Below are 59,589 nucleotides of genomic sequence, written 5' to 3' on the forward strand. Positions count from 1 at the left end.
CAAAGACATTCCATGTGATTCTGCTCGAAAAACGAACAGTGCGATCCTGTTGTGCTCTCCGCGAGTATTTTTGACTGGCCGGGGGCGAAAGAAAATAATACAGTAATAACAATCGGCCCAGCTCGGTCGCGATCCTAGAGCCTTTGGGCCAAAGGAAACAAATCTGTGGGCCTTTCGACAAGTCTAGAAGTCTCGAATCTTATTCTCGGGCGGTTGGCGACGGTGACGATGAGTGGGCCGGACCGGTCGCGTTAGTTGGCGCCTGCTGCTTCTGCCAGCGACGGCTGGGTCCACCAGCCCACGGAGCACGGCCGCCGCCCGTGCCCCACCACCCGCCCATATCATCCGACGAGGACGTGCGCCGGATTCGCACCGAAAGCTTCGCGGTCCGGCCGCCGTCCGCCTGCGCAGATTTTTGTTTCATCTGGCGGCCGCTGCGTCTCCATTGACCCGGCAGCCGGCACGGGCGAGGTCAGAGAGAGCGAGCTGTTGGCCGGGTCGTCCCTGCGCTCGCCAGCGCTGCTGTCATGCCGTGCCGAGACACGGTGGCAGGCGGCTTCCCAACGACGCTGGGCATCCGCAGCCAGCGCGTGCAGCAGCAGACCAGTCCAACCAGGCGGGCTCGTATAAAGAGGTTCCCCTGTTCCCCAACTTTGGCTGCCGCTCTCCCATTTGTCTCGTCTCGCTCTCACGCTCGCGTCACCGGAGCTCTCCAGAAGCGAGCCCCAACTGCCCAAGGGCGAGCGATCCGATCCCCTTCGCAGCCTCGTCAACGACGCCGAGGTATACCCGTGTTTCCCCCTTGCTCTCGCACCGATTTTATCCGAGGAAGCGATCGGCTGTAGACAGTCGGTTCGATTGGTCCCCGCTCGAGCTTCCCGTCGGTGTTGACTTCGGTTTTTCATGTCGATTTTGTTGTTTTTGTCATGTTTGTTTCGGCTCTAGAATTCGGATAGGCGGTCTGATATGGTTCAAAGTGATCCAGCATATAATAATGAGCAAAACTACCGCATATGGGTAGTTTGAGTGATCCAGCATATAACGAGCAAAAACTGCCGGCAAAAACTGCCGGTCTGTGGTGTTTGATTGGATTCCCTGTTTGTGTGATGGAACTTAATGTCCAGTTACTCAGTCAGTTCGTAGGTGTATATATGATTCAGCAATCAGCATGTGCTAAGATATGTGCTATGCTGATCCATAACAGAGTAGCAGAACCCGCAAATTGCTTTCAGATCACTTTGTGAAGAACTGGAGGTGATCTCAAGCAGGTGAAACCACACTGTTTCTGTCGATGATTCAGATGAAATGTGACTCAAATATTCAGTTAATAATTTTCCTCAACCAAATTGGCCCCCGTCATCCTCTTACCCAAATAGGAGTGTGGTTTCAGCCAATTCGGTACATACGTGTGATGCTTGCTCACCATAAAAAAATGAAACATGCATGGTATAATGGTAGCAGAGAAATTTGTGGCCGATCAAGTATCAAGATAATGAATAATTTGTATTATCAGCTGGCACCAAAGTCTGGTCGTCTCTGCGAATTGCTTGAAAGCTTATACTTGTATAAGTCAAGTATCCGCTTTTTTAACGCAAAGTAAAGTATCAGTTTCTTAAAAAATGAACAGTTGTGCACATTAGTTTTGACTGATGATTGCCATATTGCAATTTGATATTTTTTTGTGGGGTTTACCTGACTCCATGGACACTTTAGTGATTAACACCGCTGCAGATAAACTCAAATACATTCTGAATATAGCATTCTGCTGCAGAACACTTTGAGGAATGGCTGAAGAGGATGTCCAGCCCCTTGTGTGTGACAATGGCACTGGAATGGTCAAGGTTGGTTCTCTTGTCTGGCTGTCAATTTTTTAGCTACCACTACCATACATTTGTTTCAGTTTCCTTTTGCCTGTTTATTCATTTCTGATTTAATAAACTGATGGGATCTTGATGCCAAACAGGCAGGTTTTGCTGGTGACGACGCACCAAGAGCTGTCTTTCCTAGCATTGTAGGCAGGCCACGCCACACTGGTGTGATGGTGGGCATGGGCCAAAAGGATGCATATGTGGGCGATGAAGCTCAGTCCAAAAGAGGTATTCTGACACTGAAGTACCCAATCGAGCATGGTATTGTTGGCAACTGGGATGACATGGAGAAGATCTGGCACCACACCTTCTACAATGAGCTTCGTGTGGCACCTGAGGAGCACCCTATACTGCTGACCGAGGCTCCTCTGAACCCCAAGGCAAACAGGGAGAAGATGACCCAGATCATGTTCGAGACGTTCAACTGCCCAGCAATGTATGTGGCCATCCAGGCCGTTCTTTCCCTGTACGCCAGTGGTCGAACAACTGGTATGTTACTGCATTAAACCTATTTCATGTCAGCATTGAGATAGCAGTGTAGTGAGTGACAACAATATTTCTGCAGGTATTGTGCTCGACTCTGGTGATGGTGTGAGTCACACTGTCCCCATCTACGAAGGGTACACGCTTCCTCATGCTATTCTTCGATTGGACCTTGCTGGTCGTGACCTTACCGACAACCTGATGAAGATCCTTACTGAGAGGGGTTACTCCTTCACCACGACCGCCGAGCGAGAAATTGTCAGGGACATCAAGGAAAAACTTGCCTACGTTGCCCTTGATTATGACCAGGAGCTGGAGACTGCCAGGACCAGCTCCACCGTTGAGAAGAGCTACGAGCTGCCCGATGGACAGGTTATCACAATCGGTGCAGAAAGGTTTAGATGCCCTGAGGTGCTATTCCAGCCATCCTTCATTGGCATGGAATCTCCTGGCATCCATGAAGCCACGTACAACTCCATCATGAAATGTGACGTCGATATCAGAAAGGATTTGTACGGTAATGTTGTCCTCAGTGGTGGCTCCACTATGTTCCCTGGTATTGGTGACCGCATGAGCAAGGAGATCACTGCACTTGCCCCCAGCAGCATGAAGGTGAAGGTGGTTGCTCCCCCAGAGAGGAAGTACAGTGTTTGGATTGGTGGCTCCATTCTAGCCTCCCTCAGTACCTTCCAGCAGGTTGTTACTGTCTCAAAATCTAAATGCGAAGTTTCTGCTTGCTTTGCAGTTCTATTGTATAGGAAATTTGATTTATTGTTGTTATTGTTTTGTAGATGTGGATCTCCAAGGCAGAGTATGATGAATCTGGTCCGGGCATCGTCCACATGAAGTGCTTCTGAATTTCTGGAGCAGTTTATCTGTTACTTGTATTTTCAGTTAATTGGGATGCAAGATTGTCCCATGGTTTCTCTAGCATTCTTGGTTCTTTCTGGATCATTGAAGGGCTGTTGACCATGGAGTATTGTGAAAGGTGGTAAAGTCGATCGATGTTCTACATGAAGAAACATGTGCATTACTTCAGCAGTATAGATCGTCAGGTCAGTTTAGTTTTTTTTCCCCCAACAGCACCATATCAGGGCGTTCCTGATGTGTGCAGTTGATCTGGGTTTTTACACGACGCAAGGGTGTCGGCTGTCGCCCATGCAGTTTGAGTCTTTGAGAGCTTTTGGTTTCTGCACTTCAGTACATGGAACAGAGTTCGCATTTGGTGGCCAGCACCCCAGCGTGGCATGGGTGTTTGATGATTTGTACTCGGAGCTGTTTGTTTTATTCCTTTTCATGAAACAGGTGTTATTGTTTGTATAGGGATAAATTGTTTATCCTTCAAATGTCTTAGATACTGTTGGATCAAACTTCATTTATAATCATATAATGCCTTGGATTTACTTCGAGTACCATGCGAGTTTCGGAGTTAGCCAAAAGACAAGATTAGCACGCTTGCATGACTCGGTTAGATAATATTGCATGTCCTTGAGAACCTTTTTGTAAGAACAATGGCAAAGTTGATAAGTATGTATGCCACAATCAGGTAAAAGCTCGGTCTGAGCAGATTGTTGAACTTTAGAAATGTAAACTAGCATGATTGAGGGGCTATTTGGATTGCCCTCGGACAAACTTGTGTGGTGTACGCATCGTTCTCGGACAAACTTGTTTTCAAACTTGTTTGGTGCAGGCGTTGCTCCCAAACTGATTTTGCGCGTCTGGGGCTAGGATTAATGCTACTCCTAGCAGGGAATTTTGAAGGGCATGAACCAAACAAGCTGTCAGGGTGTGAACCAACCAAGCCACTTTGTAACGCCCTGTTTGTTTAAACTTATCAGCACTATTTTGTAGTCAAAGAAACCATCAGCAGCAGCTTTTTTTAGCTATTTTAGCCAAGTCGCGGTAGGGGCGTGCCCCCCGGTTTACCTAGAAAAACTATAGTCAATACGTAGCGCTTGTTTGGGCTAGGAATTATAATTAGAATATATAATCTCTAGCTAAAATAAACGTGTTATATAGGGGTTTGTCCCTATTTGGTAGAGCAGCACATGCAAGAGATTTAAAAAAAAACTGTATACGAAGCTGCAAGCACATCAAGAATATTTAGATGAATCATTTCATTAATACGTTAAATAATTAAACCACTTTAATTTACTCTCTAGGAGTTGATGACCTCAAAAAGTTAATGACAAAAGGAATCGAGGACAAGTTGACATGCGTGGCTAGTTTATGGTTTGGACAATCAAGTATAACGTTAGGCCATGAAGACATCTCCAGGACGATCAAGATGTCAAGATTGAAGATGAAGATCAATTGGTGGTCAAACAAAGCATCACAGGCTCAAGATCAGAGGCAATGATCCATGAAGAATCAAGTATTACAAGCGAGGACTCACAATTGAGACTGCTCAAGAGTTAGGCATCATCAAGAAAGAGGATGTGAATGTGAGAATCTCAGTCATCAAGAGTTAGGCTCATTCAAGCTCAATAGGTGGACAAGAGAACATAGGCTAGATTTCATGAGGAACTGTTCAAATGAATGTGACAAATGGTCAAGCCAAGTGGTGTTGTGAGCACCAAACATTTGTCAGACAGTTGTTAATTGTTGAGAACTCGGTGTGAAGAATGAAGATGTGTTCAGAGAACAACATAGTCATGGGTGCAAGGTGAACGCTTGGACAACCACCGGATGATGCCATCAGATAGTCGTTGAAGCTTCACAACAAGCCAATGGAGGTGCACTGTGTAGATGCATGCACTAGATTGTCTTACCAAGACTTGCAGATTTTTCGGTCCATCTGTTCCCCAGGTGGCCATTGGTCACTTTTTTCAATGGTTAGTAATGGCTATCCCTAAGCTTGCGGGCTATTCTAGTGCCTTTTGGCCATTGAATGGGCTAAGGAGCTTAGGGAAGATAAAAGTGAGAAATATAGTGTTTAGGGCATGTGGTGACATGAGAGACACACATACAAGAGTGGTCGTGTTGTATGTGAGTTTAGACACCAATAAGAGTTTTAGTATCGTGAGTTGGAGTACTTGATGTATATGCGAACTTCTGATGACGAAGATGAGGTGGCAACCCTCCATGTGTGATGCAGAGCGGTGTTGTATCAATGTGTGAGGGACGAGAAGACTCTCGCCCTTAGGGAAGCATATTTGTAGTACACATGACACCATGGCGGCTGGAATCAGGTAGAGGTGGTGAGACTCTGTGACTCATTGCTAGCTTTGGTTCGCAATCCAATATCGTGATTATATCGGATGACAATGCTATCTATTATGAGATTCCATTACTAATGAGTCTACACTGTGATTAAAAGTGTCCAGATGACTCGGGAGATTGTGTGATTCTATGTCTTTGGTCGGTTGTGCAAACATAATGATTGGAAGAGATTTGGTGTCAAGGGGCATATATGGTGGAGCTCAAACATGGACTAAGAGTTGAGGTTGTGTTCTAGCTTAGAGGCTAGTTATAGGATGTGTGCAAAAAACATGTGTGACAACAACAACTTGGATTGCATGCTAGAGTGTGCTTGTCTGTAGAGTTTAATTATGCACTAGTTAAAAAACAATATCTTAGTGTGCCCTTTTGTGGAAAACATGTTTAGTATGTTGGTCCTAAGGACTAAGTGAATCTTCTAGCTCTAGGACAAGAACCACAAGAGGTATGATAGAAATGCATATGTTATGGTTTGTTGCGACTAAATTTTAGTGTCTCAATTCAACTCCACTATCCTAAGCAAAAAAAGTATTTGGGGAGTTCAAACTTAGATTTGGAAATTACTTGCAATCAAAAGGGGTTAAAATAGGGCAAAAATGATAAAACATAGTAAAAAAGGTCCAAGGTTGATTTTATTAATCATTGGCCTGTTCGAGTCCATATCAATCCAATTTTGATAAAGACTTGTCAGAAATTTACATATCTCACTTTAAAAAGGTTTTTGGCAGGGATAAGATAACCCCCTTTATATGCATTAGAGGATAACAATAGATTGAGGTTATCAACACATGATCAATCAAGAAATCAACGTAGTACCATTTTCTCCCAACTTTACCTCTTCCAACACCTGATTGACCAACTCCCCTCTCAGTGAGATTTATCGGCTTGCCGATCCAAGGGTAACCTTGTTGTCTTTCACATAGGCCTTCTCATGAGGTGTTTGTTGAAAATGGTATGAATATTTTTCGATCGTATTCAAGACATAATTAGTTTAGAGAGGTTCAGATATGTCCGTATCTGAGTCCGAATGTTCAATATCCGATACCGTATCCGTATCCGAATACTTGAGTCATATATTTATGATGTCGACATCTAATCGTATTTTATCCGACATTGTTAATATTATCCGTATTTGAATCCGAATCTGACCAAAAATATGAAAACAAATATAATATCAATGATATCCGTTCATATCCGATCCGTTTTCATCAGTCTTTAGTGCGAACTGTGAGCGCCAATTCTGTGTTAACGTCTTGATGGTTGCCCTCCCTGCATTCATCTCCCCCACTATGTGTATAGGCTACAGGCTTACTAGTCGATTTAGTTCTAATCAGTGTGAGACCAAATTTTTTTTTGAATGAACAGGAGGGGCGCACCCCTACTGGTGAATTAAAAAGGCAAAAAAGGAAGCGTTTTTACAGAGCTAAGAGGAGGGGAGGGGGGAGACAAATCAGGAAACAAAAAAAGAAATGAAGAAAATCAACCAAACTAAGAAAATTACACTAGATTGTTTATCCATAATTCAATCCAGGGAAAGTAACTTCTTCTTGCACGCACCAAAAGTAGCACCATTTCAGACTTGAAGAGTCTTTTGGCTTCATTGATCGTAGGCAATCTGTTATTGAAGATGAGGCCATTCCTTACATGCCAGATGGCCCAACGCATGAGTATAATGATTTCCATGTAGAAGGGAACTTGCAGCTGTCTTCTCAAACTCTCCAGATTCTGAAATAGGTCTTGCTGGTCAGAAACTTGCAAACCAATCCAATTCCAGCAGGTTGAGGCAAAGGGGCATTGAACCATTAAATGAAGTAGATATTCCTCAGTCAAGGAACTACATAGTACACAACTGTAATCTTGCAGTTCAATATTTTTCCTCTTTAAGAGCTCTCTGGTGCTTAATCTGTCCTTAAGAAACAGCCAGGCAAAAACTTTGTGTTTATTTTGACATGAACTGTTCCAAACCCATTTGAAGCTTTTGTGAATTGTCCTATGACCACTTAATTGTTTGTATGCTCTTGCCACTGAAAACTTTGCGTCAAATGTCTTTCTTGTATTAGGGTTTAACAACAGTTTGATACATTTAGCTATCAATATAGTATTCTAGTTTCCGCATGGGTAATCACTAGTATGTCAAGTTTTTTTAGTGGTAGTGTTTTTTTTCAAGAACTAGAAATATTTTTTAAAGTTCTATGTCAATTTGTGGCAAGTTTAATATTTTTTATTGAGAAAAGACTCACGAGTTGGATAATATGAATAGACTTTTGTGAGGTTCTATTTTTTTTTTTTGCAAAATAGACACGGTAGTACTTTTGTTTGTATTTAAAAATATTATTCAATTATAGACTCTAGGTTCAAAATATTTGTATCGTAAATTATAAGTCAACTGTATAGTTAATTATTTTTATCTATATTTAATATTTCATAATATGTGCCGTATGATTTAATATGACGAATAATCTGAAAAATTTTATATATTTTTTTAAAAACTAAACAAGGTTGCAAAATGAATTTTTCTTGCGGAGTTGCGGGTGGAACGGTGAAACCAGAAGCAGACCCAGGCAACACAGTCCGCGCAACGCGTTAACCAACCAATCACAATGCAGGAATCCCTCCCCACGGATCGCCCCACACACCACCCTTCTCTTCGTATTCCAGCCAATCAGAACGCAGGAACCACATTCCCACGGATCGCTCCGCCACGATCCGCGTGCTTAGCCGCAAACCCAATCCAGGCCGTCCGTCCTCCTCCAATCCAACGCTCGAAACCCCATTTCCCTCCACGAGGCCCCGCCGCTGCCCCCAAAATTTCCCACTCTCCCGCCCACAAGTCCCCCTATTTAATCACCCGCCGCTCCCAACTCCATCTCACCCAGCAATCTCAATCTCCCGAGCAATCACCAGCAGAAGAATCCTCCGGCGAAGCAAAGCCCAAGCCTCCCTCCCCACTCACTCGATGGCCCGCACGAAGCAGACGGCGAGGAAGTCCACCGGCGGCAAGGCGCCGAGGAAGCAGCTGGCGACGAAGGCGGCGCGCAAGTCTGCCCCGGCGACCGGCGGGGTGAAGAAGCCCCACCGCTTCCGCCCCGGCACCGTCGCGCTCCGTGAGATCCGCAAGTACCAGAAGAGCACGGAGCTGCTGATCCGCAAGCTGCCGTTCCAGCGCCTGGTGCGGGAGATCGCTCAAGACTTCAAGACTGACCTCCGCTTCCAGAGCTCCGCCGTCGCCGCGCTGCAGGAGGCGGCCGAGGCCTACCTCGTCGGGCTCTTCGAGGACACCAACCTCTGCGCCATCCACGCCAAGCGCGTCACCATCATGCCCAAGGACATCCAGCTCGCCCGCCGCATCCGTGGGGAGAGGGCCTAGAGCGTCGTCACCGTGGAGGAGGAAGTAGTAGTCCTAGTTTCTGTCATCAGTGTCGGATCAGAAGGTGTAGAGATGTGCTGGGTTCTTTATTAGTTTGTGTTGGTCGGATCATGCAGAAGTTGGTTGTTCACTGCTGTAATTTAACTATCATGATGCAATGGTAATGAAGTCGTCAGTTATCAGCTCCCAAATTTCTCTGTTTGCATCCTTTTTGTTTCCAGCGTGCAATGTATTTTATATTTGTGTGATTAATTCGGATGCATCTAGTAGTGGGTCGACGTTTTTCAGCAACTTCGCCACGATTTTTTTATGCGTTGATGCCGAGCGTTCCGTGTTCAGACTAGGGAGTTGGTCTTGTACATGATGTAGACAAGTTGGTTCTGCGCTGTCAAGCTGGGCCCGCTGTCAGACCTTCCCCTTCTGTGGGAATCGTTTTGTTTTCGTGCTGCGAGTGGGTTGAGAAGGGGAAAGGGCGCTTGCTTTATATTCGTTCTCGGCTCCGATCTCCGTCCATCCAGTCGTCTTGGGGCAGCCAAGAGGTAGAGTGCGCGTGGATCTTTCCGTGGAAGGGATGAAGATTACGGCGCTCCTGGTGCTGAAGCCGTCGACCTCCGGAGCCGGGAGCTCCTCGTCCGGCGGCGAGTCGGGCCCGGAGGCGGTGGTGCTCGCGAACGCGACGGACGTCAGCCACTTCGGCTACTTCCAGCGCAGCGCCGCCCGCGAATTCATCGTCTTCGTTGCCCGCACCGTCGCTCAGCGCACCCAGCCAGGCCAGCGGCAGTCCGTCCAGCACGAAGGTAACCTCCTCAGATCTGATCGGCTTTCGGATCCCATGAGATCCGTGCTTCGTAATAAATTGTCCATGGGCAGCCTTCGGATATAGATCCACTGGTGGTTTGATGGCCGTAGGAAGGAGTAGCAAGATTGTTTGTGCTGCGTGTGGGGGAAGTAGTGCTGTCTGTTGAAGTGTTGATGCATCGAATGTTGCAACTGATCGTATTGCTGAATTTGTGTTTGGCCTCACTCTTTGTCATCTGAAGGGAATACGAGCAACGCTTGAACCATTTGCACTTGCGTCTTGTAGCTAGGCGATCAAAACATTTATGGCTGACCCTGTTTGTTTTTAGCGATTTGGAATAAATTTTGTTGTTGATTTCGGCATGCTGTTGTGACGTACAATATCTTTTCATTTCAGAATACAAGGTCCACTCCCACAACAGAAATGGGCTTTGTGCGGTGGCATTCATGGATGATCACTATCCTGTACGAAGTGCATTTTCTCTCCTGAATAAGGTACCAACCATTATTCATGCTGACTTGCCTTTGCTTTTGGTTGAAGTTCATTTTACCAATTGTATTCATTCATTTCAATTTAAAGCTTGTTAATCTGAACAGTGTCTCATAACATTGTTAGTATAAAAACTGGTGAGTTGTATGAATGAAGGTATTAGTTTGCTGCTTGTTAGCATACAGCATACTCCATAGTTGCAGTTGCACTGAACACAGCTACAATGTTCTGTGCATTGATCGCTGCCAGTGTCAAAACTGTGTGCTCCTTGCTAGTTCCTTAATTTTCCTTATTGGTTGAAAACTAATGGCAGTCGTCTTTATCAATTATCAAAATGCTGTGCTTCTTTTATGAGATTCAGTAACTAACTGAGCAGTCCTTATCAATTATCAAAATGCTGCACTTCTTTGTAGTCCCTTTATGAGATTCAGATGTTAATATGACGGATTTCATGAAGGTTCTTGATGAGTACCAGAAGGCTTTTGGGGACTCCTGGAAATCTGCTACTGCAGATGGAACTCAAGAGTGGGCTTTCCTGACAGATGCCTTGACAAAATTTCAGGTTCAAACCTTCATGTGAAACATAAGTACTTTGAGCCCATTTATTGATTGTGAACCTTGTATAAATTATCAGCATCTATTGTTGGTGCTAATAACTTTGGGTTGTTTTCTATGAAAAGGTCATATAAACGGAATGAATTCCAATAATATGTTTGTTTCTGGTATCATCATTGCAATGTGACGTGTTTATTTTGGATGCCACAAGATTGTTTTGGGATTGTCTTATTGCACACTATATTGTATGAGTTGAATGTATAAATATCTGGTTGTTCCAGATTGTCAAATCACTGTATTACTGATAAAGAGTTGTCCAGCTGGACTGCTCTGATGACTGCCCAGAAGGAACATGCTAATTTTTTGAAGTAATTATGTCATGTGATACATCTTGTGATGCTTGTGGTTGAATGAAATTGGTTATTGTTTTGTGGCTGATACTGGATTATGCATGTATCCCTTTACACCCTATCTGCCTCATAAGGAAGCATATTCACATTACTCATGATATGTTCATAATTTTTTAGGACCCTGCGGAAGCTGACAAATTAATGAAAATCCAGAGGGACTTGGATGAAACAAAAATTATACTTGTAAGTGTGATGTATTTAAATCTTTCATTGCTTACATATTTTCAGTTTTGCAGAATGTCTCATGTACTAAGTACTGTTGGATTACGATTCATTGCTATAGCATAACATATACCTTTGAGTATTGTCTCTCTTTACAGAATATCCACTTTAGCTGTAGCATTATGCCTTCTTCCGCTGGCAGCCTGGCACTATATATAGATGAGCTTACATCCAAGCCACGGAGCATTAGGCCTTAGTCGCTTCATGCTTGTGCTGGTACTTGATCTAGAATGTTTTAGATCTAAAGCCAAGAGTGTCTTCAGTAGTGGTTCAAACTGAACTTATTTTCATTGCAGTTGGGTAATATAGTTGAGTATGAACAGTTCTACATCTTGTAAAAAAGAAACGCAAGCTTGCTCAAACATACGTGATGTTTCTTTTATGACCTTATGTGCATACTTTAGTCTGTGCTAGCAAATCTTTGAATATATAGGAATCTGACAACAATTGCTAATTGTGTGTCCTTTATGCTTTAATATTTTAACAGCATAAAACTATTGAGAGTGTCCTTGCCAGAGGAGAGAGATTGGATAGCTTGGTTGAGAAAAGCTCTGATCTAAGTGCTGCTTCACAGGTAATCCTATCTTTACTTCGCCGGATAAATTATTTTCTTTTAGCTGTTAAAGCGTAAAATGTGTTAAAGCCCTATTTGCTGCTAATTTTCACCGTCATAAACGAAGTACTGATCAACTTCAGGTACTCTTACTAATTCACAAAAAAAAAAGATACTCCTGTACATAGTGGTTCTTCAGGTGTACATACTCTTTTAGATGTATATTACTGACTTCTCCAGGTAGTAATCATGATCTATGGGAGTTTTAGAAGAAAATTATCGACATGCCATCTTTTATGTCAGTCTCAGTATTCAGTAGTACTCCCTCCGTCCAAGTTTGATGAATTTATAAGGCACAAAAAGGTTTTCAGAATTGATAAGTGTGTAATGCTCAGCAGCTGTACCCAGGTGCTAGTTTTACTCGGGTCATCAATGAGGCACTATTCTCCCAGGCATCTAGCGTCCTATTGCATGCATACATTAGGAGTTAAAATCCTATGTCTTACACTTGGGGAGTAGTCCAATCCCATGCGTGAAACAAACATTTATGCTTGTGTGAGTTAACGTTAACGATGAGAATTTTCCTTCTCCATGGTCTTGCTGCCCTGGCCCTAGCAAATATTCTGATCATAGAATAGATGGATGGAGTGAGTTACTCTTAAGACATGCATCAGATGTGCATAAGCTAGTTTCCGGCACACTTCATTCACCCCGATCCTCACAATCATTCATGTCAGTCTAAAGTCTCTAATGCTGAAGTGGCAGTGTTTGCCTGGGGTATATTATGATCTATCTATGGCTTTAGAGGAAGTGGAGTGTGGCTCATAGGTTGTAATGTGGATTTCTTTAATAGCAATTCAGATTCCAGAGTAGTTGCAGTTTGCGGATATGCAGAGTATGTGACTTAGTCTTAAAAATTCTGAGTGCTCTTCAGCTTATTTGTGCTTATAAGTATGCATTATGTCACAGTTTGTTCTTGTGTATTCACATTCTTGAGAAATGTTATTCTGTGTTTCAGATGTTCTACAAGCAGGCAAAGAAGACAAACTCATGCTGCACAATACTTTAAACTTTGGCGCTTCCATATCATGGTTGCAAGGTGGTTAATGCTGTTTTTGAGGTCTTATTCCATCCATTGCAAATTATAAGACGTTTTGGGTTTTCTAGATACATAGTTTTTCCTATGTACTTAGGTATACACTATGTCTAGATAAATAGCAAAAGCAATGTATCTAGAAAAACCCAAAACACCTAAGAATTTGGAATAGAGGGAGTAATTATTATTAGTTCTCATGATCTCTTTCCATCTGATTATTAAATTCTCAGCTAGTTTTTATATTCTTTTTTTTCAGAAAAAAACGGTCGATATTGTGCTAATTTATTGTAAGTTAAGTCGCCCATGAAGCGTGGATACGTGGTTGCAAGGCTCGAGCTCAGTGCTATTGGTCTCAGTTTGGAAGGCTGTAGTTTTCTCCAAGACCTACCAGAATTGTACCGTTTTCTTACGAGAATTCCAGCTCTCCCAACAGGCCAGGGACTTTCATCATTCTTTAGTGATGAAACCTTGTAGCACCCACTAACACCATTCATTGTACTATATAAGGCTTGCCTCAAACTGCAGAAGTTATCAGTACTGTTAAATTCTCAGAGTTTGCTGGAGCACATTTGATATCCACAGCTTATGTCACATTCTTACACAACTCTACCAAGTTTGGTGCACGCTTGTACTTGTTTCACTCGCACTTTGCTGGTCTTGCTACTTGCGACTACCTGGACATACAGACACTGTCAAATCGCATACATGGTTTTGTTCCTTCTGAAACCTTCCATGCTGACGGCCACTCTTGCTCGAACTTGTGTTGTCAGGCTCACAAACTACTTCCCAACCGTCTCGACAGGAGACCAAAGGCAAAAGAGAATCGGTACGTCGACGCAATTGTAAAGCAGGTACCAGGATATTCTTAAAAAAAGCAGATTCCCCGATACTCTTTTTTTTTAATAAAAAAAAGCAGGTGAAGCGTCCAATCTGTAGGATGCCCTCGCAGCCCAGCCATGCCACTCGAAGTTGGACCAGAGAACCGTAGGCATATTCCACGCGTAAGGGACAGGCCATTAGGCAGGTACCGTAACCGGTAACGGCCCTGCCCGGCTGGCCATCAGGCGAGCTGCCATTGTGCCCCATTTTTTCGCAACACCACACCACGCCATCGGAGCCGTCTCGCTTTCAGGCCGTTGCTAACGCCCTTCTTGGTCCTATCCTAATCCCCCCCCTGCCTGCCCGCGTTGGGGCCTCCCCGCCCGCGTCCTCGTCTGTAGCACGCGCCACGACCACGACGGGACAAAAAAGCCTCGCTCTCGTCTCTAATGCCAATCGCTCTCCCCTACCTTCCTTCCTACGTCCTGCCGCGCGCTACGTAGGCCACCGCACCACCACCACAAGCCGCTGGACGCGGGCGGCCCAGCCAGCCGCGCAACGGATAGAGGGATAGGCCTCGGCGCCGATTCCATTGGAGCTCCGCCACCCTTGGCTCCCAGCCTCACTTTTTTCGCTCGCCGCGCTACCCCACCCCACAGAGACACGTCCCGTCCCACTCCCACTGCCACACCCTGCCACTGCCAGCTAGCTCCCGCGATCGGCGCCCCGCGGGGAGCTCGAGCTAGTGTAAATATACCGTGGGCGGCGGGAGGATCAGCAGAGCCGGTTCGTTCGTCGTGCCCCGCGCGCTCTGCACTGCGTGGTCACCACCACCAACACCACCACCACCAGCTAAGGTAGCCGAAGAGAGCCAGGGAGCGAAGCGGAGCGGAGGCGAGATGGACCACGCGGCGGACGCGCACCGGACGGACCTGATGACCATCACGCGGCACGTGCTGAACGAGCAGAGCCGGAACCCAGAGTCCCGCGGCGACTTCACCATCCTGCTCTCCCACATCGTCCTCGGCTGCAAGTTCGTCGCCTCCGCCGTCAACAAGGCCGGGCTCGCCCAGCTCATTGGGCTCGCCGGCGAGACCAACGTGCAGGCAAGTGCATGCATCTCGCAGTTTCTCTTCAGATCAGAGATTGATCGAGATGTGACGATGCCTTATTGCCTTGGTTGTTCGACGTACGTGCGTGCGACAGGGAGAAGAGCAGAAGAAGCTGGATGTCCTGTCCAACGAGGTGTTCGTCAAGGCCCTCGTCAGCAGCGGTCGCACCGTACGAAATCCTTCTTGTCCATTTGCGATTGTCCGTTTGAGTTCCGAGTATTTTCTGTTTCTGATGACTCGGCGCCGGCGTACATACGCATGCAGTGCGTCCTTGTGTCCGAGGAGGACGAGGAAGCAACGTTCGTGGACCCTAAGCTACGTGGAAAGTGAGCAGACTGAACTTGAGCTGCCTATACGTATGCTCTTCTTGCTTGCTACCTTGGTGACCCGGCCGTTTCTGATGAAATGTATGTATGCATCGCTTTTCTATAAATTGAAGGTATTGTGTTTGCTTTGATCCCCTCGACGGCTCCTCCAACATCGACTGTGGCGTCTCCATCGGAACGGTATGAACACAATAAATCTTTCTGGGTGCTTTTATTGGAACGTAGAATTTCGTTACAAAAATATAATGTCAAGACAGCGACATCAAAAGCAATACTAACTGTTCCTTTGTTACCAAGTTTTCTAGAATTATTTATGGGTCTGAGATAACTGGAAATTTAAGCTGACAGCACAACAACGTGCCTTCTGCGTCTGACTTGATTTGTCATCGCGACTTGATCGTTTACAAATTTTGTAGTAACAAACTGCACCTTTGTAATTCTATTTTTTTCCATGTCTGTTCTTGAGTGTTTGTGCTTTTAATTCAGAAGGCTTCATGTTGCTTTACATGAGTTTCCTCCAAGTAAATTCTTTTTGTTTTGTAGATCTTTGGGATTTATATGATCAAGGACAAGGACAATGTCACTCTGGCCGACGTACTGCAACCAGGCAAGGACATGCTTGCCGCTGGATACTGCATGTATGGCAGTTCCTGCACGGTAATCAATTCTTCGAATCCATCTCCTCTGAAGACAATCATCTGTAATGTCCCATCTGAATTGACATGTGCGTGCAACTAATCTGATGCCAGCTTGTTCTGAGCACTGGAAGTGGTGTCAATGGCTTCACACTTGATCCTTCACTTGGCGAGTTCATACTAACTCACCCAGACATCAAGGTTATTTTTTTAGCTTCAGTCCTTGTTCAATTGTTCAGGCAAACAGAATACTGATTACTATCAGTCTACCACTCATGTCTCTCTTTGTGCAGATACCTAAGAAGGGGAAGATTTATTCAGTCAATGAAGGGAACGCCAAAAATTGGGACGTGCCTGTTGCAAAGTAGGTCTCATTTGTGTTCAAAGTGCTTCCTTACTTCATCATTATCTAAAAAAAAATAATGCTTCCTTGCTTGCTTAAGAACGCCCTGCCCAGCTATAGCTTACACCATATTTCACAGGTTTGTGGAGAAGTGCAAATACCCCGAAGATGGTACGCCACCAAAATCTTTGAGGTACATTGGAAGGTGAGTCGATCTTTCACTAGATTTTCACCGGAAAAGTGAACGTATGCGCCCTTTACAGTTTACATAATGAAGGATGACACTATTTATAGTTTTATACAGATACTAAAACACACTCGTTGATGTTGATGGTTTACTTTTACAGTATGGTTGCTGATGTGCACCGTACCTTGCTATATGGAGGTGTATTTTTGTACCCTGCTGACCAGAAGAGCCCAAATGGAAAGCTCCGGTAAGCTGACGCCTACTCTCATTTGGCATCCGTTACGGCGTTGCCTCCAGGCTCCAGTTGCATAACACTCTTGAACCTGTCTCGATTGGTTTGGTTTTGCAGCGTCCTGTATGAAGTTTTCCCCATGTCATTCCTAATGGAGCAGGCTGGAGGTCAGTCCTTCACAGGCAAAGAACGGGTAGGGATTTTCGCGCCTCTATTTTCTGTAGAAAACAGAGCATTTCTGCTCCCTTGCCATAGAGCTGCTTGTTCAGTACCTGTACCTTGATGCGGCGAAATATGTTGATGAATTGCCACTGCAGGCTCTTGATCTAGTCCCAACCAAGATCCACGACAGATCCCCGATATTCCTCGGCAGCTACGACGATGTGGAGGAAATCAAAGCCTTGTATGCCGAGCAGGCAAAGTCAAGCTCGGCTTGATCAGCGAACCCAAATGAGGTGTAAATCGACCTGATTCAGACATTTCTTCCCTTGGTGTCGTCGTAAGTTTGTAACATTCAGTGTAATATATAGTATGGGGGCCCGGAACAGCTTCACAAGCAACTAAGGTCCTCCGAAAAAAGTTACATACTCATAGTTTGATTCGAGTTATCCATAAATTATATACATACATGCATGCACATATGCATCTCTAGCACCTAAAAGCCTTGTGTTATTACCAACCTAAGCATACTTATAGTTTGCTTCGAGTTATCCACACACGCTAAGTGCTGGTGAAGAAGAGGTGCTCAGGTGTCATATATAAATGATGAAACTACTGTCGCAGGCTCTGCAAAATGTATTGCGCATAGAGATCCCTGCAAAAGTGTGATCATGTCATAGATTGTTCGAGACAGAGGAAAGTCCATGCTGTATGAGGCCTGAAAATGCTCTAGTCTGGACACTAACATGGAGTACTGGATGGCATCGCGGGCGGCGCTCGCAGGCTGCACCTCGTTGACGGCAACTTCCTTGTTCTCGTTCTTCTTATCTGAACATTTTTTTTTGAGAGGGCCATGGATTCAGCAACAGGAAGACGAGATCTGTAAACAGAAGCAAGCTGAAGACTGGCAGCTTACAGTCCTCGAAGAACCTTCGGATCTCTTGGACGCGATGAGGCGAGAGCTCGTTGAGATCATTGTAGTGGCGGTATCGGGATCATCAGTGCAGACAGCTATGATCTTATCGTCCTTCTCTCCCTGTTCCCCCGAGAATCCGACAACAGAGCAATCGTATTTCTCACCTGAAGTCTAGAACTGGCATAAAGATGCAGGATTTGATGTGCCATGAATAGATGGTACCTGGTCAATCATAGGCATGAGGCCGATCGCTCTGGCCCGGAGGAAGCAGCCAGGAAGAACTGGTTCCTGCAAGTGATGATCAGTTGATAACAGACGGTTGCATCTTCAGCTAGTACAACTGTACAAGGCTTCCCTTGAAGAAACGAGAAGTCGGCACTGGTTGGTTAGCCCCAGCCCCCAGGAGGTACACGCACCTGCATGAGCACCAAGACATCCATGGGGTCGTTGTCCTCGCAGAGCGTTCGCGGGATGAAGCCGTAGTTGTGTGGTTACACCACCGACGAGTACAGCACGCGATCGACCTGACATGATCGCTCAGATTCTCAAGCCTCTACTGGACAGTGGACACTGGCCATGGCGAGCTGACTTGCAGATATAGATATGTATACACTGACCTTGATGAGCCCCGTTTTCTTGTCGAGCTCGTACTTGACCTTGCTCTCTTTCGAGATCTCCACGACCTATCTCAACGATCACAGCCGTACGTACATGAAACAAAGAAGAAGAAGAAGAAGAAGAAGAAGAAGAAGAAGAAATTGTGAGGCTATGTTACTTACAACGTTGAACGCAGCGGGGGCGTCATGACCTGCACGCACGTAGTACAGAGAGGAGGAGCATCGGGAGTTAGCACTGAGAGAGCAGCTAATAAACGCCTCTGAAAACAGAACGCGCGGGGAGAGCTGTCTCACCGATGTCGAGGTCATGCCATGGGTGCGCGGCGACGGACCTCCGCGACAGGGACGAGAGGATCCTCTCGTTCAGCCGGGGGGCGGGGCGGCTCGCCCCGTCGGCCACCGCGTGCCTGTCCGCCTCGCTCATTTTCTCTGCCTCCCGTGCTGCGCGTGCTCGCTTGTTCGGCTTTGGCACACGGTCTGCTGCCCCCGCTGCGGGCCCAAGCGTCCCGTGGCGTGCTGCCGTGCTCGTCTTGCCCGACCGGCCGCGCCCGCGCGCGCGTGCCCGAGATATATGGGGCTCGGCAGCGACTGGCGCGCGGCGTTGGGCTGCCACGGCGCACCGCTTCGCGCGACTTCTTTGGGCTTCCTCGACGCGACGCCTATGATGACGCCTATGATGCGACATAATCGAGTCTGGCCTTATTTAGTTGCGAAAAGTGAAAAGTTTTCGGTACTCTAGCACTTCGTTTATTGGTGACAAATATTATCTAATCATGAACTAACTAGGATCAAAAGATTCGTCTCGTGATTTATAGCTAAACTGTATAATTAATTTTTATTTTCATCTATATTTAATGTTTCATGCATGTGCTACAAGATTTGGTGTAACGGGGAATCTTGAAAACTTTTTGGTTAAACAAAGCGTCTCTCTTTCCACGGTGCGGTGAGGATTCTCCAGTCGCCTCGTCAGTCGTCACGGCCGAAACTTCGAGCACTCAGGTACGAGACGCTGCTTACACATTGGCCTTGCAGCCACCGCGGCGCGGCGTCGATGCTTCTACACGGGGGACACTAGCAGTGCTACTTCAAAATGTTCTCCTCGGGTGCTGAAAGAAAAACCAGAGGGTTTGTATTGTCGCGAACGCGCGATGGCCACCATTCAGGTCCAGGTGTCTGAATGCACCGCCAGTACGAAACTCTGCGCAGTTAGTTTTTGCCTACCGTAGCATTTCGTTTTTATTTGACAAACATTATCTAATCACAGAGTAACTAGATTTAAAAGATTGATCTCACAAATTACAGATAAACTGTACAGTTAGTTTTTATTTTCGTCTATATTTAATGCTCCATGCATGCAGCCAAAGATTCGATGTGACGAGAAATCTAGAAAAATTTTGCGAACTAAACAAGGCTTCTAGCTTCCAAATCAGGACTTCATTCACAAATTTAGTTCAGAAGCAATGAAATAAATTGACAGAACGACAGTTTATGGGTCCTTTTTGGCTGAAAGCTTCCACAGTGTAACATAACGACAGGTGATAATATACTTTCATCTATGTATTTAAATAGATTAGAGTACTCAATAGATTACTACATAGTTTAGCTGAATAATATCATGTCTTCAGTGTTCTTTTTTTCCTGAAAGATCCGGTTGTTATCCGTCTTATATATTAATATAAGAGAAAAGTAGTGTACGCAGACTGCCAGTAAGGTGTAGGAAAGCAGATATTAGAGATTATTCGTTCTATGCATATCTACCAGAAGTTGACCAAAAGGATGCTCATCGAGGATTTTAAATCAGATTGAGTGCACTGACTTTTCCTTGCGATCGAAAATTCTCATTCCTCTGTTTCCACAAGGTCCAGATGTCCAGAACTACAGGTTATGTTGTAGGCACCACCGCACCACAACTCAAGGTTCAGGTTTGGTGAGCTGTTCCAAACACTGATTCGCTTCCAAACACATCTGGAGAAGCATTCCAACTTCCAAGATGAGAAGGCGTGCCGCTTCTAAGCTTCTTTCACAGAGATGGAAGAAGTAGTCGTTCACCCATTCTCTGATCAACAAGCAGCACCCTGTCCAAACTCTGCAACAGTAGTCACAAGAAGAACTTGCAACATGAGGGAGCCAATGGTTTCCAAATCGTAGCCAGAAAATCTGGTCGATGTTGTCTGCCAAACTGTACTGCATAAGCTGATCTTGCCGTGTACTCACCTGAAGGTTCCAGGGTCCAAATGATCATGTCTTCCTCCAGATCGTCAGCCGAGAAATCACTATCAGCAATTAGGGACCATAGGCGGAAGTAGTCGCTCAGAACTCAGAAGGTCCTGTCTTCAAAGTATGGTCTCCAAGTATATCAATACAAGCAAGGCATGCTAGTCCACATTTCTATCGCGTTCAGACAAAACTGTGTGTATTCAAAGATGCTAGCAACACTTGCAAATAGAAGTGAGCTATGGTGCCGCGATCAATGTGCTGCTGTTCATGTGTCCATGCAAACGTGCACAAACACACTGGAATGTTTATGACAAAAAGAAATTCTAACACCACTATTCGGTTACTCCACGAGAACTCCAGCACCCCCATATGCACTAAAAGATAATCATCAGGTACTATAATTCAATGCAATGCTACAAACACGATATAACATAGAAGCTTTTTTTTTAGATTAAACATAGCTGTATAAATTATTTTCGCAGCTTAAACTGTAAACTATTGCAATTCCAGCACTAAACTGTAAGCATAGTTATATAAATTATTTTCTCAGCTTAAACTGTAAACTATTGCAGTTCCAGCACTAAATACTTGTATCCAGTTTTATATCAGCAAGGATAACACATTCATCTTGATTGTGGCATCATGAATCAGGAAAAGAAAATGATATGTAAAAGATGTAGTCATCACACCCCACTCCCCACTACGGACCATGATGCGACCAGATGACTACAGTAACCCACAAGGTTAAAGAATTAACCCCTACAATCAAATATCACAATTCTGAGGACTGAAAAAAACATCCTCGCGGAACATTAACAACATTGCTGCAACACAGTCTCGGCTCTAAAGCAGACAATCTGGGCAGAAGCACCCAGAGCAACACAGAAGTGAGAAGTTAAATGCATAGTGCAGAAGTTTCTAATGAGTCAAGGATAACATCCTGCAATTTAGAAATTTCATCCGCCACATTATTCAAGCAGACAGTCAATGTAGCACATACCACATATTACACAGATGCGTTATGCATAGCTTGACTCAGGGACTAATGCTGCATCAGCATATGTGATCAAACCGTTTTGGGGGGTTTTAATTAAGCACTTAGGCCTGGGGCTTATCGGCGGCGGGCTCCGGCTGGGGCTGGGCCTGCGCCGGGGTGAGCGCCTTCTTGATGGAGACGGCGTGGATCTCCGCCATGTGAGGCGCCAGCGCGGTGTTCACCATCCGGTGCCTCTCCAGCAGCCGCTTCCCCTCGAACTTCTCCGAGACCACCTCGATCTCGTAGCTCGCACCACACCTTCGCACCGACGAATCAATCAACAACGCAACAAAGATCCGCTCTTTGATGGTCAAGCAACAACCAAATGAAAAAAATAATAAGTTTAAGCATTGGGAGCGAGCTTACCCTCCGGATGTGTCCGTGACCACCTGCAGAGGCACGGTACAGTTAGGGTTTATAATGGAGATCGATGGATTAGCGGGAGGGGTTTAGAGCGACAAGAGGCTTACGAGATTGGAAGGGCTGAGAGCGGAGGTGATGGCCGCCTCGACGTCCTCCTTGGTGACGCCCATCGCTTCTTCGCCTTCTCTTCGCCCGTTCGCCGGTGTGTTCAGGGGACGTCCGTGTTCAGGTGGAGCGACGGACGGCAGTAGCGAGGCCTCTTTTCTTCGGTATTCTCTATTCTGGCTGAGCAGAGAGTTGCCGGATTCTGTTGTTCCTCCAGAGCCCTGGTGGCTTGGGAATCGAATAATTGGAAGATATCTATGGTTGGGAAATTTTATGAATTCGAAACAGTCGTGAAGATGAGAAGTCCAACTAGCTGATGTTTCGGGTTTCAGGATTTTTCACAATTTTCCGTTTCGTTTCAACCACAGTTTTGCTACTGGTATTGATTTTTTAATTAACGTCCTGTCCGTGGAACCACAGTATTGCTATTGCTATTGGTTTCAACCACATTTCTCCGACATCAGCTAAGCTATCAGTTGAAGACCAGACATTTCTTTTTTTTAAAAAAAAATTAGAGTTCCATGGACAATGCTCCTGTCCGTTGCATTGCGTCAGGACACCTTCAGGAAGCAAGCCAAACTCGTTGACAAATTAACAGCCTATTCGCTCGCTGATTTACTGTGAGAGAAAAACACTACTGGCTGACTTCACTCGCTGATTTACTATAAAAAGAAAAACACTATTGACTGACATAAAAAGTATAGTTTAGCAAACTCAATGAAAGTACAGAAGTGCACCACCCAAGCTAAAAGGACGGCAAGAAACAAAGGTAGCTTTGCTCAAAACAGGACAGAACAGCACCACCTGCTACTCCTCTACCACTCATCCAAGCACCGCTTCATGAGACCTACTCCTCTACTACACATCCAAGTACGGCAAGAACGTTCATGAGCCTAATGCCGGCTCGGAGCACTCACTTCAAAATGCACCAGTCCTCCAGGACATTTGTTCCCGTATTTCACCGGCTGGAAGATAAGGCATTCAGAAAGAAAATGATGCGTTACTTGCAAAGTTGCAATACCGACTACAAATATTTGCAACAAGTATAATTGGGAGTTAACTTGACTGAGAACCACCACAAGAGATTCGACAGATAATCCAAGCACAACCAGTTGTTTACACGATTGTATCACTTGTTAAACCTACAGCCCATCAGAAAAATGTAGCAGCTAGGCCCGTAGCATACACTCCATGCAACGCCATCAAGTGGCCAAATACACCAGTCATAGTTGACAACCAGCATGACCTAACTTCAAACTTCATGCCGTTCGAAGGGGTGGAGAAACCAATATGACACCATCACCTCGGACAAAAAGGAAGGGGATAGTGCGTTTTGTGGTCTGCAAAGATTATCCAGCAAATAGTTAGTGTATATCATAATACACATTTCAAAGATTAAGAGTAGGTAATAAGTCACTTAAAGAGTATGGAATCATTCTGTCTTATATCAGAGTCGGAACCATAATCTAAGCAATCTAAAAGTCTCAGATAGCTTTATGCTCTAATGTCTTTAACGGATGCCCATCTCACTATAAACACATTGAAACTCCACAAAGAGATGAGTTTAAGGATGTAATAGCATGCACTATACACCTAAGTCGTTAACTCATTATTTGAGGTTTCCTTAATAGTCACTATCCTTAATGAATATCTAACATAACCCACAAAGTCTGAAGGACGATGAAAATGATAACCTGGCATCCAACAGTTTTCGACTAATTGACTTACTGAACATTTATCAGGAATTAAGGGAGAAAAGCAAATGAACTTACGCGCACAATTTCTTCATATGTTTCATCATCTATCTCAACAGTTGTCACGACCTCTTCCACATCACCAAGTATCATGTTTAAATGTTGATCATACGCCTGCATAAAAGAGGGGGGGGGGGGGGGGGGGGGAGGACATGTCAGCAACAACCAACAATTACCCCAGCATGCCACACATAATACAAGATAGATCTCAGCAGACAAAAAAGAATTAACAAACTCATAGGAAAGATGGGAGAATCATGAAAATGCAACTGAAAGCAAGCCACAGCAGGGGAGCATGCAGCAGAAAGGTTCACAACAAATCACCAGATAATAAATGCAAGCCCTGAAAGGGTATCTTAAAAATACAAAATGTCCAGCATCCATAATTGTTATTCATCAAAAGCAAGGAATGCTAATGCTATGTTCCATCTATATACCATGTTACATGATAAAATGACCCACAAGTTATGTTACCAAGATATTTATGTTTAGAAATTAGAATGAAAGGATTGATGCCCCAGTAACCTTCATCACAAATAAAATAATCTCAGACAGCTAAGCCGAAATAACAGAATTCAGAAAATGGTGTACAGCTGGGGCAGAAAAATTATTTGGGCATTAAGATGACTTTAGGGAACAATCCATTGCATATGCATCGAGGATCTTCTACATGTTCAACAGCTCAGTGGCTGAGTTAATAAAGGACAAATGCCACAGTTCCCTTCATCATGGATGGAAACAAAGTAAAAAACAACTAAGCCTTCAGAAAACAGCTTACAAGGAGGGAGAAAACTGTTTGAGCATTAGAGTGACATTCTTCTAAACAGAGGGAACCATTCTTGGCTTAGGTCCCAAGGACCTTCTACTCGTTCCACCTTCTCTAATTCCACGTGAGTTCTTACACAAAAATGTCTGTTGCCCTGTTATCAATATATCAATCCAAATCGAATATATCAATCCATATCAATGGTTTCAAAGTCATGAATGTTACTATCACAGAGTAACATATTCAACCTCCCGAGTGTGCTCCAAATTTCGTCAGAATTGTTACATTAAGTGAACCCGCCCATTTAGTTTTGACAGATTTAGCATCACATGAAGTGAATATACAATTTAATCACAAAACAGTGAGGAATTAGCAGCATAGAAGCTTATCATCCAGTCCATAATTCCCTTAAATCCGTAGTTCCATACTCACGGGCGGATGGACGCACCAGCCCGACGCTACAACTAGCTAATCTTCTCTACAGCAAACTAACCACAAGCACAGGGCAAAAATACAGCAAAAGGTCCAAAGAGAAGCAGACGGGTTAATTACATGGAGCTTGCCGCGGAGCTCGCGGTCGGATCGGAGCTTGACGTAGATGCGCTCGTCGAGGCTGAGCCGTATCAGATCCAGCGGCTCCTTCACCGCGATTTCCTCCTCCGCCGCAGCCATCGCCGCCGCCTCGTACACCGCCTACCTCCTGCCGCTCCGCGCCCAGAAACCTCTAAACCCTAGCTACCCAACGAATCGAACCCTGGGTCGCACACTCGACTCGCACTGGCTTCGGCGACGGATGTGCTTGCGTTTTGCGGCGCCCGCCCGGACATCTCTGTGCTGCGGTAAAGCATCTTTGCTCACAAGGGCCAAAGGGCCTTATGGGCTTTACTAGAAGCCCATATTCTCTAGATGGGCCAGACCTCTAATGAGAAATAGGTGCTCAGTCATGGGCCCTTTCTTATCAGAAGTTGAGCCTTCGTCGAGTTTGTAGGCCCTTTCTTGTCTGCATTTCCTTTTGGTGCATCAAGGGCCAAAATGGTCATGAATTTCTTCGAGTTTTTCAGCTTCTGAAAAGGATGAAACCTGGATGTTTATAGTTCCCCTTTCATCTAAAAATAATTGTAGGTTTTGATCCATTATTTTACATAATAGAACTAAACACTACGTATTTTTTTTGTCAAAATAGTTGTCATTCTCCATTTTAGATTTTGACCTTAATATGCCAAAAAAAGCCCAAGAGCCTCAAGAGGACATAATGAAGAAAATAAATTCTGCATTTTGGATAGAACTAAACATAACTCTAAAATTTTTGGCATTTTGTATTTTATCATTCTAAAGTAGTTGACATTTTGCATTTTGCATTCCATGAGGAACAAAACAGTATCTTTAAAAAAAACCAAAAACTTCAAGCTAGAACCCTTTTTGAATAAAATAAATCAACATTCACATAAGAGAACGGATCCCTTCATCGTTTCATCAAACACATCACGTTGTTACGTACCCCTGAGTTACTAATGCAAACAATGGATATCTATTTAAACACATGCTCCTCTTGGAGGTCCCCTGCTCTGCTCTATTTCTCAAAGAATCCAGCAGCACCTAACATATCAGCAACGTCTGACGAAAATGCGTCGCAGGAGCTCACGATAGTGGAACAGTTCGATGACAGGCAGTTAGAGCCGAGGGCAGCATCCAGATCGCACCCTCTTGTCGCCCTCTCCGTAACGCCTCCCCTTTGTACTTTTCCCCACGGACCCTAGCATTCGATCGATGCAGGAATTTTAATCCGAGCTACCGCTTTCGCTGATGTTCCACTGGCGTTTTTTAAGCATATGGAACTTGTTAGACTGAACGGCATCTGACGTTTACATCCAGACACACATCTTATTATATATACGCTGAAAAAAGCAGATGTTATCTTATTTGATGTCAAAATAAACAACCCCTGGACGGCAAAAGTTGTGCCCAGCTGGATTGTACGTGATAAGTATCTGTACACCCCTGTTGACATTTTCATGTACGCGTGCCGTATTTACGACTTTGTTTGTTCCCTCCTCACAAAAGTCCATACAGCTTTATGGTCTCGCTCCCGAGAAATGTCTAGGCACTATCATGCTGGCCCCCAGTGCCCTGTGCCCCTGCCGCTGTTTGAACGTTTACCACTCGATCGATCAGGTCACTGGTGCTCACGTACTAGGAGTACTGCTCTCATTTCTTGATGCTGCCGTTGAATGAAAAGAAGCATCGGTAGCATCAACCCCAGCTTTTATTTTTCCCGGTGACGCAAACGTTTCGCTGAAAAGGAGGGGAGCTGGGTAAAGAATACAGCAGCATGAAACCAAAGCACCCATCTTTCGGTCTGTCAGCATGCGGCCACATGAGCTGGAGGATTGGACGAGACGAGACGAGAGAGCCCAGCGAAAGCCCTGGCTGCAGAGCAGTCGGTCGTTCAAGCACACATATCATCGTCTTTCAGGGCAAGAACCAAGAAGCAAGTTGCAGATAGGATTAGGGGCTAGCAGAGCTGAGACGATGAAACTGCTAATAATGGCGTTTTGATCGAGTTCCTTGTTCCATCTGACGATAGCAGACAAATGCGTGGACAGTGGACTAGTACGCATGCAGCATTATCTTTTATCCCTTTTGGCCTATGCATGATTCATGCATCGGCTGGGTTTAGTTATATGCTGAGGCCAGCAGCCGGATTTGTTTAGATTATGTAGTGGTTGGAACGATAACGCCGATGATTTCAGCCTCTATTGGTACGTCTATATCTATATATTTGACAAATGCTTGTGTGCAAGACGACACAGGATTGTTTCAAGAGTTGGAACGGGCATTCAGATTCAGTACAGCGCTATAACCTCTGAATAATCTCGACTAGTGATGTCGTACGAACTTGCCACCCTGCCATGATTTATTTTGAAACCGTCGTCGTCTTTTGGCTGCAGCGCAGCAGCTTATATATCTAACCTCTCGTTCGCAAAAAAAAAAATATATCTAACCTCTACATGTGCAATATATAGAATAGGAATGTATCCTGGGGCCACCCGATAAAACCCTTATATCTTTCAAATTCGCAAGATACTTGGCTATCTCACCAAAGTAGATTAAGGCAACAGGTGGATTTTATAGGATGCCTAATTTGATCACCCGTTTCGTGCAAAACTGGTATGGATTCCGAAGGAACGCCGTCCTGCCACTCGGTGGCGCTTGGACGCTCCATTGATCACGACTCGCTGGCGTCAGATGCCGCCCGAGCCGCTGGTCCGCTGCTGCTGTGTGCTGTGCTGCACGCCTGTGTGCGGTGACGTCCCGATCTGCCGATCGCTGGAACTGGAACCTTCTCGGCCAGGCAAACCAGCCACGAGCTCTAGTAGCTCTCACGCCCGCGACGGCGACGACAGCGGACGGACGGACGGAGCCGTGCCCGCTCCCACCGAACACACACCAGACGGCGCGGGGCCGTGAAGCCAAGCCGCCCGTATGCGTCACCGTAACGAACCGAACTGCACAGACACAACCACCCTACGAGTAGCGCGTCTCTGTAGCGCCGGAAGGTACCTATGCCTTCCTTCCTTACTGTCACGGCCTCTCCTTCACCGCTGGAAAGTGAAAAGCCGTCCACGGGTTCGATTCTCTCCAAGGCTTCCTTTCTTTCAGACCCCGCGTTCAGGAGCAGCCTCTTTTTCGCTGTGTTTTCGGACCCTTTGCGTGCTCACACCCCTGTGCTGGTGTGCACGGCAGGAAAATTCACCCTGGCCTCTTCGTGTCCGGGTAAAAACGCACCCTGGTCTAGTACGCGTTTCCGGAGTGAACTAGAGGAGTGGACTCTGCCGGAAAACGGCGAGCTCATCTCCGACCTGAACCCACCGAGATCGAGAGTTGCTGCTGTTCTAGAGTCAAGTCAGCAGCGGGAACTTGTACAGCGACTACTCGCAGGTCTGAGCCAACCAAACCCTAGGAAACAACCAAACCCTAAGAAACTGCACGAGAAAGTTTGGTTGATGGGACGCTACAAATGGAAGCATACACACGTAGGTACTGTACTCGCCGTTTTCGCAACTTTGAGCGCACGTTTGAGAGTGCCATTGTATTGTATCTCGCCGAATTCTTTTTTTCTGGAGTAGAATCGCTCCACCCACTGTGCACCCGGACCCAGAGAGTGTGCGCACTGTCACTGTGGCCACCGGTCAAAGGACAAGCTCCATCCAGTGTCCCAGTCTACTACGGTAGCGCGATGATAGAACAATCGATTGCCAACGATTCTCCCTTGGGTTGAGCGAGCTGCTTCTGAGGATCTCATGTGCAGCTGCCGTATCATGTCATCATACGGTTTGACCGGTTGCGGCCACTGGCTTGTTCTACCGCGTGGCAAAAAAAAAAGAAAAAGAAAGAGGAAGGGAAAATGTTACTGTTCCAAAACTACTCCAAGTGGAGTACTACCGAGTGATTCAGATCGTACAAACAAGAGTTGAGCACAAGCTATCAGACGAGGATCGATCAGATCACGGTACGTGAACTGGATGTACTCCCTCTGTTCGCTCAACGGTGCAGGGCTGCTGCACCTGCACGGTGCACGGACTCGCCCCCCACCGAGCACCGGCCCACCCACCCCCACCAGAGGCCACCACCACTGCAGGCCCACCGCCGTGCCGCGTGTGGGGCGCGCGGGGCAGCAAAGCACAAAGGCACTGCAAAAAAATATATATAAAACAAGCAGGAGCAGTGCAAGCCCCGCTTTTCATGGCGTGAGCGCCGGGGCAAGGCAAGTAGCCGCTGCCCGGTGCTGCCACAGTGCCACCTGACCCCCCACCCCCCTCCCGGTCCCCGGTCCATCCCAAACGCCGTTACGAGGCCGCCCCCCGCGACGGAACGGAAAGGTGCGGTCAACCCACCCCGGCCCCGCCCCACCACCGCCGGGGGCCGGGTGGATAAACAAACCCAGCGCCCCCCCGGTCCCCTGTCCGTCTCATTCCTTCTCTTCCTCCCCTCTCCTCGCCTCCAGCTGCAGCTCCCGCTCGCCGCTCCCCTTCAGCTGCGCGCGTGCCTGCGCGCGCCGCGGTGGCCGTGGAGGACAGCGCGAGGGACGCGCCGAGCTCGTGGTCCGTGCGGTGATCTGAGGCCCGCGTGTCACCGGTGGCCCGGCGAGGCGGCGTCGGCTTTCACGAATGTAAGTTCCCGTCACACAAGGGGTGGTGGTGAGTGGTTTTTGGTTTGGTTTCGATGTTCGTAGGTTTCGGAGGGTTTGTCTGGTCGGTCAGTGTGTGTGGCGAGTGAAGCTGTGGTGAAGGCGGGGGCGTTCCTGGCCAGATCGGTAGGTCGCATGCTCTGATTCGCTGGATGCAGTGTTGTGCAGGGCAGATTTCTGGGAGGAATCTGGACTTCTAAGCCTTTTATTTATTACTACTTCTGAGTCTTGCTTCGCTGGTTACATTGCGCTGTGGACGAGCCAAACCTTCCGATTTCTACGCTTTTACCGCGCGTAGTTCGTGTCCAAATTTATACCAGCTCGCATACCCGAAGTATAAGCTAAACATCTCCCGAAATAGAGTCGTAGCTTGTACGCTTGTACCGTTGGTTCTGTACACGCCGGTATTTCCTCGGCGAAATGGTATGTCAATCAACCACTGTGTTTAATATGGTTCTGCTGCTACTATGTCCAGAACCTCCCATGGGAATTAGGCACTCATATGTGCCCATGTTTGTTTAGCTTATTAAATCCCATATTTCTTCGGTTCAAAGTGATGCTCCGGACCTAACATAGGGTATGGAGTCAAGTCAAAGGTCTCTGCTTGCATCCCGACCAATGATGGATTTGGAATCTGATTTAGTTTCTTGTTTGGCTATGCCCGGTAGTTATGATGTCTATGTTTAATCAACTAAAAGTTGTGATGATGCGACCATATGCCAGTCAATTCCATCCATGTTAAACATTCTCTCATTAATTCTTTTTTTTTTCTTTTGCAGGGGCAGCTTGTAGCGGCTCTTTCTTTTGCATATGCACTTCCTACTGCTGTTGACATTTCAAAGGAGGTACCTCAAGTTACCTATTCCTTATTCATCTTCTATGATTCTATCAAGTCAAATTCCTAAAAACCTAGTGTAGTAGTTTGTAACCTTTATTTCTTTTTCATTTTCAGGCCATAGTCTCCTGGATTTTGTATGCCTTGCAATCTGGAATTGGTGACCGTAGATGTCTTTTCGTAGCATAGTCCGTGATGTTAGGGATGGTTTCGGCAGCTTGTCGAGAAGAAGCTTTGAGGTGACCCTCGCAAGCATCTATGGCCTTACTGGGCATCACAAAGGGAAGACCCAGAGCTCATTGCATGAGCTCGATGACTCACCTTCCATAATTCGTGAAAGCCGCTGGGCGAATCTACCTCCTGAACTCATCCGTGATATCATACGGAGGCTGGAGGCTGATGAGAGCACCTGGCCAGCACGGAAGCATGTTGTTTGTTTTGCAGCTGTTTGTAGGACATGGAGGGAGATGTGTAAAGAGATTGTGTTGAGCCCGGAGTTATGTGGGAAGCTCACCTTCCCTGTGTCTCTAAAACAGGTAAGGGGGAGAAGAATCAACCTCCTTCGGCTAGAGCAATCTTAAACCAAATGCTGTTGACAATTAGCTCCAAACCTTGAGCTCAGAATATCTTTCTTGTCCTTGATACATTGTTTGTTTCTTTGGCAGCCTGGCCCTCGAGATGGAAATACAATGATTCAGTGTTTTATAAAGAGGAATAAATCAAAATCCACTTACTATCTCTACCTGTGCCTTAGCAATGGTATGTCACATGCTTTGCACACTTTCAAGATTCAATAGCAACGCTTCTAAGGTTTATCTTGTTTTATGGAGCATATGGGATTATTATTAGTTAGATATGTTTCTCTTGTTTGAGCACTTGATTCACAATTACATCTCATATCCTGTAAACCTCTCCATCAGTTCTTACATTGTGTGGTGTTCTAATCTCACCTTCATGAGAATATTTGTAGTTAAATGATCTATGGACTGTTTATCATATTTCACCTTATCAAATTTGTTGACTCATTTTATTTCTTCTGTGCACAGTTGTTACTTCAGAAAGTGGGAAATTCCTCTTGTCGGCTAAAAGACACCGGAAAACCACATGCACAGAGTACACTATATCAATGGATTCTGGCAACATCTCAAGATCAAGCAGAACCTACATTGGAAAAATAAGGTAAACAATATGTTTGTGATAGATATACTAGTTTTTTTTGTGTGTGTTTGACTGTTTAACAATAAGCATAGCATTGCCAATTTTCAGGTCGAATTTCCTTGGCACAAGATTTTTAATTTATGATACACAACCACCCTATAATGGGGCTGTAGTTCCTCCTTCCGGAAGGACCAGCAGAAGGTTCAACTCCACAAAAGTCTCTCCAAAGTTGCCTTCTGTTAGTTACAACATCGCTCAGGTGTCGTATGAGCTGAATGTCCTTGGCACGAGAGGTCCTAGGCGGATGCGTTGCATCATGCACTCCATACCCGCCTCATCAGTGGAGCCAGGTGGCATTGTGCCTGGACAGCCAGAGCAGATTGTACCTCGAGCTCTGGAGGATTCATTCCGCAGCACAGCTTCCTTCTCGCAGTCCTTCCGTAGCACCACCTCATTGTCCAAGTCCATCATGGACTCATCCATGGATTTCAATAGCGCTCGCTTCTCTGATATTGGTGGCAGCAGCGCTCGCTTCACGGGCATTCCTGGCAGCAGTGCTCGCTTCACGGGCATTCCTGGCAGCAGTGCTCGCTTCTCGGGCATTGCTGAAGGCAGATTGGACAACGATGAGGAGAGTGAAACCAAGGAGAGGCCATTGGTGCTTCGCAATAAGCCGCCTAGGTGGCATGAACAGCTGCAGTGCTGGTGCCTCAACTTCCGGGGCCGTGTGACAATTGCCTCGGTGAAGAACTTCCAGCTGATTGCCGCGACAACCCCGCCACCTGCAGGTGCTCCAACCCCCTCCCAGCCTGCTCCATCAGATCCAGACAAGGTGATTCTGCAGTTTGGAAAAGTGGCAAGGGATATGTTCACAATGGACTATCGCTACCCTCTCTCGGCTTTCCAGGCATTTGCCATTTGTCTGAGCAGCTTCGATACAAAACTGGCCTGTGAATAAATGGAGAGCAAAGGTAAAAGACAACAGGTTGCCGGCATTAGGCCTTTAGTGTACCTCTTTCCATTTGACTCTCGTGTTATCTTGGTTGTAATTGTGCTTGCTGTAGCCATGAAGTGGTCATATATGGTGGACGCATGTGTTGTTGGCCCCTCTCGTAAAGTGATTACAAGTTGCATTTGGACCACATGTTACCAGATCTGTAATATACTTGCAGTGGCATTGCCGCGTGAAAGAAAGCTCCCATTCGTGATTGGGCTTGTATGATTTCAGAAAAGGGCAGCAAGTAAAGCTTGGTACGGTGTGCATTTTTGCTCGTCTCTGGATTGGTTACTGTTAAAAGTTCACTGCATCTTGTCTTCCGTCCTTGTGTCTTGAGAAGTGAGCGAGAGGGCTTTACGGCTTTGTCTCACCTCAAAAGGGTTCGCCAAGTGCCAAACCCCGTCCACCCATCCTTTTATCAGTGGTTATGAGCACGCCTATGCATAATCATCATTGCTTGCATTACCTACAAGGCTACAAGCGTATGCGTATCCCTCACAGCGTTGCGCATTAGATTCAGACGGGGGAGCAGTAGCTGTGTGTGACACGGGAGCACGAGCATCATCTCACATGAACCTGCCTGCCATCCCGCCTTTTCGGCCCGAATAAAGCCGGGTTCTTTCGGTGTGGCCCTGTCTTTTGTTTGGAGTTGTTTCGGGGGGAAGACGCCGGCACAGCTGAGAAGCAGCATGGCGAGAGGAGAAAAAAAAAGAGAAGAGACCGAAAGCGAAAGGTCACCTGGACCCATGAGCGCGACACGGCGAGCGGAATATTTGCTCCGACCTGGAACGCACCACAGAAGAACGCGAGATCCGCGTTCCGCAGCGCCCGCGCACAAACATATTCATTTCGCCACCTTTCTTCAGAGAAATAATTGTGTATCGCTGCCTAGTCTACGAGCAGCTAGCTAGCCAGCTATAGCTCTCGCTCGTAGTGCTGTGCTGGGTGCTCCACCATCAGCCATGGCGTCGGCTCGCGCCGCCATCTACGTCGCAACGACGGCAGCGTGCGTGCGTGCGCGCGCGCGCGGCGCGAGCTGATGTCCCGTTCCACTCTCGCGCTCGTTCGATGTGCGGTAGCTGCTGGTGTGGCAGTGGCAGGCAAGGCGAGCGAGCGGTCGGTCTTCCACTCGATCGTCGGGCGACGTGTGCCAGTCGCGGTCCGGCGCGACCCGTTCACTGATGATGCATCAACGCGTGATAGCGCCTGGCGTGTGCATTACTACGTGTGGTCTAGTGCGGACATGGAGCTGTGGGTTTTCAGCCGTGCACGCTTCGCTGGCGTGGCGCGTGTGAGACGTGGACAGTGGAGTAGGATATTTCGTGCATATTCAGGTTCAGGTAAGGCCTTGTTTAGTTCCGAAAATTTTTGGGAAATGGACACTGTAGCATTTTCGTTTGTATTTGACAAATATTGTCCAATCATGGACTAACTAGGCTCAAAAGATTCGTCTCGTCAATTTCGACCAAACTGTGCAATTAGTTTTTATTTTCGTCTATATTTAATACTCCATGCATACGTCTAAAGATTCAATGTGACGGGGAATGAGAAAAATTTTGCAAAATTTTCTGGGAAGTAAACAAGGCCTAAGCATGGATGGGAGGGGATCGGAGTCCCACCAAACAGGGCGCTACGTGTTGTTTGTTGCCCTGTTAGGTGTTAGCTAAAGCCGACAAGGACGCAAGGTACATGGCTCTACCTTGGCATAGTAAAATGGTAGGCAGCAGATCGAGTTGCCCAGCGGGATTTTGGCTGTAAGAAAGTGGACAGATCAAAGCGTGGTAACTGGCTGTTTAAAGTGCCTGTTTGAGACGTTCTTGTACTGAACACAAACTGCATGCAACCACGACCATCGAGTCATGCATGTACGGATGGTTCAGATTGACCAGTGAAACTATAACCCGAACGTAGCATTTGCGTACAACGTTTTAACTGCTACCCTTCACATGTTTTCGAATCCGGACTGAATTCTTGCATCGTGCTAACCAAATACAGTACTGTACTATGTTGCTTATGGGCCACATCTGAAATGGCCATGGCCGCGATGTTGTCCACGGCCCAGCGTGGGGTATTTGGCCTGGAGTTTTGGTCTGCTGGCGATGGAGACGCAGTTTGGTTTCCTTAGCGTGTGCACGAGATGTATGCACAGAAGTGATGTCCTTAAGATTATCTCCAATAATTTATACCAAATTTACTCTTAATGCTAACAAACCATACTGAATTTTCTCTTAGTTTAGTAGTACTAAACTTACTCTCCAATAATGAAGGGAACCTGTTCTCAACAACAATAATAAAAGGAACAAACTTTACTAGAGTATTTTCCATTAAGCGTGAACCATCTTAGAACCATTGCAATCGATAACAAATTCTCATATGCCCAATAAACTTAAAACATCAACATAGAACGAATATTAACACGGTAGTACTATAATTCAGAGCAGTTCAAGAATAAAAGCAGCATCATATATGTATGTATAGCAACCCATCCATGTCCGTCATATCTCGTCCATGAGCTCTTGGAAGGCGTCCATCGCGGTGGCCGGCAGGCCGAGCAGCACGTTGATGCTCTTCCTCTCCTTTCCGTGCGCGAGGAAGAGGATGACCTCCTTCTCCGGCAGCGTGACTGGGCCCGACATGACCGGCTCGCCCCACCCGAAGTCGGCGCCGTGGAACTCGAGCCGAGACCACGTGGTGATGAGCAGCGTGGACGCCAGCGACGGCCGGGCCCGCGTCGCCTCGAAGTAGTCCACCGCCGACCGCATGTAGTCGTCGGTCACCATCCGCACGGCCTCCTGCACCAGCCCGGCCGCGCGCGACACGGGCGCGGACAGCAGCTCGCCGGCGGTGGCCAGGGCGTTGGTCAGCACGATGCCGTTCCCGAAGTAGCCCCGCGGGAGCGGCGGCGAGAACCGGCGCCGCCCGTCCACGGCGAACAGCAGCTTGGTGCGCTGCTCGGGTGCCAGCCCGAGCGCCTTGGTGCGCGCGCGCCACACGAGCCCCGACAGCGCCTCGAAGGTGGTGCAGCGGCCCAGGGCGCCGTCGGCAAGCGCCAGCGCGCGGACGCGCTCCAGCCGGTCCGGGTCGAAGCAGAAGGAGCGGTACAGCAGCTCCTGCGCGCCGTAGAGCGCCGCCGTGTCGGAGACGTCGGGGATCTCGGCGAACTCGTGGTGCGGGAAGGTGTGCACGGGCGGGTCGCGCGCCTTCAGGACGCTGCGGTCGAGGAACGGCGGCACGGTGAGCTCAGCGACGCCGCGCGCCGTCTCGGCCCACGAGTTGACGAACTCCATGGCGCCGATGCCATCGAACATGCAGTGGTTCATGGCCAGACCAAGCGCGAAGCCCCCACACTTGAACCTCGTCACCTGCACATCAATAACCCATGGTAAAAAAAACATTGCTTGTACTATTGTATGAGTAATTCCATATCACTGGAAATCTGAGGAAAAAATTGGAAAGATGTACGTATAGCTCTATGCTTGATTGGAACAAAGTAATTAGTGATTTTGTCACTTGAGTTGGTCGAGAACTAAAATCACGTGTGAATTTACCTTTCATATTGGAAAACAACCCCCCCCCCCCCCCCCCGTGTCGGAAAATCACATTTGTTGTGTTCATTCATGTTCTTGGGTTTTTAGAAGACAAAAAATGGAAGGTGGTTTGATTTGGTTTGATTTATAGGTAGAGGTTGGTGATCTAACGACACTACCAGAAAAACAATTACAAGTCATTGTAGGCAACCAGAGTGCTTGAGTTGTCTCGGTCTAACTGGAAAAACAAGACAGACTATATGTGTCGACCATAACCACTCCACCTTCAAATCAACAAAATTATCGACAAAAAAAAAACTTTGAACAAACAGTAGACATAGAGAAAGGTTGTGGTTGCTGGATCAGGTGAGTACTACAGGAGTACGGAGTACTATTTTCCACTATAGTCAAGAGAACACTCTGGGCCCGGTAACAGGCCGCTAACCATGTTTCATGTTTCTGGGGCCGGTTGACTAAATACACAACAAATTTAAATAACTGAACCCAAATATGGACCAAATTTAATATCTTTTTTACCAAAATGAATTAAAACCTAACGGAGTTTTCATTTGAAGCAAACAAAGAAATAAGAGAGAGGAAAACAATTTGTCGTTTTCTTTTCTGGTGAGCACTTGGTTAATTTATTTCTGGAAACTATATAGTACTAAAAAAATGCATGCTTCTATCTAGTCGTTCCATTTTCTCGCAAGACAATGCCCTATCACCATTCCACGAAACAAATCGAGGAGCTTGCCCGTGTTCCAAACCAGGCCAGTTCCCAAGGTGGACGTGGACCAGTACATTTTCCATTTCCGTTCTTCAATTTCCTATGCTATCTAGAACCAAAGCGGCATCTCATTGAATTCATCTTTCAACTTCCCCTCCCTATCCTATCCCCCGTCAACTTCCAACCAATAACTCCATGGTTCCTTTGCTGCTGCTGCACGCGGCGGCAGTAATAGCAGGGACGGGTGCATGTATTGTATCCACGCGTGCATGAGCGAGCTTTTCACCAAAATGGCGCACGGAGCCAGCCACCGAGACAGGCCGCCATTAACGGCACGGTTCGTTGGTGGCAAGGCAACCCGCGTCGGCCACCTCGGCCGCCGGACACCCAACCGGAAACGTGCAAGAGAAAGCAGTTAATATACCTGCGCGGTCATGGGGGGCATCTCGAGGATGTGCTTGGCGCCGGGGACGGAATAGACGAGCTGGCCGAGCGCGGCGGGGTCGGGCTTGGTGAGGTCGCCAACGACGGCGAGGTCGCAGGCGGCGTCGGCCTCCACGAACACGACGCCCTCGCCGGTGAGCTCCACGGTCAGCTTCATCTCCGGGCTGATCCCCAGCCGCCCCGCCAGCGGGTGGTAGTGCACCAGCACGCGCGCCAGCGCGTCGCGGAGCGCGGCCGCCACGTCGACGTCCTTGCCGCCGCCGCCGCCGTCGGCGCTGGTGGGCGAGGGCTTGTAGCAGTACACCGTCTGCACGATCACCGCGATGTTCTGGTCCAGGTTGGACAGGTAGTACTGCTCGCCCGTCGGCGTCGCCTCCGCCGGCGCCACCAGCGTCGGCTCGCCGCGCTTCACGCTCAGCTGCGGCGCCTTCTCGCCCGCCGCCAACGCCACGCCGCCGTTCTCCTTCATCTCAACAACCTGCATCGCGCAAAGGAAATGGTGTCGTAGATACGCTTGTTATCAACAAATGCTTGGTTAGCATGCAGCTAAACTGATGTGGCACGTCACTCACCATGGTTGACGATGCGCGTCTGAGAGAGTGTATGAGGATTTTGTGTTTGAGTAAAGAGAGTGGGGTTTGTGACTTGAATACATGGGTCGATCTGGGGGCGATGTTTATATAGCAGTGGAGCCGTGGAGTGTACTAGTCAAAGTCGGAGAGGCTGATGCAAAACAGTTGGGGTTGGAGGGGTTGCATAACTACCAATGTTTGTGTCTGGGATTTTTGTACAGGTGAATCTGCAGAAAGGGAGTGTCTACCGTCCATTCGGGTGCTTTGTGACGACCTGACACGCCCGGTTGTTCAACAGCCTCCAAACAACCCGAGAAGCAGATACCGAAAAGATCGCGTGTGTTCCGTGTAGACCTGGCACACGAACCATACACCAACATAATTGATGTGGATGATGTAATTCGAATCAGTATGTAAGTACATTACTATTAAGAAGAGTACGCAGCCGCCGTACGTATTTGACAAATTTTAAAAGTACGTACTTGGACTGCTAGGGTTGTAAGGTTTGGGTGTAAGAATTTCATATCCTCCCACTTTTAGTGCTTGTGTCGTACTGCTAGGACGATAAAAGTGTACCAGGTTATTGCTTTTGTTGTATTATTATTAACAATGTAATATATTACAATAAACCTAATAATAATTTATAGGCACATACACTATTACAAAAAAAAATTGTGAGGCAGTGCTAAAACATTAACAGAGATGGTAATGCATCGGAAAATGCCGGACAATTAAGGGAGACGAGATCGCCTCACAAAATTAATTGACGGACTCGATCTTTTTATTTATGGAGACGGTCAGAAAATAACCATCTCTATATATCTTATTCTCACCCTCTTCTTCTTCCACGTTATCGCACCTAGAAGATCCCTTAAGCTCCATGTGCAGGATTGAAGGGAACTGACCATGATAAACAATGAAACATATATAGGTCAATAAAAGCACCACCGGTTAAGTCTGCTCCTACATGCCTACTACTCTTTATCCATTCCTCCACATCCGGTATTCTCAGCAATTATTTTGGATCTATATGAAGATGATGATAAAAAAGCCTATTTTTATTCTTTTATTCAAAATTTATAATACAGAGTACTCACCATATGCCACTTTGTCTTATAGATTGATGCGCTGTGTAAACCTATAGTAACAATTTATATAATCCTCTTCAATGAATTCATAGCTAGGTTTTATGTTCCTTTCACTTTACTTGACATATCTGTCCTAATAAATTCCTAAGTACAACATCCGGCAGCAACAAGCGGAGCATCAACTAGTTCATATTATTAAAGTATTCTGATAACCCCAAAATAAAAAAAAAACTATCCATTCCTAGCTGTGACCACTAAATAAAAAGGCAACACAAAGTCCATATATAAGGCAACTAACAATTGAAAATTCTATAGATTGAAAGGGTCGGAAGACGAAAAACTTAAGGGCATGTTTGATTGCCTTCTCATAATTGCATTGTATATCCTGGATAAGTGGATACATACATGAGCGCAAATCTGTGATTTGTGACTCCATGTCGGTGGCTCGGTGTCGGTGGACATTGCTGGCCTCGTCGCGACGATGAGAGCAAAGTTGTGGCGGCATGGCCCGCTTGGGTATTAGATGCTGGCGCATGCATAGGCCGGCATTGTGCATTATATTGGTGTGAACTGATGACCTATATGGTCATGAAGTCTCTAGGATGCATGAGTGCATGCGTGTGGGAGATGCAATGCAAGAAACGATTGGCTTCCTGTTGCTTGACGAATGCACGTACTGGTGCTCGTGTACATGACTGGCTTCCTATAGGCCTAGCAAGTTGTTTCCTTGACGGACACCAGCGGGTCAGCAGGTGCGTGGCCGTGTTTGGATACTCTAGCTTGGCTGGAGGTTAGCCCTGAACTAGCTCTAACTGAAGACGTTCGGATGTAAGGGTTAGAATAATAATAAATATGACAAATTGGTATGGCGGTGGATCGATTGCTAGGCAAGAGGATAAGCTCGATCCCGTGCGGTATGAGTTGAACAAAGAAAGAATTTCTGTGGATCCCACAAGAACTAGCCCAAATAATCATTCCTTTGAAGGGATAATTTTTTTGGTGGTCTAGTTACAAAAAACTAGCTCCAGCCCTTCTGTCTGGCTACTTTTGAGCTAGTTGAGCGTAAACTAGTGCAAACTAGCTCTAGCCCCTGTGCCATGGTTTGGGCCGTGTTTAGTTCCTGAAGAAAAAAATTTCGCGACACTGTAGCACTTTCGTTTGTTTGTGGTAATTATTGTCCAACTATGGACTAACTAAGCTCAAAAAATTTATCTCGTAAATTCTGACCGAACTGTGCAATTAATTTTTATTTTCGTTTATATTTAATACTCTATACATACGTCTAGAAATTTGATGTGACAGAAAATCTTGAAATTTTTTACGTTTTGGAGTGGAAGTAAACAAGGCCTTGATTATGAAAAGGAACCAAGTTGGGGTTTTACTCCCTCTGTTTTTATTTAAATACCATATCTTTGATATAAGTCAAATATTAATATCTCTAATTATCATTTTTATTTTTTCATGAACGTGCTTGATCTTGGGCATGCACATCTTTCACCTATCGACTTTAGGTATATATAAATTTATGGTATAAGATTTATGTTTTTAGATTCACTATAAAAATACTTTCATAATATATAATTCATATATTGTAGGATAAAAATAATTGACATGTAAAAAAGAATAGATATATAACTCTAAGTGGTTCGGAAGGAAATAAATAAATAGAGACTAAATCGTGAGGGAACTAGGGACACGAGTCACGATGAGAGAAAAAAAACATAAAAGAGCAGGATAATTTCTCTCTCCAAAAGTTTCCTACACTATTGTAGAAAGAAGAACCCATGATTTTCAGCTATTTTGGTTGAGCTGGCGTAACATGTCATATATTTAGCGTAGAAACCCGTGAAAACATCATGTTGTCCTTGCCCTTTTCTCTCTTCTCCTTCTGTGAGCTCTCGCGACATGGGATGTGACTACATGTGCTATGCTGATAGCTTGCAGGTCAGCACCTCCAAGACAAGAATAACAAAGTTGTACACATCCTCTTCCCGTGAGAGTCGTTTGTTACCTGGTCGAGCGTTATGTACCTTCTTAATTTGTTGGGCCAAGAGTCATTTGTTACCTGGTCGAGCGTTATGTACCTTCTTAATTTGTTAGGCCAAATTCTTCCTGTTGGTCCGGCTCTCTATCAATCCATTCGATGCATCTAGCTCTGCTACATCTTACGAGTTGTTTGGCACGGCTCCTTCTGAGGGACTCTTTGGCTCCTCTAAAATGGCTTCAACTCCTCTACTTTTTACTTAAAAAACGATTTGTGTAGAAAAATTTTTGGTATGACTCCTTTAGAGAGTCAGGGTTGGAGAAGAACCTTGCTAAATAGGCCTTAAATTACATCCCTGACCCATATTGTGACCAGTCAACCACTATACTATAGCACTGTATGCGGCATCTAGTATAGCACACACTCATCTTAGGTATCGTTGTCATGGCTGGATCCGTCATTGCTATGGCGCAACTATGTGCACACGAGTCCGCTCCAAATGGAGCGCAAATGGTACTTGATACAAGCCTTGTGGAAACCACAAAGAGTTTGGTTTATGTCGATGAGATAGAACAGTATGTCAGCCGCCGCTAGAGAGGCGTGGTTCAGTTCTAGCGTTGCATGTTTGCACCTTTGTCATTAAAGAAGCTTACTTGTGAAATTTTAAGGACAACTCTAACAATGACTCATGAGCTAGCTCTCAAAATCGTATTCTATATTTTAATAGAAGAGACAAAACTAGCTATGGTTAAGAGCTAGTTTTTTAAACATACTTTTTTAGATTACATGAGGTTGTTATATGGGTCTAATCATACTATGAGCTATTGCTAAAAGTAAGGGTTTGTTTGGCACAACTCAACTTCACTAGTAAAGCTGTTTTTTTAGAAAATAGTTTCATGAGTGACTTTCTAGATGAAGCTGAGCTGTTTTGGAAAAAGTGTTTGGCAAAATAGCTTCACAAACTACTTCATGCATAGTTGAGAGAGAAATGAGAGAGAGAGAGCTGTAATAAGCTACTTTTTTTTCAGCTTCATCCCAACTTATATCTTTGTAAGAGGAAAAGAAAAACAGCTTCATCCATGAAGCTGTTTTGAAAATAAGTGTTTGGAAAAAAAACAGCTCACAACAGCTCATAAATCTGTTATAAGCTGTACCAAACATGCCCTAAAATTTATTAGAGCAGTTGTCTTACCTTTTAATGTTGCGGGTGTCCTAATACGCACCTCCAACTTGGTGGAAGCATGAAAAAATTATTATATTATCTCATGTTCTTCTAATTAAAAAATATGGACCAAGATAAAGCCTAGAGTTTCTATTATCAGGAAGGAGCAACAAGAATAGCACGGAAGAAGGGAGAAAAAAAAGGGCAACGAGGTTATTTTGCGTGAGCCGTCCACGCTTACACAGTGGCGGAGCTCAAGCGAAATTTTAGGTGAGGCGCGGACACATGTGATCGTAGGTATATTTTTATTCATATCACATAATGAGAGTTTAAGTGCCTAATAAACGATAAATTTAAAACTAAAGGAGTTTTAGAATCCCCATAAGAGTGTTGATGTTTATCAGTTGTCTCTCGGCCAGCCCTCACTTACTGCACGTTCCTTCGCTCTCGGTCCTTATGCTAGAGTCAAGAAACAACGCTACACACAACAGATTAGGAAGAAGAAGCTGGGGGTAGGGAGCCACACCGGCGCGGACACATGTGATCGTAGGTATATTTTTATTCATATCACATAATGAGAGTTTAAGTGCCTAATAAACGATAAATTTAAAACTAAAGGAGTTTTAGAATCCCCATAAGAGTGTTGATGTTTATCAGTTGTCTCTCGGCCAGCCCTCACTTACTGCACGTTCCTTCGCTCTCGGTCCTTATGCTAGAGTCAAGAAACAACGCTACACACAACAGATTAGGAAGAAGAAGCTGGGGGTAGGGAGCCACACCGGCGGTAGCTGGGGCAGCTGCCCCAGTGTGCCTAATGGGGAGCTCCACCTCTGCTTACAGCCAATGTGTTGTGCTAGCTCCGTCCAAAATTGTCAAACTTAAGTGATTGGACTTTTATTAATAAACCAAGACATGATAAAAAAATTAATATTTTGCATAAATTTCTAAATAAGATGAATGGTCAAATTTGGTGTTAAAAAAAATCAAATGTTTTATAATTTAGAATGGATTAAGTACTAAATTACTTGGAGTTTGCTATCTGGATGCCTTATAACAAGTTGAAAACTTTGAAGTCTTTAGCAACTCTGACAATTTGGCTAAAAGTTACTAGCCAAATTTCTTTATTTAGCCATTTTATAAAATAGAAAACTCCTTAAACGAGAAGATGTTAACAACTGTCTTGCTATTTTACAAAGTCAGATAGCGAGCACCTGTAGTTGAGTATATATGGGAACTGGAAATCAAATGATAGCCAACTTCCTATTTTACAAGGTTAGATAATACATATGTTAAAGTTTATTTTTTGCTATAGAAATTTCTAAAATAGTCTGCACAACGAGAATAGTTAAGTTATCGGAGTTGCTCTCCACCTATTTGGATGAGTTAGAAGTATGTTGGGTAATTCTTAGATAACCATTTAGATACCAAATAGTCTTTTAAGATTATTTACAAGAGTTTTTAGAATAACACTCTCTAAATCATCATATGAAGATTTTTAATATATTTTTATCCTCTAATTTCATCTTTAACCAGTGAGAAACCCAAAAAATAATAATTATATTATCTTTGACCAGAAAAGTTGTTGGTTTTGTTTTTTGGCAAAATTTTTATTCATATGAATCAGAAAGACTGTAAACTGAATTTGCTTTACTTCAATATCCCTCCTTTAACTCAGCAACTGCGGGTGAGACGGGAGAAGTGGGAAACGGGGAACGGCGAGAACACGCGGATTTCGCTGCGGGAGAAGGAAAGAAAAAACATGCGGTCGACGGTGCTGGTGCCGCGGAGCCTGCGGAAGGCGTCCGTCCCGCCGGCCCTGCTCTCAGACCCGACGCCCGGCAGCCTCCAGCCCACCCGCCTCGCCGCCCATGTAAGTATGCACACGAGCAGCCGTCCCTGCCCACCGGGACCGCGCAATCTCAGCACGGGCACCTCGTAAACCCTAAACCCTGCAGCTCGAGTAGTCGAGTTCTTCTGATTTACCTCTTATCATCGGTTTCCCCGCTTGTCAGGTCAACGGTGCCGGCTCCTCATGCTCTGTCTACCTCGCCTCTGGCTGCCGCGTCTACAGGATCGAGGTTTGCGTCCCCTACTATTGCTCCTATCGTTTCGTACAACTGAACTGTTTTGCAAATCATGCTAGCTTGTAAACCAGCTAGTTAGAGTGTTCGGCAGTGATTTTAACACACCCCTTTGGATATCATTGTGGTAGATGTTAGATGTTAGGTCCTAAACTCAATGCATTGGGCTTGCAAACTGTGGGTACTGAAATTGTTGTGTGATTGTCCAATTGCCGATTTCATGTTGATGTTAGAGATTACAGTGGTGAGTGTCTGAGTGAGGTATGTTAGTGGCAGAACGAGAATGTGTAGCCCATTTCACTGTTGTTACAACGACATGTTTGTGAGGTTGATTTTTCCTCTCTTTCCTTGGAGATGAAAGATAAGCCTTGGTGGTGCGATGCTGTCCAAAGGAAAGGAGAGCCTTTTGATTCCTGATAATGCACAGGTATGATTCCATCATTCTCAGATGTTCTGTTTTTCTCCCTCTGTCTTTCAGTTAAGCTTATTGAAAAAACAATTCTCTATGGAAGGTCATAAGTTCGTCAGTTGTGGATCGCTGCCCACATCGTTCTGAGATCCAGAGTGTATCTCTCGCAGAGGGCGAAGGTGCAGTCTTCAGCATTTAATGATAACATGGTGCAGAATCTTATTTCTCAATTTAAATAAAATGTGGTAGTTGCAATAGTCCTTTGGGAAATGTTATAATATGCGTCCAAGTAGCCACCAAAATCTATGCTGAATGGTACTGCTTTTGAGTTCTTATCCACCTTTACCAGCTGAAACTATTATAAATATTAGAGAGCCTGCATGAGTAGCATGCCATACTTACATTATATTATATATAGCTAGAGGAAATGATATTAGATTAGTGTTTGCTTCAATTTTTTTCTAGCAAGCATTGCCTACCATATTTACAGTTTTCTGATGATGTGGTTTGTTGGATCTTCAAAAGGATTTTTGGTTATTTAGCTGGTTTCAATCCTTTTATGTTTTGTGGCATTCCAGATGACTGTTTGATTCTTGGAACGGTTGACTCATATGGTCACCTTATTGTATCCCGTTTGGACATTGTGGCTGATGGTAACTTCACTATCTTGTCTTAAACATGGTGTGACTAAATATGAAAAATATGTAAATCATTGATTATGTTTTTGCTTCTGCCAATAAGAGAGCTTGTTATGTAGTAATGGATCTGCTATTTTAGCCTCTCTCTTTTTTTCCATTTTGGTCATGGTAGATACCATATGCTCTAATCAAACCTAGTTTCAACGTATGTTTTAACCATCGTTTGGAAGTCAAACCTAGTAATTTATCAAAAAGATGATCATTCTCGAATGTTAATATGATTTTTTTTTTCTTTCAAACAAGTACGTGCTAGTTTTGATTTTGAAGGAAGGCACAGCATATCAGTACTAAACTTGCTCAGACATTGACAGGACGTCCTATTCAGTACCACCTCGTGATTGTGGTGTTGGGGAAGGCAGTTGGGCTGGGATATGCTTTAGCCCAATGCAGCAATCCATGGTATATTTGTATTTTTTTTATTACATATTTACTTCAATCTGCCCTTGTTGACTTGTAGTTTGTAAAAACTTGATACGTTTTCTAGCGACCTTTCTATGATTTAGCATATGAACCAGCATGTTCACTGAGTACATAAAATCCATGCTATTGATCTTTTCAGGTAGCTGTAGCTCGTGAGTTGTGCAAGACCATTGATATCTATGATCAAGACATTCATGTTCGCAGTTTACGCACGTAAGTTTACTCATGCAAGAATTTTGGCATCATGCCAATTTGTCCAACTGCCTTTTTTCTGTCATATTCTGCTGATAAATGACACCCTTCAGATAAAATAAATGCTAACCCATGACATTGTTGGCTACAGCTAGTGCCTATGTTACAGGCTACAGCCTACCCAAAATGACTCTAGCTTACTCGATCGTTAACTCTCTTACACGATGTTTGCATGCCCAAACTTTATATGCAGAGGCTTCTGTGAATTCAACACGTAGACCCATGGGTCCTATAGTAGCATCCATAATCTTACAATTAAATCCTGTAATTTGCATGATTTAGCGGGTAAAACTTAAATTGCAGGTTATGGTATCCATCTTCATTTAGCTTTGTTCAATGCTCGCCACAAGTGAATGGAAGTAGTTCTCTCTTGGCAATTGCGGAAGGTTCTCAGGTTAGACTCTAGCTCAGCCTTTGTTAAATTTGCTTTTTCTGTTGTCTTTCCTCATGGTAAATAGTTGCAGCTGAGCATCTGGGACATAAGAATGAATAATAATGGAGGATGCATACAACGCATTTCTGGATCAGTTGGCGACACTATATACTCCACATGTAGTTCACCCTCAGGACTGATTGCTAGTGGCGGAACTGATCGTGCTGTCACCATCTATGATCCTCGCAGGTTGTTTTGATTGCTTTCGTTGAATTTTTAAGGAATTGATGAGCAACTGCATATAATCACTCTGTTTGCATTTGTCATCCCAGTATCTTTTGTTCATTTTCCTTATTGTACCCGATACAGAGAATGGACAGAAAGACTGCAATAGAGCTTTTGGCCAATTGTCTGAATCAGTCCGGTTTGATTGATCAGTTTGGTGTCCATTTTGTATGTAGGTGGTCTGCTCTGTCAAGATGGGTGGGCTGCTCCAAGTATGAGGTTTGATTTAATTCCTTCTGATTTTACTTGATGTATATGTAATGTTGTAATTTATTGCTGGAAGAATCTTGAAGTGCATAAATAGGAACAAGATGTTCATGCAGAAAATCACACGAAGAAGTTTTCAGCCAGTCTATTTTCTCTCCTGTGCAGATTACAGGTCTTTCGTTCTCATCAGTTGACCAATCTTTTATCTACGTCCAAGGTGTTGATTATGAGGTATACATCTGATTTGTATTCTGTGGACCTTGATCACATGTCTGTTACTCTATGTGTAAGATTGAAAGTGGGATGCCTAATTGTATTGCAAAACCTCCATCGTGATAGAGTGTCATTTATGTTGAATTTAATATAGGCTCTGTGACATACATACATACTGCAGATTACCTGTGGACATTGGAAACAAAGTGAGCGAGCATTCTCATTTCGAGGGGATTCCAACTGGTTGGGGTTTTCAAAGGTACTCCCCATTTAAAAGCCCAAACATGATATAAATGCAGAGTATAAGCTTGTCAGCAAATATGTGCATAAAAATGCACAACTACCTGAATACAAATGCAGTCAGATGTTTCTTGCGTCAAGAGACACTATATGTTTTTGACAACCTTGTTATTTTCAAATCGCTGCAGTGTGCCAACAATGATGTGATAGCAGGGTGGTGCGAGTCTGGAAGTATCTTCATTGCTGATGCTAGGCAGCTATAGGATCAATATCCCTATTCATCTGATGTCCTGGATGGAGCCTCGTAAGTAACCAGGGCATTTGTATGTGTTGTGTTTTTTCATTTCTGTAAGAACGCGATGTTTACAGGAAGAACTGTACTTAACTCTCCGGTACCCAGTAGCATGTGAACTCATGCTCATAGGCCATTATGGTTCTTGAAAAACGTGATTATTCCAGATTTCATCCAGCAAATTGAATTGAATTGAGTTGAATTTAGTCACCAGAAGGTGTATTGGGATGTACAGTATCAGTATCACCAATCATTGCTATCTTTTATTAAGGGTGTATCAGCACCAGCAGTCATCAAATCACATCAACTTCGCACTTTATATTGAGTATTTTGATAATTCATGCACCAAAAAACTTCAAATTTCGGAAGAGAAGCGCCAAGTTTTATGAATGAAAAAACAGAATTGAATTGTGGTATGCTGCCCTACACAAAGTACACGCCCCTGGAAGCTCTGTAGCATTACGATGCCTCAATAGTTTCTTTTTTTGAAACATGTTTCAATTTACTTAGTAAGCCTGCTTAATTTTATCTAAGATAAGAATTGTGATAAGGTCATAAGGTGGCCTACAAACAGGTAGGTAGGCGCCCCTGGACACTATGTTTCAGTTTGATTTCGAGTAGCCTGCTTATTGGAGTAAGACTGTCCACTTCCTTGCTAAACTTACTTGCCAGGTTTGACAAGAAATAGAAAACAAACCAAGAAGAATGAAACACGACCAGACAGGAACAACCACCTTTCTTGGTCATGACTCATGAGCACTCCTACATAATATGATTTCATTTAAGCTTTGTGTCGGCTAATTGCCCATGCTATTTCAGCTAAGGTACTACAACTAAGTTGGCGCATATAAATAGAAAAATGACATACAAGGGCAAATTCTATGTTATAACTGTAAGGAGACGGCGACTGAGCTTGGCTCAAATCTACCACTGCATTGAGTTCGTTCTTCTAAGATCTCGTGATGGTTTTTTCCTCAGAATGACAGGTGTCACTCGTTCCAAGAGCTGCATCAACCAAATGTATTCTTTAGAGAAACATATAAAACAGCTTCCCCAATAAAGGCAAATGAACATTGCTCAAGTCAGTAAATCCAAAGCCGAACTGAAGAGCCATAAAAGACTGCTTAGTTAGAAGAAAAGGTTGGATGGGATCATCCTATTCATGTTTCTGGGGATATGACCATCCAAGCTGTATGTTCAGTTGAGTTGTTATGGTAGTCAACTTCTTTTTTGGTACGAGCGAAGGTGAATAGAATGAGAATAGTTTAACTAAATTATGTCTTATAAATCATTACACTTATCAATATTTTTTAACGTTAACATCGTCATAATAATTACTAGTTCATTATAAACATATTAATTATCACTAATAAATAATCCTCTGATTGACCCAGCAGTTGTACACTAATCAGCACAACACTTGCCAATCATAACTTCATGATAACAAATACTAGTTAGTACAATATACTAACCATCATTAACCATTTAACTAGTGATCACCTTTAGACAAAGTGGATGGTAAAAAAAAAGGGATGTGATCCCCACCCAAAAAAATCCAAATGGAGGTGGATATGCGATATGCTTATTTCATAGTTCCATATTTGACCATTTGCATGAACGGTGTTGAGAAAACGTCGTCGTCCCAACTCCTATTGATAGTGACAAAACTACACGATATTTAATTTCATTCGGCTTCAGCTTGACAAATGGGGATGCAACAGAGAAGTACGTTCAGGATTGCAGGCTCCAGCCTTTTTTAAACACAGGTGTATGCAGTTCACCATCTTGAGAAGCAAATTGGCCCAAGAGAAAGTGAAAGATGAAAAGGACAATCTCACACTTGTCATGTGTTGCTGCATCGCAATTGCAAGCTATCAACATCAAATGTTATCTATTTGCCAAACCACTTTGGCCGGCTACAAAGGAGCCTTAGGCACGTTAGCTCATTGGAGTGTCAAATAGGCAAAGGATACCAAACTTCCAGATTCGAGAAATCATAGGAAGTTGCTTATTCTAAGCATGAGCAGTGTCTGTTAACCATGATTATGGTCCTTACGTATGTTCTCGTTGAAGACAAATTCTTCTCATATTCAGGAACAGGAGTGCTAAACTGAGATGAAAGGCTGCTTTATGCTTTCTGTAGTGATGGTTCAGCCGTTCCAAAGGTATATTATTTGACTAAATACTCCCAAGTAATGTATCCTAAACTCGTTTCAAATGTTATCCAACCAAATTTGAATAATCTTTGAATTTAATGGGCCATATAAACTAACATAATACGTATATGCACTTCACACCCCATTTTATTGCAATATAGTCAAATTAACACGAACCAAAGAAAGTTACCTCTTTAAGCCGCTTCTGGTGCCGCTCTTCCTGAAATACATGACAAAAGCTTACAATAAGGGAATGATAACATCAAAAGCTTATGATAAGGGAATGATAACATCATTTAGAAGGTATGAACATTCATGAAGCACTGGTCTCTGAAAAGAATGGTTTCAGACACATTCAGATCATGCATAGCAGAGAAATGAACTGGGGGAAATAGCATATGGTGAGCACGGGTTTTTTTCCTCAAAAATTCAACCCAGTTACATCACAGGTAAACAGAACTATGTAACGGGCCCTGTATGTAACTATTATACATTTATATACAAGCATTGGGACTTACATGTATATGGTTTACATGATTTTTGTAAGATTTTGTATTGCGAGCTTGTTTTGGTGCTGCGCTATCCACTAGTCTAGAAATCCTAAAAGGTTACTGAAAATAAGTGTCACCACGATACATTTTGGCTGCAGAACCCAACGCTAAGTGCTGTAAGAATGACATTGTGTTTGAACTCACCTAATCATGGATACTTAAAAAAAATCCTAGCAATACAGTTTCCCATACAAACCTCATGAATGTGTCAGAGTCGAGTGTTACCTGTTCTCTCAACAACTCGGCATTCTCCTCCTCGAGCTGCGTTACCAGCGATTCTAGCTCGGCGATATAGGCCTTCAGCAACCGAGCAAAAGATTACATTCGCAGAATTCGAAGCTTAATCACGTTAAACTGCAACAACTATGCACGGTGCACCCACCTGCTTCCTCTCCCGTGACCGGGCAGCAGACTCGCGGTTTTTGATCATTCGTTTCTGTCGCTGCATCGCAGCGCGATCCACTGGATCCATAAGCTGCCGCTTCCTTCCCCTCCCGCCTCCGCCGCCAGGCACACCCACGCCCTCCGTTCCGCCCAGGAACCCCATGACCGGCGCAGAGGGGCCCGAAATCCTAACCTCATCGTCCTTCACCGCGCCCTCCCTGGCCAGGAAGTCCTCCAGCGTCATCTCCGGGCCGCCGGTGGCGCCTCCGGCGCCAGCAGGTACGGCAGCCTGAGCCGCCACGGGAGCCACGGCTTCCCCGGTGGCACCTCCGCCAGTGATCTCCTTCCACACCTGCTCCGCCGTCTTCCGCGTGGCGATCTCCGGCGCCGGGGCCGGCGACATCGGGCGTTCGGGCTCCGACGCGGGCGGCGCCGGGGTGGGCATCTCGCCGTAGATGCCGCGGAGGAGCTCCTCCACGTTCATGGAGCCCAGCCCGCTGCCGCCGCCGCCGCCGCCGGGCCTGCTGGCGGCCTGCGCCAGGCGCGCGAGATCCGAGGCCGTGTGCGACGGCGAGGACGACGGCATCACCCTCGACGACGCCATGCGCTTGGCGCCCCCGCGCCCAGCAGGGCCTCCCCGTCCCCGCCCTCGCCGCGCCCTTGTCGTTTCCGTCGGATTATTTTTTTTCCTCCCTCTCTCGCAGCTCAGCTCTCGGAGGCTCTCGGTGGTGAGACGAGGGGGGGAGGAAGGAAGAAGGAGCGGTGGTTGGTTCAGTTGGTTGGCTGGCTGGCTGGCTGGCTGGAACTCGGAATGCGAGCAAGGAGGACGGGACGGGACGCGACGGGAGGCGCTCGGAACGTGGGGGAAGCGCTGGTGTCGTGCCGTGTGCTCTCTCGTCTTTGGCCTTGGCCCCGAGAAGGGTCAGAGGTTTGGTGGCGTTTACGGAAGTCCGGTCGGTGAGTGACACATGATTTGTGCGCGTGCCCAACGGGACGGGGGAGTTTATAGCCGCGGTCACTCGCTAGTACTCGCGCTAGTGAAGGGAGAGCTGGGCTGCAGCACCGTGCTTCAGCGTCTTCCCGGCGTCCGACTCGACCGGCAGAGGGGGCCGGCAGTCCGGCCGGCCCGCCGGATTGTTTATTGCGGATAGGTTTCGTGTCAGAGTAATAGCAAGGAGATAAGACGAGGGATCCCCTGCGCCTGCGGGCGGACGACTTCTCGCTGAGCCGTGTCTTTGAGTTCGAGGCTTCGCGCTTTCAGCAGCGGTAGCGGAGCACGGTGGTCCGGCGTGGTCGTGGCTTGCTGCCACAGGAGATCCCGCGTCGGGGTCCGTAGCGGACGAATTGATGGAGGTGAGTTGTCATGTCATGCCGAGTCCACACCTGGACGGGCGCTAGAAGCATCTCCACGCGGCGGGGCGCCTTTGAAGCTTTTTACCTGTGGGGAGGCGCCAGCGTCCGAACGATGACTTGGCGGCTAGACACAGGCGGCCTTTTTCATCGCTCGTCTGCTGGCAGCGGCAGTTGCTATCCGCTGGTAGTATCCATCTCGAACGAACACCAGCGACAGCAACTCCGACGGCGCGAGGTATAAACTGTCCTCTTGGCAAAGTTGTAATGATTCCCTTATATTTTTTTCTTTCATAATAATAAGAATAACAAAAGAGTAAAAACCAGATGCAAATGCTTAGGAATCCATATCCCTAAAATACGATCTTGTAGCGCCAAGCTTCGAAGAGAGAGAGAGTCTAGATCATTCTTTCGAGCGAAGAAATTATGTTTAATTGAGAGTGTGATTATATTTTTGTCTAGAATAAATTGAGATCTCATAATATTTTTTCACCTATAATAGATGTCATTGACAATTGCCTAGTTCCAATAATTCAGAAACTCAGTGCCAACAACCTGTCATTGACAATGTTCTAATCATCCATGACGACATGTTCCAAACATTTAGAAATGTTGCATGATACAACAACACAGGAACTCTCCCGTAAGCATTTGACACATCAAAAGAGCATTGGCCACCTCATCGTTGAAAATGATCAAAGGACCATCAATCTAGCACCACTAGCACTAGTCATACTGAAATTGAAAGTCTAAATAACTTCCCTGCCGTTTTGAGATGGAATCCAGCGAGCCAACGTCACACAAATGCAAACAAGGATCATGATCATCCCCACCAATGCCATCAACCTTGCAAAAACCACAATGACATGAAAAAATGCTAGCAGGCTTCTAGCAATGAATCAACAAAGGTGATATCCTCCAGTGGCCCATAGAACAAAACATAACTATGACTAGATTGGACGATTGAGGGTCCCTACTCCTCCACATTACTGGCGAGGCTTGTGTGCAACTAAGGTAGCCAAGAAAGCTGGTTCTTGTAGCTAGAACACAAATGATAACTAGGATAGGTTATGGTTATCGATGAAGTTAGGAGATGAAGCTTAACAACATGATGAGATGATGAGTTAGGTTGTGTCAATGTCAAACATGTCTCAAGAGTTTGACACAATGGTTTTAACATTCTCGGTAGGCTCCGCGTCTTTCACACACACAGTCAAGGGAGAATCTAGAACTAGGAATCACTGATGTCACTCACATAGTAACGGTAGACATGTTATGTCATTGTCTCGAATGTCCATAGTAATTTTCCATTGACTTTGCACAAGTTGCTGCTATCAAGTGACATCATTGCTAATATTGTGGCTCTGTCCCTGCATGAAGTCTAGGACATATAGGATGGATAAATGACAAATAGGGAAAATAAATCTATGATCATGGTTGTATTTTGAGAGGGATTGCTTGTTATAGATATCAATTGAATGCGGTATAGGAGTGGGCGAAGAGGGGAGTGGAAGGCACTTGAAATGTTTGGCTTTAGGCTCTAGCAGCTACATGAGGGGGATGACCATTCTCCCCTAAATTCTCCGACGGCTTCCAGGGAGAGAAGCAGGGTCCACGTCATCCGGAATTCACGAGGTCGTTCGATCCTGCGTTCAACGGTCCAGATCTTTTGAAGCGGATTCTTGCCTATAACGGCTTCTCCTGTTTCTCATTAGCTTCTCTCACTTCTCCTCTACTTCTCCTGCTTCTCGTCAGAATCTGGTAAACCAAATATATACCGCGGCTTCAGCTTCTCCTTCCAGATTCTTCCCCTTCTCTCTCATGCGTCGCGCTCTGTGCCTCGTCCTCCCGGCGCTACGAGCGACGGCGCCGCCTCCGACGCGGCGGCAGCTGCTGCTCCTTCCTCCCTCTCTCTCCTTTCCTCCCCGTCGTCCGCCCCCGCCGCCCTGTGCTCCCTCTCTGCCGCCGTGGTGGCGTGCCCGCCGGGCCCAGCGCTATCGCCTCACCGTGCGGCACGCTCACAGGGCGGCGGCGCCCCCAGGCTACAGCCCCGGCGCCAGACGTCCCCGGGCACGGCACGGCGCCCCGCCGGTGACCTTCGGTGCGGGTGCCCCCCCTGAAGGGTCGAGATGGCGGACTAGAGGGGGGGTGAATAGTCCTTTCTAAAATATATTACGCCGGCTAACCGAAACAAATGCGGAATTAAAACTATCGGTCTAGCCAAGACTACACCCCTCTATCTAAGTTCTCTAGCACCTTGAAAAGATCCTAAACAAGCAAGCAAGGTGCTACCTAAGCAAGAGCTCACCTAATCAAATCTAGGAGCAAGGTCACACAAACCTATGCAACTAGTACTTACAAACCGAGGGAGCTCCTACACAAACTAGTGAGGCAAAGCGCACAAAGCCTAAGCTCACTAGCAAGCTCAATAATAAGGCAACTAATGCCAAATTAGAGAGCGCAACTTACTTAGCTACACAAACTAAGCAATGTGACTAACAAGGTTACACAAACCAAATTAGTCACGCAAGGGAACTACTTCTAGCTACACAAGCAAGAAGGTAACTAGCAAGCTACACAAGCTAACTAATTACAAGAGCAACTACACAAGCACAAGTATATGAACGTAAGAACAAGCTTGTGTTAGGGACTTGCAAACCAACGGGAAGAACAATGTTGACACGATGATTTTCTCCCGAGGTTCACTTGGTTGCCACCAAGCTACGTCCCCGTTGAGACAAGCTCCAAGGTTGCCGCCGGTCCTCTTGCTAGTGGTGACCCACAAGTCACACTCTCCCACGTGGAGTGCTTACCACAAGCTCTAGCACTTGACCCGGCCGGACCACTTGTCGCTCTTCACGTCTCGCTCAACTAGAGTTGCTCTTCGCGATCCCCGCGGGGTGAGCACCGTACCCCTCACAATCTCTTCTCCGGAGCACCGCACAATCTCCTTGCGTGCTTCGACGGAGTCACAAGCCACCAAGCCGTCTAGGAGGTGGCAACCTCCAAGAGTAACAAGCACCACCGGCTTGCAACACGAACACCTAGTGCCACTCGATGCAATCTCTCAATGCAACGCACTAGAATCACTCACTCGCTATTGATTCACACTCTTGCAAGCACAAGTGAGTTAGAGGCCTTCCTAGCACTCCCCAAGCATGGACACTAAGTCCCAAGGGTGCTCAGCATCGGCCAAGGCCGGCCAACATTTCTATTTATAGCCCCAAGGGCTAAACTAGCCGTTGCCCCTTCACTGGGCAAAACACGTGAGCACCGGACGCTCTCAAGGAGCCACCAGACGCTCAACACCCAGCGTCCGGTGCTCAGCTGACCGCCACGTGTCACTAGCCGTTTGAAGTCGACTGTTGCCGCCAACGGCTACTTCGCACGCGCGCCTGCACAGCACCACCGGACGATGGGCACCGGACGGTCCGGTGCTCACCGGACTCACGCGCAGAGAGTTTGTCAAACTCGCGACCTCACCGGACGCTAGGCACCGGACGGTCCGGTGCTCACCGGACTCGTGCGCAGAGAGGGTTGCAAAAACCCCTCACACCGGACGCTAACCACCGGACGCTCTCAGAGTGCGTCCGGTGCTTAACCCTAGCAGGGTCAAGCTCACCAGACGCTGAGGCCAGCGTCCGGTGCCTCCGCACTCAGCGTCCGGTGAGTGTTTCTCAGTGAGAAAACACTCCCCCGACTTCTCTAAATTTCCCACCGGCGCAAATAGAAAAATATGCACTTCATTTTCTCGAAAAGCGCCGAATCCCGCCTCGCAAGCTCGGCGGGAGGGAGAGAGGAACCCATCCTCTCTCAACCCTTCAAACTTCAACTCCCTTCTCAAAGTGTGCCAACACCACAATGTGTAAACCAACATGTGCACGTGTGTTAGCATTTTCACAATCATTTTCTCAAAGGAGTTAGCCTCTTAAACTTGCCACGCCACTCGATCCTAACACGTATGCAAAGTTAGATCGCTCAAGTGGCACTAGATGACCGATATGCAAACAAGTTTGCCCCTCTTGATAGTACGGCCATCTATCCTAAATCCGGTCATAAACTTCTCTACACTCCTATGACCGGTGAAATGGAAATGCCCTAGGTTATACCTTTGCCTTGCGCTTTCCATTCCATCTCCTCCAATGTTGATGCAACACATGCACCAACCAATCACCAAATGATATGATCCACTTCATATCATCATGTGACCGTATTGGTTCATCGATCTTGACCTCACTTGCTCTTCACCGTTGCCTCGGTCCATCGGCGCCAAGTCTTGCTCAAGCTTCACCGTCACACGCGGTCCCTCGCTTCAAAGCCTCCGACTTGCCCTTCACTCTTGCAACCGGTCCATCAAGCCAAGCCTCATCTTGATCTTCTCCACCTTGGTCACATGACTCCATGTCATGTCTCATATGTAATGAGCTCCTCCATCATCACCTGTGGACTAATTTCCTGTGTATCTCACATAAACACTATTAGTCCACCTAAGTTGTCACTCAATTACCAAAACCAAACAAGGACCTTTCACCCCCCCCAAGCGGCTCCCTCTCACTGGTCCCCGTCTCGGCCTATGGTCCATGAAACCCTAGGTGCCTGCCCTTGTCTATTCGCCACAATTAGTAAGGATGGGGGCATGTACCGTAGCTTTAGCAATCGTGGTGGCACGACCCCCATTGCCCTCACTCTGCTCGACGACAGGGATCAGCCAGCGCTGATTATGTATGTTGTGTTTTGCTTCAGCATCCCAGTTCTAATTCAGTACTGATGTCTTCTTTTTAGTTCAGCGCAGATGCAGGTAGATGAACACAACTCAAGTGACGCAACAAAGCAGAGCAGCCATGCAGCGACCATGTGAGCAAGTGCCTGCTGGTTGTCTTATTCGATTTATATGTATGTAATTATGTAAACATTGATTTGGTGGATATTTCTTAGATACTGTGGATCAGTTTTCATAAATATGGATATATGAGTTTTTATTAGGCACTAATATATCCTAAACCAAAGAGCAGTAAATATTTTTAGATTTTCTGTTGTTGAGGTGTTAATTTTTGAATGCTTATTGTCTTCAATTAGCTCCAGTTTCTTAATGTGCTTGTTTTTGGTTTCATATTTACTGGACAGGTCACATCTTCCGCAAATCAATTTCATTTACTCAATTTTACCATCTATGCTGTTGTTGTTTATGTTCTTGGCGTAGATAGGTACAACAGTTATATATATAATCATGTGATGTCCCTTACTATATTAAAGTTTTCGTTATCGACTTAAATTATTAGTTATGTTTGTCATTTTTTCCCCATTAATCAGGGAGATGTTTTTGCCTTTCCCATTAATGTGCTTCTGAAAACATTTGGATATTATTATTTATCTGTCAATTTGATGCTGCAGAGTCATATAGCTTTAGGAGTCCTCTTTATGTATGGTTTGGCAACAAATTTAGGCACTTAGTTCTAAACTGAAAATGCATGATTCCTTCACTACATATTATAATTTACCTAATTGTATTGAAGCTGTCCATATGTATTTAGGATATCCTGTCCTTTTTAGTTTTATTGTATGTTAACATCTAAATGGGTTCAACAAAAAAAATGTAAGAAAAAAAAACAGGTTCGAGATATCTCAGTTATGCCTCTTGACTTATGTAGATCCTCATACATACTTCTGGCTATGCCAAACTGATCTTCTTTTTCTTGATAAGAAATTCAGTTATCAACTTATCATAGCAAGTATATAGCTTTGTATTGATGAGTTTTCAAGAGACCAGAACCAATTAGAGGCAATATATCACCGCAATCTCTGCTTTTTGCTCAAATGTACCTCCATTGTTGAAGTATTTGCTGCTTATTCATGCCATGTTTATATTGTTTGAGTTAGCCTTCCTCTGTCATATGCTCAAAAGTCAAAACACAAGCCTATATACACAGGACTCAGTACCTTCATAAAGCTATCAACGTTTATGTCTTTTTTTAAGTTATTTAAATATGTCAGCTGTTAAAATGGGCCTTGATTTAATTATACTGCTAATGTATTCAAATGGTATAATCTGACCAGATGCAGTCTACAAACAGGTTCCTTATCTCAGGAAGTGCCTTTTATTTTTCCTTTTTTGATGTGGTGACTCCTTTTCCCTCACTCAGTTGTGTGAACATTCTTTTCTAGCTCTTGATTATTTTCCTTCCATTGAATGTTGCACTGGTAGCAAGTCTGAATCCCTAGGCTCACAGCAGTAAGTCCTTCCAGTGTGTGGATAGTCATTCAGTGGTCGGCTATAACTTGTTTTATATATTTAAGCTTCTAGATTCAATCTGGTTGATCGTGTACCATCTATGTTCTTTTATTTAGCCTTGAGGAGATCGCTTTGTATAATTACTATCACAAGCATATGGGAACTTTCCACCATTTGTGGTTTCATTGTCCTCTCTTATGGTTCATGTTTGCATACACCTCAAATACAACTAACACAACTGCCTCTTGTTTTCAGGTATATTCAGTCACATTGCGAAGAGGTGAATAAGAAAGTGATTGTGCACTGAATAGATAGATAAATTGCTTCGAAATACTTCTTTGGTTCTGTTAGTCGTGCAAGAGCAGTTACAAATATGGACATTATGAGAAACTATTATACTGTCAATTAGTGGCTTTACCATATTTACAAGCCATGTAAAAATTTGTACTTGAGATTTAAGAGAAACTAAATATTCCAAAATTCTTGACTGCTGAGTATTTGAGCTTGGTGGGGAAAATGGCCAAAGTAGAGTTCCAGTACCACTCTTCTTTTTAATGTTGGCGATGTATACCTAACATTTTGTCGGCACCAAACAATTGAGTTCCTTGTTATTACTATTGTCGGCACCATTGGATTTGAACAATTAGGTTCTTTGTTGTTACTAACTACTACTGGTTTCAGTGCACTATAATTTTCAGTTGCAATAAAAAAAATTGTATGTGAAATCCAATATTTTTTTACGTCTATCTATCATCATGATCTTGCTATCAAAAGGCTACATATTAATATAAGCATGCTTCCTAATCCAACCGCGCGATGGCGCGCGGGTTCCACTAGTAGGAGAGATGAGAAGGGAAGAAGAAGGGGTTGAAGAAAGTATTTTTGCACGGAACATGCCAAAAAATGTGAGCACGTCATCAAGGTTTTGTTGTTGTCAGCTTACTCAATAGTCCTAAATGTAATATTTATTATGAAAATAATTTAGGGCTCTTCCATTAAAAAAATAATGAATCTTCAACAATGCCTAGAAAAAAAAGTTAAAAATCTGGTTTTGGCCTTGCGTGAAAACAAAGAGTCCAACAGTGCCCTAAACGAATGGCCTAAAATCTTGATGCCCCA

General features: G+C 45.3%; 10 protein-coding genes and 1 pseudogene across 14 annotated transcripts; 6 read left to right on the plus strand and 5 right to left on the minus strand.

The window, feature by feature from the left end:
- Positions 446-3,763, plus strand: LOC8062375 (actin-7). Of its 2 annotated transcripts, none has more exons than XM_002456645.2 (5): positions 446-783; positions 1,772-1,841; positions 1,964-2,357; positions 2,434-3,047; positions 3,143-3,763. In XM_002456645.2, the coding sequence occupies exons 2-5, from the start codon at positions 1,785-1,787 to the stop codon at positions 3,206-3,208; spliced, it is 1,131 nt and encodes a 376-aa protein (XP_002456690.1). In that variant the 5' UTR covers positions 446-783; positions 1,772-1,784; the 3' UTR covers positions 3,209-3,763. The 2 variants fall into 2 exon arrangements, with proteins under 2 accessions (XP_002456690.1, XP_021312444.1); XM_021456769.1 differs by having other exon boundaries at positions 492-783; positions 1,759-1,841.
- LOC110433573 (histone H3.2) lies at positions 8,421-9,128 on the plus strand. Its single transcript, XM_021455977.1, has one exon. The coding sequence runs from the start codon at positions 8,527-8,529 to the stop codon at positions 8,935-8,937; it is 411 nt and encodes a 136-aa protein (XP_021311652.1). The 5' UTR covers positions 8,421-8,526; the 3' UTR covers positions 8,938-9,128.
- Positions 9,330-13,606, plus strand: LOC8062376 (VAMP-like protein YKT61). Of its 2 annotated transcripts, none has more exons than XR_002451060.1 (7): positions 9,330-9,734; positions 10,133-10,230; positions 10,683-10,787; positions 11,308-11,373; positions 11,900-11,986; positions 12,984-13,085; positions 13,318-13,606. XR_002451060.1 is itself a non-coding variant. In XM_021455976.1 (7 exons), the coding sequence occupies exons 1-6, from the start codon at positions 9,509-9,511 to the stop codon at positions 13,032-13,034; spliced, it is 633 nt and encodes a 210-aa protein (XP_021311651.1). In that variant the 5' UTR covers positions 9,334-9,508; the 3' UTR covers positions 13,035-13,064; positions 13,318-13,606. The 2 variants fall into 2 exon arrangements, 1 of the variants encoding a protein (XP_021311651.1); XM_021455976.1 differs by having other exon boundaries at positions 9,334-9,734; positions 12,984-13,064.
- On the plus strand, positions 14,423-17,376 carry LOC110433572 (fructose-1,6-bisphosphatase, cytosolic). Its single transcript, XM_021455975.1, has 11 exons — positions 14,423-14,986; positions 15,087-15,161; positions 15,257-15,318; positions 15,432-15,498; positions 15,862-15,975; positions 16,068-16,154; positions 16,247-16,317; positions 16,436-16,501; positions 16,644-16,730; positions 16,833-16,908; positions 17,033-17,376. The coding sequence occupies exons 1-11, from the start codon at positions 14,780-14,782 to the stop codon at positions 17,150-17,152; spliced, it is 1,032 nt and encodes a 343-aa protein (XP_021311650.1). The 5' UTR covers positions 14,423-14,779; the 3' UTR covers positions 17,153-17,376.
- LOC8062377 lies at positions 17,285-19,101 on the minus strand (annotated as a pseudogene).
- Positions 21,509-22,482, minus strand: LOC8060973 (protein BOLA2). Its single transcript, XM_002458775.2, has 3 exons — positions 22,131-22,482; positions 22,027-22,049; positions 21,509-21,918 (listed from the first exon to the last, which is right to left on the minus strand). Exons 1-3 carry the CDS (start codon positions 22,191-22,193, stop codon positions 21,723-21,725), a joined length of 282 nt encoding a protein of 93 aa, XP_002458820.1. The 5' UTR covers positions 22,194-22,482; the 3' UTR covers positions 21,509-21,722.
- On the minus strand, positions 23,109-25,489 carry LOC8060974 (sm-like protein LSM3B). The gene is made up of 3 exons (XM_002458776.2): positions 25,201-25,489; positions 23,901-23,996; positions 23,109-23,468 (listed from the first exon to the last, which is right to left on the minus strand). The coding sequence occupies exons 1-3, from the start codon at positions 25,318-25,320 to the stop codon at positions 23,388-23,390; spliced, it is 297 nt and encodes a 98-aa protein (XP_002458821.1). The 5' UTR covers positions 25,321-25,489; the 3' UTR covers positions 23,109-23,387.
- LOC8060975 (tubby-like F-box protein 3) lies at positions 29,386-33,092 on the plus strand. Of its 2 annotated transcripts, none has more exons than XM_002456647.2 (6): positions 29,386-29,818; positions 30,616-30,681; positions 30,789-31,207; positions 31,337-31,430; positions 31,718-31,850; positions 31,938-33,092. In XM_002456647.2, the coding sequence occupies exons 3-6, from the start codon at positions 30,842-30,844 to the stop codon at positions 32,785-32,787; spliced, it is 1,443 nt and encodes a 480-aa protein (XP_002456692.1). In that variant the 5' UTR covers positions 29,386-29,818; positions 30,616-30,681; positions 30,789-30,841; the 3' UTR covers positions 32,788-33,092. The 2 variants fall into 2 exon arrangements, with proteins under 2 accessions (XP_002456692.1, XP_021312970.1); XM_021457295.1 differs by lacking the exon at positions 29,386-29,818 and adding an exon at positions 29,846-29,962.
- On the minus strand, positions 35,118-38,247 carry LOC8062378 (omega-hydroxypalmitate O-feruloyl transferase). Its single transcript, XM_021455532.1, has 3 exons — positions 38,097-38,247; positions 37,505-38,002; positions 35,118-36,188 (listed from the first exon to the last, which is right to left on the minus strand). The coding sequence occupies exons 1-3, from the start codon at positions 38,097-38,099 to the stop codon at positions 35,322-35,324; spliced, it is 1,368 nt and encodes a 455-aa protein (XP_021311207.1). The 5' UTR covers positions 38,100-38,247; the 3' UTR covers positions 35,118-35,321.
- On the plus strand, positions 44,015-48,034 carry LOC8060976. Of its 2 annotated transcripts, XM_002456648.2 has the most exons (13): positions 44,015-44,200; positions 44,343-44,408; positions 44,773-44,838; positions 44,924-44,999; positions 45,399-45,473; positions 45,820-45,917; positions 46,078-46,151; positions 46,494-46,584; positions 46,655-46,812; positions 47,025-47,067; positions 47,221-47,286; positions 47,450-47,527; positions 47,697-48,034. In XM_002456648.2, the coding sequence occupies exons 1-13, from the start codon at positions 44,090-44,092 to the stop codon at positions 47,769-47,771; spliced, it is 1,077 nt and encodes a 358-aa protein (XP_002456693.1). In that variant the 5' UTR covers positions 44,015-44,089; the 3' UTR covers positions 47,772-48,034. The 2 variants fall into 2 exon arrangements, with proteins under 2 accessions (XP_002456693.1, XP_021312722.1); XM_021457047.1 differs by lacking the exon at positions 44,015-44,200 and having other exon boundaries at positions 44,362-44,408; positions 44,766-44,838.
- On the minus strand, positions 48,401-52,690 carry LOC8062379 (G-box-binding factor 4). Its single transcript, XM_002458778.2, has 4 exons — positions 50,890-52,690; positions 50,733-50,804; positions 50,147-50,176; positions 48,401-48,805 (listed from the first exon to the last, which is right to left on the minus strand). Exons 1-4 carry the CDS (start codon positions 51,493-51,495, stop codon positions 48,725-48,727), a joined length of 789 nt encoding a protein of 262 aa, XP_002458823.1. The 5' UTR covers positions 51,496-52,690; the 3' UTR covers positions 48,401-48,724.

This window comes from Sorghum bicolor, chromosome 3 (genome assembly GCF_000003195.3).
Source record: "Sorghum bicolor cultivar BTx623 chromosome 3, Sorghum_bicolor_NCBIv3, whole genome shotgun sequence".
In the NCBI taxonomy this organism is placed as follows: domain Eukaryota; kingdom Viridiplantae; phylum Streptophyta; class Magnoliopsida; order Poales; family Poaceae; genus Sorghum; species Sorghum bicolor.

Coding starts and splice junctions, on each gene's coding strand:
- LOC8062375 (XM_002456645.2), top strand. CDS start 1,785: ATGGCTGAAGAGGATGTCCAGCCCCTTGTGTGTGACAATGGCACTGGA. Junction 2,358..2,433: donor CGCCAGTGGTCGAACAACTG/GTATGTTACTGC, acceptor ATATTTCTGCAG/GTATTGTGCTCGACTCTGGT. Junction 3,048..3,142: donor CCCTCAGTACCTTCCAGCAG/GTTGTTACTGTC, acceptor ATTGTTTTGTAG/ATGTGGATCTCCAAGGCAGA.
- LOC110433573 (XM_021455977.1), top strand. CDS start 8,527: ATGGCCCGCACGAAGCAGACGGCGAGGAAGTCCACCGGCGGCAAGGCG.
- LOC8062376 (XM_021455976.1), top strand. CDS start 9,509: ATGAAGATTACGGCGCTCCTGGTGCTGAAGCCGTCGACCTCCGGAGCC. Junction 10,788..11,307: donor ATGCCTTGACAAAATTTCAG/GTTCAAACCTTC, acceptor ATAATTTTTTAG/GACCCTGCGGAAGCTGACAA. Junction 11,987..12,983: donor ATCTAAGTGCTGCTTCACAG/GTAATCCTATCT, acceptor TCTGTGTTTCAG/ATGTTCTACAAGCAGGCAAA.
- LOC110433572 (XM_021455975.1), top strand. CDS start 14,780: ATGGACCACGCGGCGGACGCGCACCGGACGGACCTGATGACCATCACG. Junction 16,155..16,246: donor TAACTCACCCAGACATCAAG/GTTATTTTTTTA, acceptor CTCTTTGTGCAG/ATACCTAAGAAGGGGAAGAT. Junction 16,909..17,032: donor CCTTCACAGGCAAAGAACGG/GTAGGGATTTTC, acceptor TTGCCACTGCAG/GCTCTTGATCTAGTCCCAAC.
- LOC8060973 (XM_002458775.2), bottom strand. CDS start 22,193: ATGGGCGTCACCAAGGAGGACGTCGAGGCGGCCATCACCTCCGCTCTC. Junction 22,050..22,130: donor CTCTCAGCCCTTCCAATCTC/GTAAGCCTCTTG, acceptor GTGCCTCTGCAG/GTGGTCACGGACACATCCGG. Junction 21,919..22,026: donor GTCACGGACACATCCGGAGG/GTAAGCTCGCTC, acceptor GTCGGTGCGAAG/GTGTGGTGCGAGCTACGAGA.
- LOC8060974 (XM_002458776.2), bottom strand. CDS start 25,320: ATGGCTGCGGCGGAGGAGGAAATCGCGGTGAAGGAGCCGCTGGATCTG. Junction 23,997..25,200: donor AGCTCCGCGGCAAGCTCCAT/GTAATTAACCCG, acceptor TCTTTTATGCAG/GCGTATGATCAACATTTAAA. Junction 23,469..23,900: donor CATATGAAGAAATTGTGCGC/GTAAGTTCATTT, acceptor TAATCTTTGCAG/ACCACAAAACGCACTATCCC.
- LOC8060975 (XM_002456647.2), top strand. CDS start 30,842: ATGTCTTTTCGTAGCATAGTCCGTGATGTTAGGGATGGTTTCGGCAGC. Junction 31,208..31,336: donor TCCCTGTGTCTCTAAAACAG/GTAAGGGGGAGA, acceptor TTTCTTTGGCAG/CCTGGCCCTCGAGATGGAAA. Junction 31,431..31,717: donor CTACCTGTGCCTTAGCAATG/GTATGTCACATG, acceptor TTCTGTGCACAG/TTGTTACTTCAGAAAGTGGG.
- LOC8062378 (XM_021455532.1), bottom strand. Junction 36,189..37,504: donor TGCCCCCCATGACCGCGCAG/GTATATTAACTG, acceptor ATTGATGTGCAG/GTGACGAGGTTCAAGTGTGG.
- LOC8060976 (XM_002456648.2), top strand. CDS start 44,090: ATGCGGTCGACGGTGCTGGTGCCGCGGAGCCTGCGGAAGGCGTCCGTC. Junction 44,839..44,923: donor TGATTCCTGATAATGCACAG/GTATGATTCCAT, acceptor TCTCTATGGAAG/GTCATAAGTTCGTCAGTTGT. Junction 47,528..47,696: donor ACTGGTTGGGGTTTTCAAAG/GTACTCCCCATT, acceptor AAATCGCTGCAG/TGTGCCAACAATGATGTGAT.
- LOC8062379 (XM_002458778.2), bottom strand. CDS start 51,495: ATGGCGTCGTCGAGGGTGATGCCGTCGTCCTCGCCGTCGCACACGGCC. Junction 50,177..50,732: donor CCGAGTTGTTGAGAGAACAG/GTAACACTCGAC, acceptor CATGTATTTCAG/GAAGAGCGGCACCAGAAGCG. Junction 48,806..50,146: donor ACCAGAAGCGGCTTAAAGAG/GTAACTTTCTTT, acceptor TGGTTGATGCAG/CTCTTGGAACGAGTGACACC.